Raw genomic sequence first — 72,089 nt, 5'->3', positions numbered from 1 at the left:
AGGAAAGCAGGGCTCCATCACATGTAACGGTGACTTGGGAAGACAAATGCCATCACTCCAAACGTCCTCCTCTTCCTTCTTCTTCCCCCAGGTTTATATGTTGAACATGACATCATAAGGTATGGAACATCCATCCCTTTGGTCAGTTGGGGTCAGCTGTCCCAGCTGTGTCCCCTCCCAACTTCTTGTGCACCCCCAGCCTGCTCGCTGGTGTGAGAAGCAGAAAAGGCCTTGGCTCTGTGTAAGCAATGCTTAGTGGATACTTGCCACCCTTGCTTTAAAGATGACAGAGGGTTATTTCCTTTCCTCATCAACTTAGCCTAAAGGGAAGTACAGCAACTTTAAGATTCTTTTAACAGAGGCAGTGCTGAAGGACTAAAAACAATGAGCCAAACAAAGTGAGGCCAGAGAAGGATGTTGTACTAATTTGAACTATTTCAGTTCATTTCACTGGCATGACAAATTTTTCCATTTCATTGCATCATTTTCCCTCTTTCTGAAAAAAGTTAAACTCCCTGTTGGTAGTTTTTCATGTCATGAATAAATATGTTTATTGCTGTTAGTTAACCATTAATGTTCAAAGCGCACCAGATGATATAAAAAAGTGCAGGCATAATCCTGCTTAAAAGAGCTTAAAGAATTATTTGTACATCTAGGAATGCAGCAGATGCTTCAGTCTAAATAAGGATTTGCCATTGCCAGAAATATAGACTGTTTAAAACCAGTTTAAAATACCATTGGTTTCCTTTTACTGGCAGTTGTGGAAGGTTCACGTTAACCATTTAACTGTTTAACCTACCAGGTCAGCCTGTCCCTTACAAATCACTTGTAACGGGGAGGAACATCAGATTCCGTCAGATTCCATCAGATGATGGAATATTTCATCAGCTGCTTCATAAACCAAAACAAAAATCATCAAAATAAGGAGGAAACATTCAAGTTCAATCTTGGGTGCACTAATGATAAAGGCAAATGGAGAGGGACTGGAATTTATTTAGACTCAATTTATTCTTTATACACATTAACAAAACTGTGCTGTTCCACCCCTTGTTTTCTTTTTGGTTTTTTTTCTTTCTTTTTTTCTTCTCCATTTTCATTTTCCTCATACGCAATTATCTAACATTATGTGTCTCAACCTCATTAAGCTTGGATTTGAGCTGAGTGTCTTGAGAAATACAGCAGCTCAGAATTAATGATGGCATACTGCTTAAAAAAGAAAGCAGACATATTGTTAATGATGACACATTGCTGAAAATGAACAGCAGTTCACAAGACGGATGGAAGCTTGAAATCAATGACAGAGCTTCTATGATTTGAAAGGGGCAAGTTCAGTCCTGCACACGTCCACTCTAAACTGCTCTGTGCAGCTTCTCTTCTGCTATCATCATATTTGATATGCATCATTACTTTTCTGATGCTGCAGTTCAGCATCTAATAGGGCATTGTGATAACCAGCAAGAATTACAAAGAAATATATCTTTCTCCATTTCCTTCCAACAGATGTATAAGAGTTTGGAGGATGGGAAAGAAGGGTAAGGATACCTGTATTTGGTATCTAAGTATTTTTATACTACCCATGGTACTTTAAGGGTACTAAATACTTTGTTAAGACTAAGGAAGGGGAAGGTTAGTGTTAAGTGGGGAGAAATAAAAATTAACAGAAGAGTTAATCTTACTATCTGTAGAGAGGCATGTTTTGTTGTTTAAAGAAATAAAAATAAGTAAAAAAAGAAAGATTATTTTTCAATATATACTCCCTCAGCATAGAAAACATCTTGATACAGGTATCAGTTGTTCTCCCATCCTGGTAAGTGCTAAAGCGAGGTATGTAGTAAAATCCCATATGTCTCTGCAGGATAAATATCCTCAGACCTTCAAAATCCACTTTTTCAATAGCAATCTGTATTATCTAGTGATTTTCTAAGGTGAGTAGGTTGCTTTACTGGATGAGTGGTCATCAGACAGTCTTCTGAGATTTTGCTTCTCTCCATGCTGCAGAAAAATGAAAGGAGTTATGTAAGTTCTTGACGGAGGATGCCTTTCCCTTTCATATAAGAATAGCTGTTGAGATTATTTAATGGAAGTAGTTGAGTTTCCACAACTTTTCTGTCTATTTTCACCCCAAATGGCATCAGCAGAACATTGTATTATATCCTGTGGCTTAATCAAACAGAGTCTCTATTATGCTGAGGAACTCTACACTGCCTTCCATTATATAATATAGCCATGCTCAAAGAAATCTTTAAAAATGTTTAAACACTGTCCAGGTCTGCACAAACCCCTCAATTTTATTTTTGACATAAAGATGTGTTAATCTTAAAAATTTCTCCTTTGAGCATATCCAAAACTGTCTGGACTTGGAAGAACAGAAGAGCTCAGAATCTATCTCATTTCCAGTGCTCAACTGATACAATAAGTCATAAAAGCTAGATTTCTTTCTGAGTCCCTCAGTGGGTTTAACCAGTTAAGATCTCTGATTTAACAACAAAAACTGTCAAATTTGAGGTCTTTACGGATGTACTAGAGCAACAGACTTCTTATTTTGTTTTTCTTATTAAGATGATCCCTAGAGGAAGAGAATGATCAAACAGTGGAGATGACTTCTTTGGAACAGCTTGAAGATGTAATTCAATGACGGCTTTAGCTAAAATATAAAAACTGTCTTCAAAGGAGAAAAAACACAAAGACTGAATTCCCATGATGACTTTCTTAAGCACTAAGGCAGGATGTCATGTTCCTTGCTGCAGTCTGTCTGGTCCACTCAACTGATCATTATAACGTCTTGCTGTAAGAGGGTATATGTGGCAGGTGAGTGGTTGCAGCTTGTTTCCAACTTGCTGGATGAATGTTCTGCAAATTGTAATAAGAAATATGTTTGGTGATTATGAAAGCTTTGACTTACTGCATGTTTGTGTTTTATATTCCTTTTTAGCTCTATCATCAAGGCTAAAGCTCCTCCTCCTTTCTCTTCCCTTCTCCATCACCCTTTTCAGCCCTCCTGAAGGCATTTGGATATCTCTGTCTCCTTGTGCTACCTGTATTTTTCCAGTATATCCTCAGCTCATTCTCAGTACCAACTCAGAACTGTGCTTTCTGGAGTTTGGCTACACATTACATTACAGAATGGTTTGTGTGGGAATAATAATCATCGAGCTGCTAGCCAAGTGGGGAAAAAAACAAAAAAGAATTCAAATGTTTAGTTGAAACTACTTTTAGTTGAAAATCTGATTTTTGCCTGTATGTGGTCTTATTATGGGCTTTCTCAACAATCCAGACACTCCCTGTCATGAAACCTGTAGGAATTCAGGAGCTTGGAGATGTTTGTTCTATTAAAATGAGCTGAAAAGTGTCAATTAATCAAAGACATAAGATCAGACTGACAGACAGAAAATGGCTGGACAGGCAGATGGACAATGCGATTCCATAAAATCTGTTTCCTCAGAAAACCATGATAAGTCATAGCTGTGCCTGGATATTTATTGTCTAAATTTAGGAGCCTTAACAGTCAGCATACTGGTTGTTATGTGACTGGCTTTAGGATGTCTAGCTCTGTAAATGCATTGTAAAGGGAGTCTAGTTCCATGTGAGGCTCCAAGCACCTCAAAGTTGATTACTGTAGCATATTGAATTCTTTGTCTTGTTAAGTAATCTAAAATAGCTCATAATTACTTCATTCAAACTCTTAAAACAAAAGAAATAACTTTGAGACTCTTACCTTATATTTTGACTCCCAAAATTAGAAGTTTAAGGCCCATATCCTTCATTTTTTGGTGTTCTTTGGAAGGTTATCACCTTTAAACCACCCTTGGCCTAAAGAAAATATAAATATTCTGTTAATGGAATGTACAAAACCCTTGAAAACCAAATCAAACTTTTGGGTTTTTTTTATTATTATTATCACTCCAACAACCTAAATGATTTTGAACTGTCTGGTTAACTAAATTTAACAAAAATAAATACCCAGTAATCACTTTGAAAATTTTGATGGTGAAATCAGACTACATCTATGCTAGTAAATTAAACTGGGCAAAGCAATTCAACTAAGCACTGGATCTTGATCACCTATGTAGTTAAATAGCCAGAATATTCTTTGCATGGTTTTGGCCCTTGCCAATTAACAGTCTCCCAAATCCCTTTTTCAAAATGTAGTTAGTGACTTAGCACAGACCAGGGATCTTTTCAGATAGATATTTACAGTGGCCCTACTGTGAGGCTGACTTTAATATTGTGTACTACTAAAATTTAATATTGTGCAGTATTCTATACACAGACTATTCTATTCAAGCTGGCCTAAATGCCAGAGGAGCAGTCTTGTCCATGTTTCATAGAGAATATACACAACATAGAAGAGACAAAGTGGGTGACTGGATTAGTACAGTCAGAAGAGATCACTTAAACCTTAAGCAAAAACAGAATTTGAAGCAGAAAAGGCATCATGAAATATGTAAGGAAAATAAAAAGGAAGCCAGAAAGTCTAAAGAGAGCAGTAAGTGGCAAAAATGAAGTGGCAGGGAATAGGAACACTAGAATTAGCAGCGTAGGACAAAACCACTCAGAGACCTGACAGGGAGCTTGAACTTTATTTGAAAGATTGTATGTACCTTTTGTATCATGGAACATTATTTTTGTTTCACAGCTAGTCTGTTGCTTGACTGACAGAAACATAATTAAATCAAAACAACCAAGGTGGAAAAGAAAGGAACTGAAAACCTGAGATTTTAAAATAACAGATTCCTTTTTCCAAGCCTAATTTTACCATTTATGAACTATTCTTTTCTGCGTTAGTACCCTGTGGTTACATAATGTGTAGTGTTGTCCTGTTCATGAAAATGGTCAGCACCCTCAGCTAAAATCCACCCACTCTGTCAAGTGGACATACCTCAGATTCCTTTTCCCAAGTCCCCATTTGCCTGTTAAAAGGCCATTAGTGCCCAGGGAGAATTGCAGTCTAGCTGACTGTGGAGAATAGATGCAATTATTACAATCACAGACATCTTAGGCTTCAAGATTTTTCATGTGATATCCAACTTTTGTTGAGAAATTAAGGGGAAATTAGGTAAAGGCACGATTTGGCTGAACATCATGGAAAATTAACAAGATTTACCAGTTCACAGAACAGCACCTTTAGGCACATGGAAAGAATCCCACTGTTAGGAATGCCTTAATCTAGAGAAGGACTTTCTTTTCCTGTACATTAAACACTTTCAGAAATATAATAAAAATGTTGTCTTCCTTCTGCTTATCCCTTTACTGTGCATAAGATCTTCCAGATAAAATTTATAAAGCCACTATCTTCTTCAAAGTCCTGCTTCAAAACCTGGCTGCACTGATGACACTGGAACTTTCTCTGGGGCCATTGGTATGCCTTGGACCACCTGTGACAGCTAACAAATTTTAAATCACAAATGTGTATTATCGTATGGGTCACCCTATCTTGTACTCGTACTTGTACTACTATTTGGTGCACTAGGAATAGTGCAAGATGGTATTAGAAATAGCAACGGCTACGAACAGCAGCTTTGTCACTGTTACCTGTTGTGCTCTAAGGGGAATGCTCTGTACTGTGTACCCAAATTATGCTTTTCCACTGCTCATTTCTACATGAAGTTAATACTCTTACCTGTGTCTCTCTATTTCATTCAAGATCTGGAATATAGAAGAGAAAAACAAAGTCTGTGAAAATCTAGATAGACAGGGCAAACTGTGTTTTTTGGAAGAGTCTGGTGATTTCTCCTGGCATTGAAAACAACAGCTATGTTTCCATTGACTTCACTATGGGCACAAATATGCTTCTTTGTGTGATTCTCTGCCTCTTCCCTCCCTTTATTCATATCCATGATCAGTACCTTAAGTCATCCATATTCATAATTTATTGAGTACTTTATATCACAGACAGCACGTCTGCATCTACAATCCTATTGCATCGGTCCTACTGTGAAGACATTTTCTCCCTTTCAAAAATATAATAAAAATCACTGTCAGCTTATGCTCAATCACAAATTGTGCAAGCATGTCATGGTGTGACTGGAAATAATCCTTGTGGATTCACTGAACAAATTGCTGCACTTTTGTATCCTTCAAAGTTCACATCCTCTGAGGCCTCACAGAATTTATTTGCCACATGTACTCTTGCCCTCTACCCAGCTAGACATAGGAAACTAGTGTTTCCTTGCTCCCACCTGTCAGTGTTGCTACTGCATCTATCTACTAACATGAGTGGCATTGCGTTAGTAGGAGCAGCAGCACAGTTGCAATGGCAGGAGCTGTGACAGCAGAACCAGGAAAAACCTGTCTTAAGTATTTGACCCCAACCTGTTCAAAGGAACTCCCAAGGACTTACATTAGGAGCTCAAAATGATCTGTGTTCTGGGTGCGGTAGTTCATTATGAATCCTCAGTAAGTTCATCTTGATAGTCATGAATCATGCTGAACAACCAGAGTCTTCTTCCTCTGGGAGCAGTTCAGTTTTAATCTTAATCTTGGCTTTCCACCTATTCTGTGAACAGCATTCAATAATTTGGGTGGCATTAACTGCCTTGGTGTCAGATGTGTATTAAGAAATAGTGGTTTAACTGAGAAGAAGACTAGTTCTCCTACCTTCAGCTGGTGTTGAGAACTGAAAACTGCCAAAAAAAAATAAGGCTTATAATCAGAAACCATAAAAAGTATTGACCCACAATAGTGATCTCAGATACTAAGCATCAGAGCTGGACAGATCACATATTGCACTGCCATTCCCCTGTGGTCTCTGCAGACATGTCAATGCTTCTATCAAAAGGAACAACTGTTGCTCTTCTGGGCATATCTCACCTATGTATCTTCACTCTTCAGAGTTATTAATGTAGTTACTACTATTTTTATGGTGCCTTTTAAAACCCATATCAAACTTGGAAATGCAGTGTCTGTACAGCTCTCAGTGTCTTAGGTCATTTATAGCAGAGACATCCACAGTTATCTCTCCATTAGTTGTTTTTCTTTCCATCACTGAAACAGCTGAGGACTTCTAAATCAAAAAAGCTCAAGACTGTGGTTTTAGAATAGATTCCAGGGTGGCATATGGGCTTGCACCAGATGTTCCCACCCTTTATTAGATGAGAAGCTGTATTACCAACTTCAGTGGCATCTTTACAGGGCCCCTGGGAGAGGGGGAGCAGTGCTGTACATTTTAGAATATCACTGTTGCTGTTGCGCCCCTGGAGAAGAGCAGAAAGAAAAGGAAAAATGGAAGGAAAGCACTCTGAATAGAAGAGACAAAGTCACTTAAGACCTGTCATAATTAAATATGCTTGCCCATGTTTCTCAGCATGTCCAGGCATATTTTCTAGCCCTTGTAAGCTAGGCTGCCCATATGTTCCCAAACAATCATTTTAAAATACAAGTTTACTTACCAGACAAGGTTCCCCAGTCTCTCTGAGCTCTCTCACTGTTTGCTTCATTTAAAATGACATTTAATTAAATGAACAAGGACACACTTTGTTTCTCCATGGGAGTGGGGGTATATGCAATATCTTGATGCGTGGTTAAAAAGAAAGAAAAAAAGAAACAGGAGGGGTCAGAAGATAATTACTTTTTATGCCTTTTCAGACATGAGTTCCTCTTCCAGACTACAATGTTGAAGTAACATTATTAAAAGACGTTTGTCTTAACCATGACTTAGCTACTAGCATAGAAATTTGCAGAGGCAAAAGAAACTTCCATTTGACCCTTGCCAATTTTGTCTTAACAAAATAGATTTTTTTTTTCAAGATTTTTATCTTGCAAGGCACCACTTGTAGGTCATCCAGTCTAACCCCCAGCTCAAAGCAGGGGCAGCCAAGGCAGGTTGCTCAGGGCCATGTCCAGGTGGGTTTGAATATCTCCAGGGTTGGAGACTCCGCAGCCTCCCTGGACAATCTGTTCCAGTGTTTGACCACATAAGCAGTAAAAAGTTTTTTGTTATGTTCAAACACAATTTCCTGTATGTCATTTTGTGTCCATTGCGTCTTGTCCTCTTACTGGTTGTCACCAAGAAAAGTGTGGCTCCATTCTCTTTACTCCCCCCATTAGGTATTTATACATGTTGAAAAGATCTTCCTGAGTCTTCTCTTCTCCAGCCTCAAAAATCACAGCAAAAATGCTACTTATGGAAAGGAAAATCTATTTAGGGTGGTATAATATATTTTATACTCAGATCTCATAAAAAGCTTAATTAACAGCTAATTATCAATTAACAATCAAAGTCTCTGCATGCTTTTAGCATAGAGCTGAACAGAAACTACTTCACTGGTTTTCAATATATTCAGCAAAGCACAAACCAAATATATTTTAGTCTGTCCCTTATTGCTGGCAAGACATTGGAAAAAAGAAAAATATTTTTATTTCAGTTCATGAAGTTGGAGGTGCCTTTTCATTTACTCTTCACTTGATATTGGTGTTTTTAGTCCAGCAATTACAGAATATTTTAAATACTAACAAGAATAGATTAAGCACTTTTTCGTTGACAACTAGTTCCATACAGTTAAACTGTGTGTAGATAAAATCACAAATCAGTCTAAGATTTAAGAATTTGGTCTCTGAATAGCTGAGAGGAATATTTAGAACTAGTTTTTTTGTTTTGCCTTTAATTTAAATTCCTTAAGAAAAACCTAAGAAAAAGAAGAAACAAGGACCTGCTTTTTGCAATGAAAAACATAGTAGGCACAATCAATTTAAATTAAACTGTATTCCCAGCTATGTCTGTGGAAATCAGACCTTACTGTAAGAACATCAAGGACATGAATATATGTTTGCACCAGTTAAAACAGCAGAGTTTGTCTTCGAAAAATATGGAGGAGCTGCCACCGAGATTGGGGCTAACTACAATATTTGGGTCAGGTCCAGCAGGAGCTATGGTCCTTGCATTGCATTACTTATTTAGGTTACATGTGATATTTCCTTGAATTGTTCCATACAATAGTTTGGCCTTTCTATTGGTCTCCTACAATACCAGCTGAGACAGAGCAACCCATTTCAGAAGCTCTAGATAGGAAGCAGAGGGAAGAACAACAAGGGGAAATTTAAAATTTAAGTCAACCCTAGAAGAATTCCAGCTGCAGTTCAAGACACCTGAGTTATTTTAAATCTGAACACTTAAACCATGAACCTCTTGCTAGAAGCTGTAGTCTATGGCTAGAAACACAGTAGAGTAGGTCCAAAATAACATGTTTTGTTGATCTTATTACACTTAAAAACCTGCACATCCTGCCTGGATGGAGCACACAACTTCAGTTCTGAATTCATACTATTCTGTGCCATAATTTAGAATCAGCTATGCGTATCTGTACTAAAAAACAGGCTAATTACCTGCTTGCAACAATACACCCTCCAGTTATTCTTCAGTGCTTTGTAACAAATAGAGAGATATTCTTTATGTTTACATTTAAGTCTTCATTTTTAAAGAAATGAAGAGTTTGGGAGAGTTAATTCAAAGGGAAAATCCATGCAAGTTAAGCAATAGACCAAAGCATATCACCATAAGCAAACTGTCATTGCATATTTCCTTTTGATTGTGCAGACAGAATGCCATGCTGAGGCTTCATCATTCAACGGTGCAAAAACAGTGAGCAGCAGGCCTGTAGTGTGATGCTGGAGGAGTGCCTTTTTTCTACAAAGAAAAGCTGAAAATAATTCAGTGATGCCCCACAGGCAGTTTAGTTTATTGCTTTAGGGGAGTGTTTCAGCTTGACGCAAATGAAAGTCAGATTTGGTTGATCTGAACTGGTTTTCAAACTTTCTTTTTTTTCTTTTTTTATCTTTTTTCACTTTTCATCATAGAAATGATGAATCCAGTTACTGGATTTTGAAATCTAAAAAAGTTGTCCACTAGAGTCCTTCAGCTAAGGAAACATAAAGGAAGAAATCCATTGATTAATGCTAGATTGGATCTGTACTGCAGACATACAAAAAGCTGCATGTAAACAGTTAAATGGCTTTCCAGAGAATGGGCCTGTTGCATTCCATTCCAATAAATACCAAACTTCTCATGGATTGCAATAGCAAAATGTTCTGTCTCATAATAAGCAACAGAAAGGCCAAGGATGAAATTGTTAGCTTGTCCATTCCATTCCATTTTCTATAACATAACATAACATAACATAACATAACATAACATAACATAACATAACATAACATATTGTATTATTTTCTATAACATAACATAACATAACATAACATAACATAACATAACATAATATAATATAATATAATATAATATAATATAATATAATATATACTATATATGATGTATACTATACACTACATACTGTATACTGTATAATAGTAATATATGTATATATAAAAATTTAAATCTACATGTCTATAAACTTATACACACGACATTTATATGCTTATATACTTATAAATAGACATACACTATTTTTTTCCTTAATAATGTTCATTGTTGTCGTGGTTTAGCCCCAGCCAGCAACTAAGCACCACGCAGCCGCTCGCTCACTCCCCCTACCCCGATGGGATGGGGGAGAGAATCGGAGGAGTAAGAGTGAGAAACACTCCTGGGCTGAGATAAGAACAGTTTAATAATTGAAATAAAGTAAAATAGTAATGCTAATAGTAACAGTATAATAATGATAATAATAATAATGATACACGAAGCAAGTGATGCACAATGCAATTGCTCACCACCCGCTGACCGATACCCAGACAGTTCCCGAGCAGCGATCGCTGCTCCCCGGCCAACCCCCCCCAGTTTATATACTGAGCATGACGTCATATGGTATGGAATAGCCCTTTGGTCAGTTTGGATCAACTATTCTGGCTGTGCCCCCTCCCAGTTTCTTGTGCGCCTGGCAGGGCATGGGAAGCTGAAAAAGTCCTTGACTAGCATAAGCAGTACTCAGCAACAACTAAAAACATCAGCATGTTATCAACATTCTTCTCCTACTAAATCCAAAACACAGCACTATGCCTGCTGCTAGGAAGAAAATTAACTCTATCCCAGCCGAAACCAGGACAATTAAACCAGGACAATTAAAACAATTTTGATGAGAAGGCAGGATGGCTGCTGCTGTGGTGGGCAAGCAATTCCCAGGGAAGATGGTGAACCATATAAGCTCTTGAAATTGAGGAACTGGGACTTTCAGGGTCAGGTGAACTTTACCTGTTGGCTGAGCAACTGGGAGAAAGTGTGATCCCTTTCAGGGGAGACCAAGTACTTACTGCCTGTGTGGCAATGCACAGACAAAGTAAAGAATAGAGAAGATAAGTGGGTCCTGAAGCTGAGTGGAACAATTCTGCAGTGGAGTGTATCAGTCAGCTGTAAACACTGAAATATGCAGGAAAGCAGGTTGAGAGCAGTGATAAATATTGCTAGTGAGGATGTTGAGCTGCACATGTAGCTTGTTTGTGTAAAGACACCAAGGTTCTTAGCTGATACTAACAACTACTAAACACTGATGAAATATATGTCACTGTTCAACAGTCATTACAGATGTATCTCTTCTCTGAGAAGCTACTGACCTAAGATGTGAGCCAACCAGGATCAGTCTATTCCTAACAGCTTCCTTCGAAGTCCAGTGATACTAGTGCCAGTTGACCTAAGCCATTTGTTTGGATGAAGCCTTTGGATGGAAACATCAGAGTTTACTTGTCACATCTAATTTTAATTGTAGTCTTTGCATCATGAATGTCAGAAAAATCCATAAGCTAGAAAAATACATGTTCCTTGGAACTTCAGGAAGATTAGCTCATAGTGTACATAGTGCAAAATGAGTTGCTGTACTATATCTGAAGTGTCCATGTGGGTTCTGCAAGACATGAAATGGGATCCATAGGAGACATATCTCATTCTGGAGCAGTGGTTGTAGGGTAGGTGGACATGTTAGGACAGCTCCAAAGGTACTATATGCCTGTGTTCAGGCAAGTCCACCTTGCCTCTTTTGTAGAGATAGTTACTTTGAACATTTTGATGAAAAACTTTGCTAGAAATACTTTGCATTTTTTGACCAGCTCTAATTATGCCTTTAACAAAATGATTTCTTCAGTACTATTTATCATTTCCCACTGATTAAAGACCTCATACCAAGTCTTAGGAATATTTTTTTTTCTTAGATTCAAGAGTCTGGGACTCAAGTCCTGGTCTGCATCAACCTTTCTTTCATGAATATTTTATTCACCCTCTTTGTTCTACAACTTTCCAGCTACAAAGATGACTATCTTTAATTTACTTTACTTTAATAGGATTAATATACTAAAGACTGAGAGGTCTCCGATACCACAGTAATGATGAGACATGTTCTCACACAAAGTCTATTTTTGTCTCCATTAGAATGAAGGTATGTGTTTTATTCTGGCTGTAAAAAAAAAAAAGTAAAGTTCAAAATTGTCTGCTGTATTGACTGCGTCTGTCTCGGACAGTTGTTACTAGTGTTTTGGTCTCATGAACATTTCCAGGCCTGTTTTGATCAAAATGAGCCTGGTTAGGGAATTAACTCTGCTCAGAACTAGTGGTGCTCTCTGTGGCTACAGTGCATGAGGCAGATTAAAAACCAGGGCAACTACAGAGAGTGGCAACAAGTTGCTGAGGCAAGTTGGAAGTGGTATCTTCTCATTAGGCCAGTGATTGCCATAAAAGGACATACTGGTCTACCCTGAATCTTTCTTCTGTCTGGCAATGATATAATGATTTACATCATTTCCTCTTACTCATGTACAAAATGTTCAGAAACCTGACTCTAAAACCACTTTCTTTTCAATGTTTCAGTTTTTAACTTGTTTCTTTTTCTACTCTTGTTTCCTGTTTAAACCAAGAACACAGAACATTCTATTATTAGAATGTGCTCCATATATATTAAATCCATATATTTACACATAATACTTACTCTTCATTGATTGAAGAATGCCTTAATCCATGACCAAGTTTTTTGACAATTTTTATTAAGGAATCAAATGTATAAATACTGTTTAATTAAATAACTTTGAAGATTGATACAGCTACTAAAGGTATTCTCCCATATACAGTTAAGAAGTGGAAAAAAAAGAAAATTAAAATTCTACCTTTCATAAGAAAAATAAAAGTTAAAAAGTTGTTAATTGTGATCTGAGATAGCACTTGTGCCCAGTGATCATACAGTTAATTCTGTGCAGTTTATGGCAGACTTCAACTCCAAAAAACCCCACTCTCTATTACATTTACATAAATCCAGAGATGAAAAATTGAGTAAAAACCCTGATAAAAGGGGATTTAAAACTTGATTCATAATCTTCTAAAGGACTTTGTGTGCATAAGGCTGGATGCACCTTTGCATTTGTCTGTTGTACAAATCTAGATATACAGACAGGCTTATACTTCGCTTCATTATGAAATGCAACACTTATGAGTATTGTTCGTTGATGATTTCTGATGGATTTAATGAATGGAAATAATTAACCTTCTACTTTTTTCTTCTAGAATCATCTGCTTTCTAAAGACCTAAGACTTTCCCGTTGCTCCCTATTTTCAAGCCCATTTGCATTTCTTGATTCTAAAATTACTTAGACTGGTTAATTATATACAAGATTGTGAAAAAAATCTCCGGCGAGATACAAAAAAAGTAACTGATTGAGTGGCTACAACAGAGGCCAATGAAAATTTCAGCTAATCAGAGAAAGGTAATACATGTAAGAACAACTCTTTAACCCTGAGACGCATTAATTGATTCTCAAAAAAGGAAAATGACTATGTTTTTCTGCTGGAGAAAAGCTAGCACTCCCAGTTGATTAGCTTACAAAAAGCAATCTTTTTTATTGGCAGCTCAGCTCAACTGAGGAAGAAGAAAGTTAAGGTTTTGAAATTATGGACAGAAAATGGTACTAACATGTAATAATCCTATTATCAGAAGCAACCGTATTACAATATGTGTCTGCATGCACACACTTCTAAAGGGAATTATACCACCTGCAAACAGATAGCACTTAACAGCATCAGCTGTAAGACAGGAGGTTCAACACGGGTTTTGTTGTTACATTGAACAAGATCTATCTGCAGCTCTTGGGCTACTTCACCTAATTCTAAACACATGAGACAGCTCAGACAATCTGGGCGGTATGCAAATATGTGGTACTGTTCGAAGTGCCTTGGTATACCTTACCTGACTACCAACCACAAGGTCAGATCCTTCATAGCTTCTGTGTCAAACCAGTTGCATTTCTACAGGTATTTTGGATATCATAGAGTATCTTTGATGGTTTTAGAAGTCCATGTGTGAGCACATGAATCAAACCACCTGGCTCCCTTTATATTCAGTCAAAAGAAACAGATACCTCAGAATGGGAGCTGGGATCTGAATGATGGTCTAGAGGTGCCTGTGCCTCTTCAGTGAATTTTACTTAAAAAATAAAGGTGGAAGATTCCTCTGCCTAAAGATGGGTGTGTACTGTGAAGATCTACAGCTGGGCAGACCACTCTTGGCTTCCTTCATAGTCAGTAGAGAGTTAATTCTTATAGCCATTGGTATTAGAGATATGATTCTTGCTCTAAGGTTTACTTTTGTTTAGATGAATTATATCTAAACTTCAATGACTGTTGACCAGATCTGCACTATCAACAATGGCAGCCTCCATAATTGACTCAAATGAAGACAATCTACATTACAGATGCTTAAGGAGTAATTTAATTTCCTGAATAAAAGTTTCTACTGTTATCTGAGGTGCCCAAAAATAGCTAAAGCATACAGATAGATACAATACAGGACCTATATGCTTCTGGAGCACCAACTGATGGCAAAGTGCTGATGCTTTAGGTGTCTACAGTGACAGTAAATGCATATGTGTGGACAATTTGAGTCCTCCATTAAAGCTAGAGAGATTAATGTTCAGCCTCTGCTCATAACTTCAGCACTTCATTTTAGTAAAGTCAGTTGAATCTAGGATTTAGTGTGGGATCAAGACTAGCAGCCATGACAATGAGGAACACCACAAATTCATTGTTTCATTTCCAGAAATTCTAAGTTCAGGGTTTTATAAAGACGTAAACTTTTGTTCAAGAAAATTTATTATATTGAAAATTAGCTGCATTTCACACACACACAAAAAAGTACCACATTTTAATCTTTATACTGGCAGTTAGACATTTCAGTAATTTTCTTAAAGCTAGGGAAACACTTTCTAGAAGCCTCAGCTGAAGTTGGCCAAAATATCTTACATGACATTTACATCTGTTCAAGCATAAATATCACAGGGACTACATATTACAGCAGTTCATCATTATGGAACCACACTCTAGCACAAGGATGGGAAAGGAGCAGTGCTGCAACCCACTTAAAGTGCAAAGGACATCAGCAGGAATCATCAGAATGGGTTTGGATTAGGATGCAGCAAGCCTACCTCTAATTCGTGTAAAAAACCTGTTGATATTTAATGCTGTTGTATGGTTTTGATTACATCACTAGCAAGTATAACCTAAAAGGAAGCAAAATACTTTTTTGACATCCTGGGAGGTTATTTCCTTAAAATTGAATGATGGAAAAGAATTCTACCATGTGGAATAAAGAAGTCCTGCAATAACAAGATCAAAGAAAGCGCACCCTCCCTGATTAGCAAGACTGGCAAACTGGTAACAACAGACAAGGAGAAGGCTGAGGTACTCAACAACTTCTTTGCCTCAGTCTTCACTGGCAACCTCTCTTCCCACAACTCTTGAATGGATGGGCTGCAAGACGGGGACAGAGGGAGCAAAGTCCCTCCCACTGTAAGAGAAGATCAGGTTCATGACCACCTGAGGAACCTGAACGTACATAAGTCCATGGGACCTGACAGGATGCATTCCAGAGTTCTGAGGGAATTGGCTGATGCAGTTGCTGAGCCACTCTCCATGATATTTGAAAAGTCATGGCAGTCAGGTTAAGTCCCTGGTGACTAGAAAAAGGGGAATGTTGCACCCATTTTTAAAAAGGGAAGAAAGAAGGACCCTGGGAACTATCAACCTGTCAGCCTCACCTCTGTGCCTGGGAAGGTTATGGAACAGATCCTCCTAGAAGCTATGCTCAAGCACATGGAGGACAAGGAGGTGATTCAAGACAGCCAGCACAGCTTCACCAAGGGCAAGTCCTGCCTGATCAACCTAGTGGCCTTCTATGATGGAATGACTACATCAGTGGACAAAGGGAAGAGCTACAGATGTCATCTATCTGGACTTCTGTAAGGCCTTTGACATGGTCCCTCACAACATCCTTGTCTCTAAATTGGAGAGATATGAGTTTGATGGGTGGACTGTTTGGTGGATAAGGAATTGGTTGGATGGTCACATCCAGAGGATAGTGGTCAACAGCTCAATGTCCAGATGGAGACCAGTGACGAGTCGTGTCCCTCAGGAGTCCATATTGCTACCAATACTGTTTAATATCTTCATCAGTGACTTAGCGGGATCAAGTGCACCCTCAACAAGTTTGCAGATGACACCAAGCTTAGTGGTGTGGTTGACATGCCTGAGGGATGGAATGTCATCCAGAGGGACCTGGACAAGCTTCAGAAGTGGGCCCATGTGAACCTCATGAGGTTCAACAAGGCCAAGTACGGGGTCCTGCACCTGGGATGGGGCAACCCCCAATATCAATACAGGCTGGGGGATGAAGGGATTGAGAGCAGCCCGCGAAGAAGGATTCGGGAGTACTGGTGGATGAAAAGCTGGACACGAGCTGACAATGTGTGCTAGCATCCCAGAAAGCCAACTGTACCCTGGGCTGCCATCACAAGAAGTGTGGCCAGCAGGTCAAGGGAGGTGATTCTGCCCCTCTACTCTGCTCTGGTGAGACCCCACCTGGAGTGCTGCATCCAGCTCTGGAGTCCTCAGCACAGGAAAGACATGGACTTGTTGGAGCACATCCAGAGGAGGGCCACAGAAATGATCAGAGGGATGGAACACCTCTCCTGTGAGGACAGGCTGAGAGAGTTGGGGTTGTTCAGCCTGGAGAAGAGAAGGCTCCAGGGAGACCTTATTGCAACCTTCCAGTACTTAAAGGGGACTTATAAGAAAGATAGGGACAGACTTTTTAGCAAGACCTGTTGCAACAGGACAAGGGGTAATGGTTTTAAACTAAAGGAGGGTAGATTTAGACTAGGTATAAGGAAGACATGTTTTACAATGAGAGTGGTGAAACACTGGGAAAGGCTGCTCAGAGAGGTGGTAGGTGCCCCATCCCTGGAAACATTCAAGGTCAAGTTGGATGAGGTTCTGAGCAACCTGATCTAGTGGAAGATGTCCCTGCTCATTGCAGGGGGGTTGCACTAGATGACCTTTAAAGGTCCTTTCCAACCCAAACTATTCTATGATTCTAACAAATGCCAAAGGATTGGCATCATCTTGAACAGAAAGGTGTAGGTTTTGTGCGGTAAAAGTAATTAGGAAAATTTATGAGAAATACCTCTAGAGATGAGGTTGCCTTGACTGGGTTGAATAGAGAAGATGAGGATTAGTAGAATGGTTTAATTCTTGATAGTGACTTCAGTGAACAGAAATCAACATAACAGGGAAGCACATCCACATTTCCATTTGTGATGCCAACAGAGACAATGACATGCTCATATTTTGCATTTCATGTTGTAAATCCAGTTTAGTTTTAACACCTCTATTTCAGTACAAAGAAAGCTGGTAACACACTGGCACTGAATTACTTAACATCTTCCCAGCTGCCAGCTGTCCTGTTAAGGGAGTACTGTGCCTTGCCAGTTGCTGGAAGTGATTGTCATAAATTAATTTTCTCCAGTTTTTCAAATCAGCACATATAGCATTTATGAAGTTACTATGAATGTTTCCTGCTCTAATCTGTCATGCAATAAACAGATTTTCTTCTTTCTGCTACCTATGTAACCTAGTATTAACTTTCTTCATAATGGAACACAAGGGGATGAATATCACTATCATTTGTCTCTTTGAAGACAGAATACTTTTCAGCAATGTTAAAAAATAAGAAAAATATTTTTTTGTTTTGCTGAATCAAGGCAAAGCAGGTGACGGGACATTAGCAGTGCAGTCTCTAATTTCAAATATCTTTTTTGTTCTGTTAGGAAAATGAAATTACTTTTTCAACATCTCCTTCAGGAAAAGTTGCCATCTCAAGACTGTTGTCTCTAAATTCAGATCATAACTACTCCTCCTTTCAATGAAAAAAAGAACAGAAGTCATACTGTGAACTGGTCCCACTACCATTAAAATCAGTGAAACCAGCAATCCTGCACTCAGCCCACTGTTTTGGAGAAATTCTTTAGACAAAGGATTTTTTTTTCATTAAGCATCTGCTGTATTGCAAGTGCATCTGTAGCTATAAATTGCCCACAAAATGGTCCTTTTAGAAATGACCAAGGCATATTTTGGGAAGATTTGTGGCCACAGTTTAAGGGACTTTGAATATTCTTCCCTTAATCTTGATTTTACATTGGTATATGCCAACAGACTTCAGTCTTTATACTCCTGACTTACTTCATATTAAATAAGAAGGGAATCAGTCCTTCATAGCTGAACAGAACAGATGTGTGGTTTTAAATGACTGAAAATCATATTTCTTCACTGTAGATTAAACGTCCTCCTACTGCTTGTTAAATGCACTTGTTCATTTGCTTGATTGACTATAGATTCAAACAGTCATCTATTTTAGAAAGGGATTGAGGTAGCATTCAGTATTATGTTGTTGCCAAGTCTTCTGCAGTACATGCTTTGAAATTTTCATCAACAAAATACTGTGTAGAATTGAACAGAAAAAAAAAAACCCAAACAACCCACCTATGTTGTTTCGCACAGGCAGAAACTAGGTAATATAAACCAAGAAAGCTCTATTGACAAATGAAGCAAATTTACACCCTCCTCCTGATCCTGTATTTCCATCTTGGAGGGGAAAAAAAAAAGGGAAGAAAAAAAGAAGTAGGATTTCTTTGTACATCTCTCTTGTTTTAAAATTCACATTTCACGTAACAGATCACATGAATGCTAGCATCCATTGAGAGAAGCAGGGATATTATCTAAGTCCCATCATATGTCTCCAGGATTCCTGCATCTGAAAATTGACAGGATTATGGCTTTTCTCATAACAACCTTGAATCTCTCAAGTTAAGAAACAGCCAACACATAGTGTCTTGTTCAAAGACTTTTCAGGGTCACTCTATTCAACACAGCAGAAGGTCCAGGTAATGGCGATGTAGCCTCTTCCAAAACTACCATCAGAGTCCACTGGAGAGTCAAGACTTCTCGTAAAGTCTAATAGTATCTTGGCATCTGTTCTAGAGAGCTTCCCTGCCCCCTCCTTCCTTCCTCTTTTCCCCTCCTAGAAGTGCAGCAGCTACATGACAGAAGGCTGGAAATGTAAGCATTAAGCAGCTAACCTGTGGTTCCTTTCACTATTTTTTTTTAAAATCCTTTCTGCTTCTAGGGTTCACATAGCTCTGTCAGAATTTCAGTTTGAATGGAATAAAAGCCAATTCAGTTGATTCCCTGGCGGCTATCTAGAATGTGTTTCCTGTGGAGTTATTCATAGATTAGTTAGTGTCCTTTACAGAACCTCTAAATCCTATATAGGTTGGTGCCACTTATTCCTGGATTAAATCTATGCTTTCCACAGCTAATACTGACACATTTCAATATAGCTCTCATTCATTTAGGGACTTTGGTAACCACTAACGGTATTATCAAGGGGTTAGAAACAAAACAGCTCTCAGAAGAGCTCTGATTCATCCTTCAGAAGCTTGCACAATTCCTCTGCATTTATTTTGACAGAACATAGAGTTCTGACATGCAGCAAAGTTCTGTGGGTATCCTGGATATTTTTGCACTGTATGAAGCAAAGGTAAAGGGACACATAGTCATACATACCAGCTTTGTTTAAAGAGACCTCAACTATTAACTTAAAATGTGACACATGTTCAGCGTCTAATCTTCTGCTCCCCGATGAGAGCATCACCACCAGATACGATAAGGACAAAGAACGGTGTGGGAATTCAAAATGAAAAGATAAAGATAAAAAAAAAATCATAAAAGACAAACTGAGTGCATGAATGGTTCTTCATTGTACTATGTGAACACACAGCTCTACTTGTGAGCTTTCAGAAGAAGAACAGATTTCCTTCCAAAAAAGTTATTGATGCTTTCTGGATTTACGCTTTGACCTGCCCCCCATGTCACTGAGATGTTTATACTGCCAGTTCACAAGGCCAGGTTATGAGGTCTTCACCCATCTTGGTTTAGATTTTCTTAGGAGGAGGCACAATTTCGAGGAACAAATAGAATCTCTACTGCTCTCTGTTCCAGACAATCTTGAGGGTAATTAAAAACTCTATCATCATACGGCAAAATGATTAAAAAGGGACTGAATTAAAACCCCACGAAACCTCTTTTCAAGTGTTTCCCATAGTTTGAGAACTTGACTTTTACACTTTCCTGTTCTTCTACTGCAGAGGTGTAACTAATACAGGAAAACAATAAAAATCTGAGCATCTGTTCTATCCTATGGACTAAATATCCACACTAGAGCAATGCTTTGCTCTTTAGACCAGTAGCATGCCCCTCTATGAGGTGGTGTACCAGGGAAAAACTGCTCAGTTCATGCAATTGAAACAGAATCAGGTTTAAAGAAGTTTTGATTTGTTAATGACATCTAATTATCCCACAAACAGTGAACTAGGCATTAAGGATCAATAACAGCAATATAACAGATGAATCACAATACTAGAAACTTGTAAGATGTTAATAAAACTCTAATTTTCTAAACACCCTTCAATATCTTATTCCAAGAAGATATAATCACACACACAGTTGTGCAAGGACACACACACAGAGCTGTACACACATCTGCTGTCAGGAAGTGAGGGTTACAAGCACACCCCCTCTTCTGGAAGGGCAAGTTTCCCATTTAGACACATCTCTTTTTGGAGATGTGGGAGCTTCTGCTTTATTTGTGCCTGTGCCTTTCCCTACAATCATCTCACACACCAGTGAGAAAGCACGCCCCGTGTTCGTATACATGGCCCTATCAGCCTCCTGGATAGCCTAGGGCTTCTGAAATGGCACCAAGGGCAGCAATCACATAGATTCCTGTAGTGAGAGTCATGGAAAGACTAAGCCACCCGGCCTTCAGTGTGCATGTGTTGGCGTCCACCTGTGAGCAAGGAGGGTGTCATTTATAGCCTTGTGGTGAATATAGCAAATCTGAAGGCAGACACCCAGGAAATCTATTCACTTATTTAAACAGAGGTATCTGATCCCATTTCAATCACATTACAGTACTCCTCCTTACCTTCAGCTACTGCTCCAGAAACATGTGGGTCTCTGATAGGTTGTTCCTCTGTCACATCTGCGAGCCCCATATGGGTATCCCATTTTATGGTCTTGGGTAACCTACGGCATTCAAATGATGCTTTGTGTCTATATTTAGGCAACTAAATCAGAACTCTTTTGCCTAATCAGCTGAGCAGTTCTCAACACTCCAGTGGCTAATAAAGATAGAGCTCTAAAGCATGGTTTAGCTGCTCAAATGAAAAAGTTTTCACCTAGGCCATTTGACATGGTCTAAGATATCCATCAGTGGTGCTCCAAGAGGACATGGATCTACCACAGGTACTGGGTCATGTCTGACAGCCTAATGTGAATGTCTTCAAGCATCACTAATGGCACCAAACTGTGATGTGTGATCAACTGAACTGAGCACTCTGACTGTAGTGGGAGCTTGGAGTTCTAAAGCAGATGCAGATTGCATATGCAGATATGCTGGTTTGGAAGAGAATTCCACTCTTTCAGCAAAATCTAATCTCTGCTCCCAACCTTTCCTATCCTCCCTGACTCCACCCATCTTTGTCATATTGGATGAATATAGTTTCCCTTTTCTCAGCAGCCCTGTAACTCCTTCTAGAGAATGGTAATGATAGCAGATATGGCTTTGCTTACCTCCTGCAGATTAGATCTGCAGCAGCCTCTTAATGCACTGAAACTTTAATGCAGTTAGGTGACAAACATCAAATTTAAACATACGCAAAGAGAGATTTCAGGATAACATGCCCAACTTTATTAACTATTTGCAGGCACGCTAATATTCTTCCACTATCTCTAGAATGCACCCTGTAAAAGGTAAACTACTTCTTTAATAAAGCTGCTGTAAGAGTTTTACTCTGAACAAAATAATGCCTTATTTTCTTCTGCATTTCTTTTGTTCTCAGAAACAGAGGGATCATTTCAGCTGAATCATAAATCTGATTGTGGCTAATGATTAAAGTCAGGGAAGTCTAATGCTTTTGAAAACAGCATCTTATCAGAAAATATCTGTGGGTGTGCCATGTACACGACTCATTAAATTGCATATAAAATTTCATGGTATCTAATATATATAATATGAATATGTATCTTTCAATATGAATGGGGATTAATGTGAAAAACTGGAGCAGAGGCATAGCTGGTTTGAGGTTTTATTATTATTCTTACAGATTTTTTTTGTTACTTTTGTTATATTATTTCAAGAATATTTATTTCTTGAGAATAACATTTCACACTTGTAAATAAGTAGTACATAACCTGGTTGTCATTAATTTTACAATCCAGATCCAGCAGGTCTCTCCAAAGAATGACTAAAAACAACATGTGGGATAGAACGCTGAAAACAACATGGAAGACAGCCTGGTCTTTTTGTTATTTGTAAGCGCCAACATTGTAACAGCTGTAAATTTTGTTTGGGGTTTGGACCAGGTATGCAGAGGGCTGAGATGTTAGAGTTATTTTTTATATCTCCATTGGCTTCAAAGGAAGGAGAAGCTCTGGACTTCAGAAGGTTTTGAGCCTCATCCCTTTAAATGTGGAACAAATTAGTTCCAGACTGGACTTTCTTGATTTCAGTAACATTCATTTCAGCAACATGACTGATTTCACCCACCTTGCAACCATGAACAGTTTTGACCTGATGTGCATAATCTTGTGCTGATTTATGAGAATGGGTTTTCATATAAATTATGCAATTTTGCCTCATGTTTTGAGCACTATGTGGAAATCTAAATGAATTATACATCTGTAGGTTGAGAAGACAGCAATGCCATTTGTACAGTTCTGTCTTCTTCAAACTGGTATTTAAATAGGTTGAAGATATGGTAGCCATGTACTCTGCTGTTTGCCACAGCGTGAGCTGATCATTATGACTGAACCTTTTACCGTAAAATGAAAAATAATTCTTCCTTCTATTTTACAGAAACAGGAATGAGAGAAAATGGAGTTTCTTGCTAGTCTAAGAATGATCTTTCCCAGTGCCTGAAGAGCTCTAAGCCACCTGCACTCCAGTTCTGAATGGAAAGTTGGGCAGTATTTTGAAAAGGTGTTTGACCAAGTAATAAAAGGAAGAGCAAAGTAGTGAGGATAGCTCATAGAAAGGACTTAAAAAGGATCTTAAGGGATTCAGGGAATGTAATAGAAAATAAAAGATAGAAAAACTACCAGCATTCAAGCAAGAAAGTTTAATATGCTGAAGTCGGCAAAACTATTCATTTGAAACTGTCAGAAGAATTCATGCCGTGCAACAAGAAAATATTTCAAGAGGTCAAAGAATAAAATAGAGGCAACAAAAGCATAAAATATCATCTGAGCAACAGAAAATCCCAGGTGACAGCACTCACAGATAAAGATGACAGATATGTCACTGACAGACAGAAATCAAGAAAGAGATGGAAGAATTCAATCAAGGTCTAGTTAACAAGAAAGTACATTTACCACTGAATCTTGATGGTGATGTATAAAACAGGGATAGGGTAGCATCCTTCGAAGGGCTGTAGGAAGCTGTTAAATATACATTTTTGGATGTGGAAATGATGAAAAGTGAATGGGGATAGCACAAGTTTCTAAATAGATAATTTCAAAAGATATAAAGAAGTTATGAATCTTGTGAGAATATTGTACCCCTTGGAAAGATGTTTAATTTATACTTTATGATTTTTTCTTTTTTTTTTTAGAAAACCCCAAAGCAAAACAAAGACAAAGATAGTTCCTCCCAGAGGAATGTGAACACAGCTCCCTTTTCCCCATTTCTCCAAAATTTGAAAGGTTTGCAGTTATTCTGCATTTTTACATTGGTGTCCCCATCCCTCCATGAGAAATTGCAAAGCTGTTTTCCACATTTTGCATTTAACAAACTTGCGAAGGCAGCATCTTGTAAAGTCTATCTAAACACTTGTCCCTAGGAAAAAGACCTCATCATCAGCTGATTTGTCCATTCTAGGAGGATGTGATCCTAGGATCTGGACATGATTAACCTCATTAGGTTTTCAAAAACGAGCATTCAGATCTAAACCCAAACAGTGTGAAGAAAACAGCTTGTTTGAAAACAGCTCTCATTTGAAGGTTTCCATATCTTTGCAGTGCTGGCCGATCTTAATTCAGAAAATATTTCAGGAGCATCTCTCAAATTATGTCCTGTATTTCAAGCCACAGGAGCTGTTCACATTTATTTCAACTGCAGCTCAGTGAAGGGATTGAGATCTTACAGCCCTCCACTTCCTGAGCGTAGGTTAGTGAACACACACAAAGTTAAAAGAGAGCAGGCCAGACCCTGAAATTTTTAATCATATGAAACTCCCACGCCTCAGTGAGAACTTTGCTAAGGTTAGGACTACTAGACTTGGCTCAGCTCCAGCGCTGATCCTGTGAACTTTGCTTAGCTTCAGGCCAATTAGAGTTCAGAGGCACAAAGGTACTGCAGAGACTTCACTACCGATAACCCGAGGCCAGATCTTGAAGGTTTTCCTACTTTCTTTCTCAGCACATATGCAGGCAAACTTCCACCGACACTGGGAGCTGACTGCTGAAGCAACACATCAGGGAGGGACTCAAAAATGTGTTGCACAGCTTGTAGTGGAAGCTTTGCTGGAGGGGATTTTAGCATTTACTTCGGACGTAGCAAAAATCAATCAAAAATGTTAACCTCAAAAACATTAACCCCATGCTAAGTTTTATTATTCAAGTATTAGTAATACTGATTAGAACAACTCTACCCTGTGTCCTATATGGATGTATTACACTCCTTAATTCTAACATTGTAGCTTAAATATAATAGATAAGTGATGTATGGGAAAATGGGAAAATGTTTAAATATCATGCTATATGCAATTAAAGTAATCTTAGTCCTTGTCCCATGACAGAGTTAAAGTGAATGCACTTAGGGTGTATGCAGTACTAATAAAAAAAAGTGATTACATCATATAGCTTATTCAAATATTACCATTATGAGAACAATTATAATGATAAAATTATGTGTACACAGGGAGTCTTGATGATAGCGAAATATTCCCCTAAATGAAATAGAGCCCAGAAGGTTTAAAAATGCTGCTCAGAATTTAAATAAGAATTTATTAAGACAAAAATAGTGACAATTGCAGTCTTTAACTTTCTTTAAATGCTCCAATTTTCAGCTTTGTGTGTGCTATTTAAGAAAGGCTATACTATATTTTGTCATAGAATCATAGAATCATGGAATGCTTTGGGTTGGAAGGGACCTTTAGAGGTCATCTAGCCCAACCCCCCTGCAGTGAGCAGGGACAGCTTTAACCAGATCAGGTTGCTCAGAGCCCCGTCCAACCTGACCTTCAATGTTGCCAGGGATGGGGCCTCTACCACCTCTCTGGGCAACCTGTTCCAGTGCCTCACCACCCTCATTGTAAAACATTTCTTTCTTATGTCTAGTCTAAATCTATTCTATTGTGTTGAATTATATAGTATTAGACCACCTATTCTAGGACACAGTCAAACTTTGTGAGGTTCTTCTGCATTGATGTACATACAGACTTGCCCCAAAGGATGACACAGACATTGGCTCTAAATGACACAAATCCACACAAATGGAACAATAGTTATGCTCCAAAAGCAGTGTCAAGGGCAATGTGACCAGAGTGAGCACTACGTAACATGTTAGAAAAGGAGAACAGGGGCATGTAACTTAAGTATCTCTTCTTAATCTGAAATCAGAGTAGGACTAAGTTCATTTTTGTTGTTCAAGCCTATAAATCCAAGGTTTGGTTTTTGAACACCAAACTGTCTCATGGTATCATGGACCTCTGTTTTTGCTCTTCAGGAATACTGTCCACATGACTTCTAGTGGTCTCTCCTTCAGGGAAGTAACTACTCAGGTAACTTTAGTGCCATGTAAGGCTCCTAGGGTAACCAGTCCAGCATACACCTCATCTACCAGAAAGGTGAGGGCCTCTTGTAAACCCTGTGTAATATTTTCCAGCTTCCTGCAGATATTCTAGATGATTGGGGGTATCTAAACTGGAACTACACATTTGTGCTTTGTCATCTGATTGTCTCTCCTAACAGTTCCTACCTCTGAAGTGGGATTCAATGCTATTCAGCTGGTGGAGAGCAGCTAAGAACCCTTGTTTATTAACATACGAAACTGCACGTGTAGTTTGCTTGTATTTTGAGAATGAAGTCAGACTGAATGTAATTTTGTGAATTTATGTTTAAATAAAAGTTCACAGTTCCTTTCTTTAATGCCCACCTAACTTATAATTCCTATTAAAACGTCTCTTACCAGATGGAACAATAATTTGTTTCTCAGCAGATTTTACTATGGATTTTCTTCTCTCCTTGTGAAAACATCCTTATGACCTGAGACATCCAACAAAAAGGGAAGAATTGATTAAAAGTCCAAATAAAAAAACCAAACAAGTAAACAAAAAAGTGTGTTATGTATGATATCACAGGCTACAGCTACATTATGAAATTAAACAGTCCTGGTGAATGCACCTAAAGCACTGGAAGTCAGCCATCAATATTGTGTAACTGATTTTGCATGAACCCCATACAGCTCTTCCAAGCAATTCCATACAAATCAATGTACCGCATGAACCATTCCCAGCAGGCAGTTTTGATATCACCACTCTTTTTTTAAGGTTAAGAAAATTTAAGAATATGGGCACAAATTCTTCCATGCTCATTGGCCTTAGGTGCCTGAGAAAAGTTCCAAACATGTTTACTAAGAGCACAAAATTACTTTTACACATGAGTATGCCTCAGATCTCTGATTACTCTCATTTTTTGAGTCCGAGATAGAAAAGTGTACATGTCCCTCCATTGCAAACAAAAGAATACCTAGAGACATACAGATGCAGATACTCAGATGTGTTTCGATGTCTCAGTTCATGAGTGGGCAGGCACCCAAATGCCTCAGGGAAACTCCGCTTGATCGAGTTCCTTATAATTCTGCAGGATGTCTTTGAGAGAGCAGAGCCTGGTCTCCCCCTGCACCCCCATGCCTTGATCCTGTGCCAGGATCAGGTTCTGCCTTGCTGTGTGACAAACAAAAGGGTAGACAAAAAAACGGGTAGAGGTGGCACTTTGGGACATGGTTTAGTCTAGTCTACCCTTAATTGGTTTAGTGTGGACTTGGTAATGTTAGGTTAATGGTTGGACTGGATGATCTTAAAGGTCTTTTCCAACCTAAACGATTCTATGATTCTATGAAACTGCATGCGAACAGTGTTGTGCAACACACCTTCTGGCTGATAAGTATCGCTGTGGCACTGAGGTCATGGCTGTGTAGGGCAGGGGGCTCAGCCACTGAGTTCTTAAAACAGTGGTGAAGAAGCTAGCTCTGCCATCAGAAGCTGTGTGGCCAGAGCTGTGTCAAGGCTGATTAGGTCCACAGAGAGGCAGGGTTCATTAGGTGCCAGGAAGTCCTCGTTGACACACCTCCACTGCTTTTGGGATCCCAGCATCCTTTCATAATTCTAGACTGAACTGTCTAAACAGTTTTCTCGGAGTTAACTCAAGGTCTCTAGTTCTGCACTGTCTCTGTAAACCTGCCTTGAATCCTTATTAGCTCAGCTCTTTTTTTGTTAATCCTCTTCTGGACTTCCATTGTTTAAAGGACTAAAACCTGGAATTTGTTAATCATTAGATTTTTTTTTTAATATATTTTCCAGCTAATGAGACAAGGTCCCTGGGTATAAGTATGTGGATGCATTGAAATTTATGCTCCTTCCTTAAGAAACAGTTAATCATTTTTCTTTTGACATTAAATCTATTATTCATGTCAATATGACATGGATGTAGAACTGTCATTACAAGATCATTACAAGGAATTTCTTTATCTGAGACTATGCTAGGAGGGATGATAATTGTTATTGCTAATAAAAGTAACTGCTATTACTTGGATTTTAAAATATAATTACATGGCAGGAATACTTTGATGCCATTTACTTACACAACCCATATAATAACCATATAACTAAATTAGAAATGGATGAGGTGGATAGAGGAGATTAAATCCAAATTTACCCTTTTGTCATGGTTTAACCCCAACCGGCAACTAAGCATCACACACCCACTCACTCACTCCCCCCCAGTGGGATGGAGGAGAGAATCGGAAGACTAAAATTGAGACAACTCCCGGGTTGAGATAAAGACAGTTTAATAAGTAAAACAAAAGCTGTGCACACAAGCAAAGCAAAATAAGGAATTAATTCAATATTTCCCATCGGCAGGCAGGTGTTCAGCCATCTCCAGGAAAGCAGGGCTCCATCACACCTAACGGTGACTTGGGAAGACAAATGCCATGTCTCCGAATGCCCCCCCTTCCTTCTTCTTCCCCCAGGTTTATACGCTGAGCATGACGTCATATGGTGTGGAATATCCCTTTGGTCAGTTGGGGTCAGCTGTCCCGGCTGTGTCCCCTCCCAACTCCTTGTGCACCCCCAGCCTGCTCGCTGGTGGGGTGGGGTGAGAAGCAGAAAAGTCCTTGACTCTGTGTAAGCACTGCTCAGCAATAACAAAAATATCCCTGTGTTATCAACACTGTTTTCAGCACAAATCCAGAACATAGCCCCATGCAAGCTGCTCTGAAGAAAATTAACTCTATCCCAGCCAAAACCAGAACACCTTTCTGATGGTATGCAGAAAGTTCTCACAGGATGACTGAATGAAAAGCACAGAGTTAGCGGGGAGACATTTCTTTAAGCCTCACGTTAGACACAGATGATCAGAGATGAAGAGTGCAGTTGCTCAGACTGGGCTGGCTAATGCTGCCGGCACTAAAGCTGAAGGCTCCTCTGTCTACTGCCAGGTTTATGCTACTGACCCCTGCAGAGACCCCCTCTGTACCTGTGTATCCATATGGCTGTTCATACATACATGCACCTTGCCTCCATAATGCCTCCTCTGGTGCCAACTGCTCCATGATGTTAGGATGCTATGAGGGTCACTTGTATTGATAGAGCTCAGCAAAATAACAGATACATTTCTCCCACTCAAATAAATGATTAAGAGGGTGCCTGATTTATCTGTACCATAGAAAGTTTATCTGAGGAATGTGGTAAGTAATACTGTGATTTGTTACTTGACTAAAGCTGAATATAAAGTATATAAATACCAGACACAGAAAGAACATTCTCTACCTGTGGTAGTTAGGATGTAATAAACATTTTATTTTCCATGAATTATTGTGAGTGATGATGGAACTGAAATACAAAGTGAGGACCAGATTCAATCAAAAATATGTCAGGCTTCTGTAACATGCCAGTGCTATTAAATGTATTTTTATATGTGTATAAAAATTAATTTTATGTAGCTCTGCCATACACCATTTCTTTACCTTTTCTCATTCTGTTTCTCCACTCTGGAAGATTATACGCTATGTCTGTCTATATGTGTGTCCGTGTGTATGTGTGTGTTAGATCGTTCCATTGAGAGAGATAAAAAGGTAATTGAATGAGCTTGATGAGCTTTCCTTGATGAGCTAAGAGTGAGGGATTTTGAGAACCTGTATAATCCTGTAGGGAACAGGGGAATACATCTCATTCCTTACAGTGTGGCTGTGGTGTATCACAGAGAGTTTCCACCTGGGATTACACTTAGTGCCTTTGTTAATGATCTGGAAGATGGAGCACATTAATTCACCTTGCAGATGACACTGTGGTGGGAAGTGTTGCAAAATACAATGTAAGGAGAGAGAAACAACAGAAGGGGCCTAAAAAGGAGATTAGAAGGAGAGGCAGGAAATGAGATTCAAGCAGGGAAAAGGCATTTGTGGGAAAGAAAGAACTCAGAACTCAGTTGAAGCTGGGGAGTAATTTAAAGTCTGATTAAAAGCCTCTTGACATTAGTGGAAAAGATGCACACTGATTTTAATGGGCCTTGAAACTGATGTCTTTTAAAGCACTTTGAGTTCCTTGAATGAAGGGGGCCACATACAGCAGGTCTTATCCTGTGGGGGAGAATTTGCAGTCTATGTCGGTAGCAGGAAGAGCCAGGGAAGCATTTACAGAGTTATTTGGGACTATGAAAGTAATAACAGCATTTTCACTCTCTCTTCTCTCTCTTCTAACCTATTCCCAATGTTCCTTGCAGCTATAGAGGTGAATAGGGCATAGGGGGTCTAGTTTATGAGCACAAGATACTTCAGTTATGTACGTGGAATCCCCATAGTTCCATTTGTCACTCTGCTCATGTTTGAAAACTGTGCCCTTCCACCCAAAAAATGCTCTTTAATGGGGTTGGAATGCTGCAATAAAGAACAGCATTTCAGTGGTGTGTAGTATGGGTTATATATAATAACCCCTTGGAGCATGTCTTGCAACAAACTTTTTAGATGTACTTAATAGTTTGTGCTATGCATGAAATATTAAAAGAGTCTTTTTTCTTCACAAAATCTTAATACAAAGGATTCCCCCACAAGCAAATGGACGTGTGTCGTGGTTTAGCCCCAGCCAGCAACTAAGCACCACGCAGCTGCTCACTCACTCCCCCTACCCCGATGGGATGGGGGAGAGAATTGGAGGAGTAAGAGTGAGAAACACTCCTGGGTTGAGATAAGAACAGTTTAATAATTGAAATTTAATTTAAAGTAAAATAATAATAATAACAATATTATAATAATAGTAATAATAATATACAAAGCAAGTGATGCACAATGCAATTGCTCACCACCCGACGACCGATACCCAGACAGTTCCCGAGCAGTGATCGCTGCTCCCCGGCCAACCCCCCCCCCAGTTTCTATACTGAGCATGACGTCAGACGGTATGGAATAACCCTTTGGTCAGTTTGGATCAACTGTTCTGGCTGTGCCCCCTCCCAGCTTCTTGTGCGCCTGGCAGAGCATGGGAAGCTGAAAAGTCCTTGACTAGCATAAGCAGTACTCAGCAACAACTAAAAACATCAGCGTGTTATCAACATTCTTCTCCTACTAAATCCAAAACACAGCACTGTGCCTGCTACTAGGAAGAAAATTAACTCTATCCCAGCCGAAACCAGGACAACGTGATAGGGTGTAGACGAAGTCATGCATCTGAAGTAGCAACTATTCATGCATGCCTTGAACACTTGATCCTTTTCTTTAAATCAAGCATATACACAAAGCAGGAAAATCATCTTCAATATTAACATAACCACTAGCTCACCTGGTTGCCTATGAACACTAATTAAAGCTCATTTATTAATTTTAATTGTGCTACATGCTGAGACATTAATGAAGCAATCCAGAAATGCTCTTTTAGAAGCTAACATGACCCCTGTAACTATGTATACTCACATCAGTGTTAGGTGTGTTTAGCATCTCTGTACAGAATTTTTTTGTACACTTAGTGCAAAGAACCCAGTTTTTAAATATGTATATTATCATATTTCTAAAAAATGTATTTTATCTGTACTATTTTGAATGTTTTTATTTATTTCTGTGTTAGCGTCTCACTTCTCCTATATTCACCTTTTTCTGCCATTTTCACTTTTCCTCCTGTATTTTTCTTTTCCTTTGTGGTCCCTAAAATAAAGAAATAAAAAAGACTAATTAAAAAAAAATGGATGAAAAAGAAAGTGAAATATCAAGTCTCCTTGAAAAATGAGCATTACAAAACTCAGTGCAAAACAAACGAAGGAAAAAATATATGTTCCCTTTTTGCCATTTTTGCTAAAAAATGTGGGAAGAAGGGAGCAAAAACAACTTTCATTTTCAAGTTTTAATTAACAAGAAATATCTTATACACGCTTATGTAAGTTTTTAAACTTTGTGAATTGGAAAAGTAGGGATGTACACCATTGTTGCACCTCACTGAATCCACACAATTATAAAAGGCAGTGAAAGTATAAGTGATAATGAGAAGCTCTACTATTTGCAACTGAAATGTCTGTCTAGATCCTCTCTGAGGCATTCACACACAAGTTGCTACTGAATTGGTCACAGAATTTTCTTCAAAATCTACATCCCCCCAATATTAAAGGCTTGACTTTGGTTTGTACTTAGCATCATACTACAAATTCAAAAAGTCCCTTATTTTTGTCTTGCATCAAGGCCTTTTCCCATTTCAAGAAGCAGAGGTAGGAAGCTCAGGCTTTCCTGATGAGTCCCTTCACCCAGCAGGAACCTGGATGGGTGGTGACTGCGATGGGAACCTCTCACCATCACCAGCATGACAGGCAAGCAGTTGCAAGGGTTAAATTCTCATGTTTGTCATATTTTCTAATTCAACCATATTCTTTGTTGTCTTCTAGCAGAGGGTATGTTCCTGCTGACAATCTTGTTGGCGGCCTCAGTTGGAGTCAGCTGCCTCAGAGGAACATCTGAAGACAGCAGTGTTTTGGAAGACAATTAATACGTCTTGCTGAGGCAGGGCCACGCGAGTGGCAGCCCTGCACCACCACGAGCCAAATAACCACGCACCGCAGGCCTGCTAGGCAGAATCACCACCGCTCCTGCTCTGCCCTGCGTGCCAGCCGGCGGGAGAGCGTCGGACGCTTGCACGGCCGCACAGAACTTCTGCTTCCAAGCAGAGCCTGCACGAGTGTAACCTCGGCTGAAGTCCACAGGAGAACGTCCTGCAAGAGCGGGCGACTGCCTTGTGCTTGGAGGGCTGCTTGTCCGGCCGGAGTGGCAGTGGCAGCTTCACGTGAAGCCACCTGGAAAAGATCTGAAGCAGACAAAGGAGTCCCTTAGCACAACACAGGAACACAAGGGTGGTATGTATGCGAGACAAATGCTGTGACGTTCAAAACGCCGTCAGCTCCATGACGGAAAAGTATGTTTTACAACAGTTGTATATGCACTGTTGTAACTGAATCAATCCTAAGCACCTCTCAAGTACAGGCAGTGAAGCAGCAGTTTTTCCAGACATACCTTTATTTGTCGTATGACTTGGCATGTGTCATAAACAGACCGGTTTTTTTGACCCGTATGGGAATTTTCTTAAAGGGCATCTTCCTTTAAGAAGAATGAGCAATACGACTGAAAGTAATTGTGGTGCAAGGGAACAGAACACAGCCTGTTCCTTCAGAGCAACACAAAGGATTTGGGAAATAAAGGGAGTATCTCCAGTGATACAACTGAGCACAAAACCATACCTTTAGTAAAAAGAAATAAATACATCTATATAGACTGTGAAAAATCCTTAGCTGAGATACATCAGGATCTCTCCATTGACTTACACTTAAAATATTAATTGTATCAGGTGCCCCTGCCCCGGGGCTGGCGGCGGGGCTGGGGGCGGCCCCTGTGAGGGGAGGCCGGGGCTGCCCCGGGCCGGACACAGCCGGTCCCAGCTGGTCATAGAATCATAGAATCATAGAATCGTTTAGGTTGGAAAAGACCTTTAAGATTATCCAGTCCAACCATTAACCTACACTACCAAGTCCACACTAAATCATTTAAGGGTAGACTAGACTAAACCATGTCCCCAAGTGCCACATCTACACATTTTTTGAACACTTCCAGGGATGGTGACTCCACCACCTCTCTGGGCAGCCTGTTCCAGTGCTTGACCACCCTTTCTGTAAAGAAATTTTTCCTAATTTTCAACCTAAACCTCCCCTGGTGCAGCTTGAGCCCATTTCCTCTCGTCCTATCGCTAACTACTTGGGAGAAGAGACCAACACCCACCTCACTACAACCTCCTTTCAGGTAGTTGTAGAGAGCGATAAGGTCTCCCCTCAGCCTCCTCTTCTCCAGGCTAAACAACCCCAGTTCCCTCAGCCGCTCCTCACAAGGCCTGTGCTCCAGACCCTTCACCAGCCTTGTTGCCCTTCTCTGGACACGCTCCAGCACCTCAATGTCTTTCTTGTAGTGAGGGGCCCAAAACTGGACACAGTATTCCAGGTGCGGCCTCACCAGCGCCGAGTACAGGGGGACAATCACCTCCCTGCTCCTGCTGGCCACACTATTCCTGACACAAGCCAGGATGCTGTTGGCCAAGCTGGGGGCGCCGGCAGCGGGGAAAAGAGGTTTCCGAAAGGGCCCGAGGCGGCCCAGGCAGAGGAGGAGGAAGCCAAGGAGGGAGCAGCAGCAGAGGCAGCCCGAGGCCGCAGGAGGAGGAGGGCAGGAGGTGCTGCAGGCCCGGAGCAGGGATCCCCTGCAGCCCTGGAGAGACCCCGCTGGAGCAGAGAGCCAGCCTGCAGCCCGGGGAGGGCCCCAGGCCGCAGCAGGGGGATATTTCCTGCAGGAGCTGCGGCCCTGGAGAGCCCAGGCGGGAGCAGGTTGTCCCTGCAGGACTGCAGCCCGGGGAAGGGCCCGCGCTGGAGCAGGGAGCCGTGGCAGGAGGGAGGAGCGGCCCAGAGGGGCTGCCAGGGGCTGGCCCCAGCCCCCATGGCCGTCCCTGCGCCGGGGGGAGAGGGGCCGGGGGTGAGGGGGGAAGGGGGGAATGGGCAAAGGTATAGGGGGACAATATTGTTTTAATGGTTGTCTCTGTTTCTCGCTATCCAACTCTAGCAGCAGTGCCAGTTCTAATGGACGAGTGTCCTGTTTAATGGCAGTAAAGTGTCATCACCTGAACACTTGTATTCACCTTTCTTTTCATACAACTTTGTTTTTTCTGACAACATTCTACCCTCATTGCCAAACCCTTCTGGATTAAGGTATGGAATAACTCTTAGAATCATAGAATCATTTATGTTGGAAAGGACCTTTCAGATCATTGAGTCTAACCATAAATCTTCTTTCAAAATGTCTTAACTTTACATTTCATTGTTAATTCTTTTTTTTAAGTGTATGGGGTGTCTGTACCGAAACGTTGGCAGCAGGGGCTGCAGGGGTGGCTCAGTGGAAGGAGGCCAAGGGCTGCCCTGTGCCCCATAGAAATTGTAGTGTAATATAAACTGGTATGATACTGGCAAGGAAAGGTGCTCTGAGACCAAGGAATGTATATTCTCAGCTTTATCAAATGTTTATTAGAAAATGTAATCCTAGTATTCATGTTGTTAAAATATACTCTTGCCTTGGAAAAAATGTAAATAGCAGCATGAGGTGAGAATAAATATATACATGAAAGTTCAAAATAGGAGAAAAACAGTGTTGTAATGTGGGTTTTTTAGACAAACTCTCTGTGGTATTTTCCACCTGGGGATTTGAAAGTCCTTTATCAAATGTTAATGAAATAGAGCTAAGTCATCATCAGTCATGATTTGTTATTTGTAAGAAATTAATTATTTCAGGTTAAAATCACATTGCGATTAAGCTGCTGAAATAGTTAGAAACATCTACTAAATACCATATCAATCTTTACACAAATATTTGCATATTTTTATTTAAACTGAGAGCTAGCAGTAGAGAAAATTAATCCAGAGGACTTATGTTTGCCAAGTGTGCTTCTTTAACACTGTTTATGGAATATTATGAGTAAAAAAACACAGAAAGTGTTTTTTTGCTTGTCTTTCCCAGGCTATTTTTTATACTCCTTTGAGTCCTCTTCTGATGCAATTTGGAAACTGTTTTTTTATACTATATTGTTTCCTGCTTCCCTATCTCACTTTTCCCATCCTCCCCCTTCCAAGCCCCACTTTGAACGTGGGCTGAATTTAATTTCCTGTACCTTTAACCATCTAAAATACAGAAATCTGGAGTATGGATCCTCAGTGTGTTGTGCAGAATCAACTAACCCTCTTTGCATCCCACCATGGAGATTTAAGAGGGTCATGATACCGGGTTATGTGATAAAAGCTCATCTGCCCACCCGCAAAGGAACACAGAGAGACAACAGCAGGAGGGAGACCTCCAATAATACCCTGTCCTGACTGCTCCCAGGCCCATCCCAGGAACCGCAGCCCATCAAAGCCTGTCTGCGCAAATCCAGAGGAGCTCATAGGCACAAAGGCAGGTGGGAACACAAATTAAGGACTGAGAAATCTAGGATCTAGGTAGGGATCTAGGAATCTAGGGATCTAGGTAGTTTGAGGAGGAACAACTGTGTGAAAACAGGGGGATAAAGGGGATAAAAAGGTTTGGTTATGTGTAAATAGCCGCTTCTCAGTATACTTATTAAATTCCTTTCTAAACCAGGACAACACCACATATACACACATATATATGTACACACATGTACCATGGTGTGTTCTGTGTACCTGTGCCTACTGGGTATGCATTTTCAGCATCACTACCAGCTGGACCCGGGGGGCATGGAGCTGCAGCAGCTTCCCTTTTTTCAGGCTGCCAGATCTGCCCCTATTCCCCTAACACATGTGATGTCCTAAAAACTAATGAACTCTGTTTCAGAGCTGAGACTCCCAGCTTTAGGCCTTCCTCCCAGCCACTTATGGGCTGTTGCTATTCTCTGTCTTAATCATGCATGTCAGGATGCAGTGAATCTGGAAGTACCTAACCCTCCTTCACCCTTTTCAGGAGCCTATGATGACTGCTTTAGACTGGATAGTTAGAGTCTGATGGGGAGTATCTTATCCGTGTTCTACTGCTTTTACCAAGCCTTGGGGTGTTGGAGGGATTGCTTGCCCGAGTAGGAGACTAAAATTCAACAATTCCAATGTGTTTCAGCTCAAATTTTAGTGCAGACAAGGAGCTGAAAAAGGTCTGACCTTAAAGGTTCCAATAAAGTGTAGGGAGAACAAATCTTGTTTATTTTTTGTCATACCTTGGAATCTTCTTCTTACTAATAAATGATCAATATAATATATAAGCAATGTGTGACCATTGACTCATCTGACCTGACCTTTCTCCAGCCTTTCTAAATTTTGCTACTTAACTGAACCCTTTTAAGGACAGGTGTGGTTTTGTTGTTCTTCCTCTTCTCTCCGCCCCCCCCCCCCCCCTTGTTTTTTTCCCCCCTCACTGGCATGCCAGGCATGCCAGGTTTACTTATTTGATTGTGATGTGGTTACTAAGGGAATGACAGTTGCTACAGTACCAATATTACAGTTTTGAAAGACTTGTTCATTACTTACAGTTGGTTCAATTTCTATCTTAAGAAACTTCTTATGAGTACATTTAATAGTCAGACTTTCGATTTTCTTTTTTTTCAGTTCATTAAGTTGGACAGTTATTTCATCCATTTCAACCCTGAACTGCAATCATACACTGTCTGGGTAAAATACTCTACTGATAAATCCAATAAAGTAATTTTCCTTAGACTAGCTATTGCACTTACATTATACACATTACCATAACGTAAGATGCACCTGCTGAGCTAGAAGCAAGGACAAGGCTTTTGTGTTTGTTTCTTAATATTGCCATTGTTTGGAAAATACAAGATAATCATAATCACTAACTATCAAATAATCCTGGGTGTTTGTGGAGACCCTTTCATGTCAGAAACCCCAGGTTTTCAGAGCCTCCTTGTGAAAGCAAAGTGTAAGAACTGCACCTTAGAGGAGCTATTTGAACTTCACAGGGCTTGGTTCATAGGGTTTGAAAGAAGTTTGGTTTGTAGGGATTGGAATTGAATCTGCTTATAGAATCAGAGCAGAGGGAATGAATCTTCAGAGGATTTCCTTACATCAAGGCTCTCCTTATCTCCATAGTCAGGAGGCTTTATCTGTGCCCAGCAAAACACTGAAACCCAAGAAGCCAAGAAGTTCAAGCTGCCTGCCACACAGAAATCGCTTCTCTCTTTATCTGTCATTCAAGCATAGACATCATCTGGTCTGTGCTAGCTTTGAAAGAGCCATCATTATTTCTCCAGGTCACTGAGCTGTTGCAGCTTTGGGATGGTCTGGAGACTGATCAGCAATTTTTTCTGAGTCATTCCAACCTCTTTAGAGATAGCCTTAGAGATTAGAGTTGTTATCTAAAGCAAGGAAGTGAACAGCAGATTTCTCATCATAAAATGAAAAAGTGGGAAGGCCCCTTCTCCTGGCTGGAAACAGAAGCTTCTTATTTTGAGAGAGAAAGGGGTTTGATGGGAAAAAAATGATTCAGCAGAAATGCTTTGGTTTAAGACACTGTCCTGTAGAGAGGACATTTTTTTCAGTATGTTTGCTTGTAATGCTTGGAGCAGCCCCAGGGAGCAACAGGATCTCTGTTAGCGTCTGGTTATTGTCAGAGCTGTTATTTGTGCGGTTGTTATTTACTACTGTTTGCTTTAACTTTCTCACACCTTCCTACATCCCTTATGAATAAGGACACCTACTCTTCTTGCAATCCCTAAATTTCAGGTTTTTCACTAAAGTGAGAATTTTGAGTTGCCAACAGGTTATTGAGGGGTAAAAACTGCATCAAGATAGGATTAGAGCAGATGGGGTAAGCATAGCGAAGAGTTTGAAATAATTGAAAACAAGAATGAGCTTGTTTTTCCTCCCCATCCTGCTTCTTCCATCCCTTCTCCCCACCTTATGCTCTCTCATGCTGGCTCTGGTGCCTGTCTGGCTCCCTGAACAAGAGACAGGATAAACCACTAAATTAGCCGAAAAAGGGAATGGTATTTCTGTAGGTTATCAAACTGTATTGGCTGCCTAAGGGATCCATCTCTCAATCTCTGCATCCGCTCCTGGAAGAGTGGCATTATGTGTTCAAAATGGGGGTAGGTGTTTCCACTGGCTATGGTGAATAAATGGATGGGACATTCCTGAATCTAGTTACCAAGGTAAAGGCTAATTATGTTTTCTTCACCTGAATTGGTGGTCTCATCTTTTGTCAAAGATCAAATCATAGAGAAATGGACAATCTCAGCTGATGAGTTGGCAACTCTACTTCAGCTCAGTCTTACATATTTATGTCTGAGGACACTTATTAAAGAAATATTTATTAATGCATGTTATACGAATTAAAGACAGAAACTTCCTTTCTGGGGAAAAAGAAAAATGTTTAAGTATTATTATGTGAAGCAAAGTATGTTTAAAGAGAAAACAAAGCTCTGAAAATTTCTAAGTGCCTGTCACTGCATCCTGCAAGGCAAAAATACAGGTAGAGGTCACTGTCAAGATAGGAATGTCTTCTGCCATTTTACATGTGCCAGGGGTATCTGAAACTCCAGCATGGGGCTGGCAGACTTAGCAGGACCTGCGGAGGTGTATGCTCCCTGGATTGGCAAATGGAGGCTAGGAAGAGCACCTTATCACACCAAAATGGTGCTACATGTCTGTGCTTAGGCATCTGGATCCCTAAGTTTATGAAGTGTACATATGCTCTGTTTTAGTAGCTATCATTCCTCAGATAGGAAATACTGACAGGAAGATTGCAGGTATTAACAAATAGCAAACATTAAAACAAGTACAAATATTTAGTAATTTATTTTTCTGATGCATTTAAGTCTACTGAGGGAGATGCTAAATCTTTTTTTTTTTAGATTGCAACCTATTAGTACCGCACAACTCTTCCCACATTGTTGTTGCTATTCTTACTACGTTACACATTTTTAATTTCTGCATCTCACAAAATTTTCCAGATGTCTTATACAGATCATTCCCACTATAAAGTCCCAGTGCACTAGAATAGTTGTGATATGTTGTCCCTTTCCATGACATTCTGAGGAGTGGGCTTCATATTTTGCAAGGCACTTTACTTCATACAAAATGCAAGCAAAACTGTGATTTCTGTTAGTCTTTATAACATGACAAATATCTCTAGGGTGAGTTAGCTGTTACACATAAACACACTGAAAGAATCAAAAGTGGTTTGAAAACTTCACAGAAAACTTTTAGGATGGATAGATAGATGGATAAATAAATAGATTATAGAAATGATTGTGCCATAAGCCATAGGTATCTTTTCCATTCATATCTATTAGAGATAATAATTCAGGAAGTTCAGCAAAGATTTTACAGTCCTCTTGGATGTGTAGTAGCGTTTAGCTAATTGCAGTGTAAACTGCTAGAGCTAGGTGAATTTTGGTATCAAAGGTGCATTTTTGCTTTTTTTAAGAAACACTTTCTATAAGCAGTATCTTTTTATTCTTTCCTCCCTCCATTGGAAACCTGGAAAACAGAAATCTAGTCCAGAAAATTGATTGTTTTCTTAAAAAAAAAAAAAAATTTGAACATTTCTTTTGGTTGGTTGAACACAATGATAATGCTCTAATTTGACTATTTGGCTTGCCTTTCTTTAAAAAAGAAAAAAACAAACAAACAAACCCAAACAAACAGAAATGCAAAACCAAGCAAACAACCCAAACCAAACCAAAACCAAAACACCTTACTTTTTAGACAGTTCTAGTTCCCCAAGTGAAGCCAAGTCACGTGCCCGACTTCCTTATCATTATGCTCTCAAGGTTGTAAGCAGCTGTTCTCTGTCTCAGATACTTGGTCTTAACAATGCTCCCCAGCATCCGTATTGCATACTTGTGCAGAGTGGAGAAGGAGAGCTGCTGAATAATTGCCAGCATACAACAACTGTCTTAATAGACTCTCTGTTTTGTCTTTGGAAGGAAACTTGGCATAGGCTGCAGGTTTTTAGGCTACATATTTCTCAATTCAGAGTATCGTTTAATGACTCTAAAAGACAATCTTCTTGCTATACTAGAAGAAAAAGAAACTGTAGAAAGTTAAATACAAAATACATTTTAAAAGCTCAGAAGGACAATTATAAACCCAGCCAAAACTGTAGCTTATCTAATTGAAGTATCTTTTATTGAACTGCGTGACTGGTTCCTATGAATGGTGAAATACTGTGTAGCATTTTATTTCTCTTGCAAAAAATTGATTAAATGGACTCAGTAAATTTTTTTATTTGGATGGGTTTGATTTCATCATCTCAAAACGTATATTATTCTTCAATGAATTATAAGAAAGGAGAGGAAACAGAGGGGTAAGTTGCCTGTAGAAATCATATTTGCAGTTACTCAGGATAGTTTTTCTTAAAGAATCGATCAAACCAAAATGAGACAGTACTGAGCAGACATTTCAGGGGCAGTTTATTACGAAAAAGGGGAGAATTAAAGGAGGTAAGGGATCTTTTATTGTGGCCTTGACTTATCATGTATTCAAAGGTCAGCTGAAAGTTGCAAAGAAAATCAATTTGTCACATGCTGCTCTGCATGAGAGTTTTCGCTGTCAATGACCTGGAGTGAAAATGCTCCACAGGCAGTGCCTGACATCCTCACAGTAATAAACACACACCGTCGGCTTTTCTACCCCGCTGTAATGCCTTTCTCCCCTCCCAGCCTCCTCATGTCTGTCTCACTCCAGCAGGCCCTCTTACTCGGGTATCTTGCGGCAATGAAAAACAAAATCTGCCTTATGGGGCTGAAAGAAAAGGAGAAAGTGGATGATAAAACCTAATCCATACTGCCTACATCTTCAGACAAAGTTGGTGATGTGAATCCAGATTACTGTTCACCTTTCGCTAAAATAGCTTTTGCAGGTGAGAGGTTACAGGCCAAAGATGGGTGAATATCAGAGAAGGTTATGAAGCACAGCTTTATTGAGGAGATAATGCTTGGGGTGGCTAATGAAGCTTTAACACTGCCGTTAACAAGTCTCCTACGGTCCTCCTTGGGATTCCTGAACCCCCGTGATGCTTATTTGGCTTTTTAGTCCCTCCGTACCTCCCCAGCTGTGATGTACAAACCTCAAACACAGCAGCAGAGCAGCTCGGCCACAAGCACCATCAGGGAGCTGAAGCTGTGTACCATAAACCCAACAAAGGCCTGAGAGCGGGGGCGCGGGGCAGGCAGTGCCCCAGCTCACGGACTGATGGAAGAAACAGCACGGCGTTCACTGTCCGGGATGCAGCAGCACGTCGAGCTGCAGGTTCCCATTCTGTTGACATCAGGGCTGTGTCTGTGCAAAAGGTTTTTCGCACGCCTCCATTTGAGTTTAAGAATGAAGTTTTTAACTGACATGGAGTCGCTGGTTTTGTATTCTTTTTTTCACATCACTCAATAAAGTGTTTAATGAAAAAAGATTTTTAAAAGTGACCACTGTGTCACAATACGCCTGCTAGTGTGAGTATCCCCACCTGTACCAGATGAATACAGAACACTTGAAAGTGCCTTAGAAAGTTTCTCCTTCTATAAATAGAAAGAAATATATCTTTTTGCAATAGTAAAAATCCAAGTCCTATTTAACCTAAGAAACTGTGATTTCTGAAGAAGAGGAGTCATGCTGAGACCGTAAGAACTGAGCAGGAAAAAACCAAGGTAACAAACTGATCGTTCAGTCAGGAGTGGAATTAATGAAGCTTGATTACTGATGTGCCCACCCCTGCCCCCAGCTGGTGTGGATTCTCTGATGTCTAGTAATGATGTTCTTAGCCTTTTCATCAGTGGGAAATTTTTTCTCTCCTCAGTCACCTGCTTTCATGGAAATTACAGGAGTGCAGTACAGCTTGATCCACGAGTCCGTAAACTTTCACTGAAGATGGATAACAGATTCAAAAGTTACTTGGGGAATGAAGGAAGGAGTGGAAATTTCACATCATCACTGACGGATATGAACACACACAAATACTTATACACCCTTCATGATCATCCAGGAGTTGTTTCCATAGGGAACTGATTACAAAGGAAGATATTTTTATAAGACTTCTTAATATATATATTTTTAACAACAATTATTTCCATTAAATTTTAACATCTTGCATAAAGGAGGTCTAGGATGACTCTGATATAGTCTGCTGCAGAAGTAGATGGGAATTTTAGTTCGATTGCATTGACATCAAATGCAAGATCAAAGGCCATGCTTGATTTTAGAGCACTTCTGAATTACTTCAGTGAGGTCAGTTCTACAAATAGATAACTAAATTATCTTCTAATCAATCACGCTTGTTTCCCAGTTCTGCATTCAGATGTTTTGGAGAAAAGCAGAGTTTTACTAATAACCTCACCAACATCCAGCCCCCATAAGCAACAGAGATATCGGGTATGAGAGATATGAAACATTCTGGGAGCAATCACTTATTTATTATCACTAGGGATTGATTTGAATTACAAGAAAGTGTTATCTAGATTAACCTACATATCTCACATCTGCTTGCATCTAGGAAATCATTGTGATTTACCCATATCAAATTTCAACAGGTAAAGCTGTGTCTTCCCTAAGAGAAAGATGTGAGTTTGTTCTCATCAAGATTACAGTCTGTAAATAAATGACATGTGCAGACAATACAATGAAAATTTTACCTTTGTTTTGGTGGTTGAAGTAAGTTTGGGAGAAGGAAGAAAGGGAGTGTGATGGTCTGTCTTGTGGATTGTGGTTTCCAGGAGCAAGTGTATGTGAAGAAATATTTAAATTTTGGTTTTGAAGATCAATGTGGATTAGATGTTTAATCTCTCTGCTTACTTTTCATTCACTATTGTTTTCTGCCTGCAGTTCTGACAATGTGTGACAATTCAGTTTTTAGCTTACAATACCCAAAGTTAGGATTTGGATAGCTACATGAAAATTGTAAGGAATACTGTAGCTTTCAGATGATATTTCTATTTCAAGAAAAAATCTTATTGGGCTGAAGTTTATAAAAACTTGGGAGCTCTTTAAACTTTTTTTGATGGTTGATTTCTTTTGAAAAGACAGGCCAAACTGAAATTGACAGTGCCCCTTAATATAGAATATTAATTATACATGTACCTAGAGTATATTGTTAGTCAAAGTGGCTAAATAAATAACACAGGAAACATTAATAAATAATAGCATGATTAAAAATCTCTCTTAAACTCTCCAATGCCACAGAGAACTTGAATAAGGAGATAAATATTGAATTTTAAACCCATAATTAAGTTTAGTACATTCTGCTTTCCTGTTTTACATGACAGATTTCCTTTGATACTTGGGAGGGTTTAATTTTTTTTTTTTTTTTTTAGTTTATTATATATTTTTCTATCTTAAACCTTTAATTTGACAGAGAATGAAATAGGAAGAAGAAATTTTCAGGAAAATTCCAGTCATGAAATAAATGTAGGGAATTATTAATTGGAAACTGATTATCAAACTGAAACCTGAACTTTGTAAGGAGATGTCATGCAGGCAGTAGCTAAAAGAACAGAGGTGTGATAATAAGAGGAAATTGCCCTCAGGTACAGTAAATGTGCAAAATGAGAGAGAAGCTTATTATACTCACTGTGTTTTCTCTAGACTGAAGGCTTTCTCAACTGCATCAAGGTAGTGTAGATGGATCCCATTAATAACTGAAAAAAATGTATTTTTTTTCATGGCAATTTACAGTCTTCTTTGGACACTCTCTCCTGACAGCCCTTGACTTTACGGGTAGCCTTGCTTATTGGCTGTAGGAATGGCCAGAAGTCTAGCACAGGAATAATCCAGGAGATTTTTCCAAGAGTGACCTTCAGCAGCAGCAGTGCCTACAACAATCCTTCCCACCTTTCCTCACCTGCCATCTTTATTTACCATGCAAAAAAACTGCAAATATCAAGCTGTCCTATCTCTCCTTACAGAGAAAGAACCAAGCAGAAAATCTGCCTGCAGCAGGGTTCTCACAGAAAAACTGACACAGCCTTACCCCCAAACCAGGTGGGATTTTTCCATCATTTTGTACTGTGACTCAATGCAGTCTTTGTGTATTGATTATAAGGACACAAGGCACAACACCTAATTTCAGAGCACTTCTGGGACTGCTCCTCCAGAGAGTTACAGCTGCCCAGGATTTTATTTTATTTTATTTTAATTTAATTTAATTTCATTTTATTTTATTTTATTTATAAGCTTTTTAAGTTGAAGATTTTGATCCTTTGCATGGACATGTTTCTTAGGGTGCCACATTGACTGCCAGTCCATCGGTGAAATCACATTTTTTCTGTCTGTGTGCTGCCTTGTGGTGAGATCAGGGTTAATCCACAGTCCACATAATCTGTAGGATCCTTCTTGGTCTCCAAGCGCCCAGCTGAGTTTGCATGTATTTGTCCAAATATTGATCTTCTCCCTCTCCTGTACATTGCGTGGAGGGGAAAGAGTATGTGATTTGTTGTTCCTTGTAATTAAACAGTGATTAATTTTGTAATTAAAATGTTCTCTATGAACATTATTAATAAAATACCTAAAAATAAAGTCTTCTTAAAAATATGTTTGTTTCCACAATTTGGCAAATCCATTTTTTCACTGAAAATCTCTTGCCTCTGATATTGTGTGTCTCTGACTGCATGTCAAAGACAAGGCTACACATTTTTAGAGAGCGGGGTATCAGTAATCAAGACCTGTCATACAGATCTGCTGGGAAAATTTTGCCTTTATTGTCTTTTCTTTAACAAGCTGGTACCTAGTTCATGTCAGTGGGACTCATTTGATGTGCTATAATGAGAGATGCATTTGTGCCACTCCTGTGTGAAGTAAAAAACAGGTCAGAAAAGTTTACCAGGGATCATGCTAATGAGTTCAGAGCCCAAGATGTATGGAAAAAAAGTCTCTTCTCACATGTTGCTGTTAGACAAGCAGTTTTACTTTTCTGCCAGTTTTACAGCCTCCTACTCAGCATCCACTTAATTTTAAAAAGAGGGATACCTAGTTTAGTACAGTCTCCTGTGAATTCCCATGGATTAGATGGAAGAACAATGCTTTTTACCTACAGCAAAAGAAAGTGAAGGTTAGTTCTGAATAAGGACTACAACTCTACGTAGGTTTTTTTTGTTGTTTTGTTTTGTTTTAAAATTTGTGATCATGTAAGAGACTGGTAGTTCACCGTATTCTACAGCTCTCTGACTGAGCATACAGCAGTTCTTGTTTACACTTTGGTGACATCCTAAGATTTCATGTGTAGTATCTCTAAAACCATGTATCCAAAGAAAACTGAGAAAATCCCCTAAACCTCATTCTATTTTATTATGTCTCAGGGCTTTGCGGGGTGTGTGTGTGGGGGGTGTGTGCTGTTCAACTTTGAAAATTTTGAGCATTTAACTGACACTTAAGTCAAAGTCTCTATTTCTACTTCTCTTTCACGGGGAAAAGATGATGGTTACAGGCATATCTTTCTTTAAAATCAAAGTAAAAATTATCAGGTGTTATAACTAAAAGACTTGGTGTAAAATTACGAAGATGAGTGGCAAGGCCCTCAGGATAGAAACGCCACTGTGCTGTGTGCAGAGCAAATCTGTGCTGCCGTCCTCACCAAGCAGGTCTGATTGCTTAAAAAACTCAGACTTGATGTGAAAGCAGTCATTTAGACTCTGACCTCAGACACTGTAGCAAAGTCACTTTTATTATGCGCTTTACCTTGATCTTGTGTCATTAACTGATTGGCAGCCAGTTCATTCCACCTTTTTCTCCCTTTCTTGCACATACAGGTTGCACTTACCTATATTAGTAATATTCAAGTGTTACAAAAAAAGATTATTATATAGCTATCTAGTCAGTATCTGCCAAGAAAATGTTATGCCTATTTTGCAGATAGGAAAAGAACTCACTAACTGTGGGATTTATCTCATCTAATTTAGACCCCTGTAATGAATGTCTCTCCGAGCTGGTCAAGAGAACTCTCTGTATAGCAAATGGAGAGAAATGGGTACAATTCATCTTCCCTATTCTGTATGTCCTGTAAGATGAAAGGACTCCTACACTAGAAATGCTTATTTATTTCCATTGACATCAAAGAGAGCTCAGATACAGATGTCTGCACAGTGAAGGTGTGAGGTACCCTATCCTAACAGAGTGAGCAATCTTCCAAAAAAACCATTTGTATTCTATGGATATTTCTACACACAGCATTCAAATACCAAGGTAACTTCACACTAGTTCTCACTGTAGGCTAATGTACTTTGCTCAGAACTGCTATAATAAACTACTGCTCATTTCTGAAAAAATGAGCTGAGATCTATAGCCAAACTGCCAGTGCCTTAACAGCAGTGTATTTATGCTTTCAGCACCAGCAAGGAACTAAACCCTGGTGTTCAAGTCTAAAGTCTTGACCACTGCCCTGTTTTTCTTTGTGAATTAAGACCACAAGGGAACTAGTGGTAGAGGGAAATTCTTGGAGCAGTTCACCCAAGAGACAGAACTGCATCTATGAGACACTACATGTTCTTCTGCAGATCCCTTGCCAATCCACAAGGTTATGGAGTAAGTTTCAGATTTCACCCTACAGTGAGAAGATGCTGGAATACCAGTGTCTACATTTGTGCAGATCAGTATGGGAAATCCTCTTGTATGAGATGTTCTTCTGAGGTGGTCTTGAGGAAACTAATCTTCAGTAGAAGGTTAACATGTTAGCATGGAGTGCTGGAAATAAATTTCTCACACCTAATGCTTACACAGAGCATTTTCCAGGCACAGCAAAATACCCATGTCCTTAGGGAAAAGTTTCCAAGCAGCGTCTTTTTAATCACAATGTCAAAAAGTAATCAATTTATAATTCCAGCATTTCCCTTATTGCTAATAGCAACCTGCCCACACTGGACAGGCTAAAGCAATAAAAGAGATTAAAAAAATATATTTTAAGGTTGCTTATTTCTTGCCTTATAGCACTGGTAATGTAATTTATTCTTTGTTTTACTTGTGTTTACTGTAAAGAAGAATACCCAGACTGAAGTTCCTTCAGGAGTATTGGGGGGAAAAACCTGTAATAGTATCCTCAAATCACGCAGAATCTCAATGTTCATTAGAAGCAACTTGATTATTCTAGTTACATTACAGAAATCTGAGTCGTTATTTAGGAAAAAAAACATTCATTACCTTCTACATGAATAATTTGCCCTCTCCTGCAACCCATCCCTCTGGGGGACCCTTGCTTTAGATGACCTAATTCTGTCAATATAAAGGCATTGGTGCCTCTGTGGAAACTGTATGCCTTTATAAATCACTGTATTAGAGAATACATGCAGTATGCTCTGCAACTGTGTGGAACTGAGAGAGGGCTGCACTATGACAAGCTAGATATTGAGACCTTGAGCATGTGTTGTACTCTGAAATAAACTTTTTACCCATTACTGAATTCAAGGGCAAGTGGCATACACTCAATTAGAGGAAAGGTTTGCATATTATCAGCAAAAAATAGAAAAGCAGCCAGCATAGTGTGGTTGCCATCTGTGGTGGGTTGACCCTGGCTGGACACCAATTGTGCACCAAAGCCACTCTATCGCTCCCCTCCTCAGCTGGACAGAGGAGAGAAAATGTAATGAAAGGCTCGTGGGTTGAGATAAGGACAGGGAGAGATCATTCAGCAATTACTGTCATGGGCAAAACAGACTCGACATGGGGAAATTAGTTTAATTTATTACCAATCAAATAAGACTAAGGTAATAAAAAAATAAAACCTAAATCTTAAAACTCCTTCCCCCCACCAATCCCTTCGTCCCAAGCTCAACTTTACTCCTGATTTCTCTGCCTCCTCCTCCCCAGTGGCGCAGGGGGACAGGGAATGGGGGTTGGGGTCAGTTCATCACACATTGTCTCTGCCGCTCCGTCCTCCTCAGGGGAGGACTCCTCACACTCTTCCCCTGCTCCAGCGTGGGTCCCTCCCACAGGACACAGCCCTCCACAGACCTCTCCAATGTGGATCCTTCCCACAGGCTACAGTTCCTCATGAACTGCTCCAGCGTGGGTCCCTCTCTCCATGGGTCCACAGGTCCTGCCAAGGGGTCACAGCCTCCTTGGGGCACATCCCCCTGCTCCGGCGTGGGCTCCTCCCCGGGCTGCAGTGGATCTCTGCTCCCCCGGGGGCCTCCATGGGTGCAGGGGCACAGCTGCCTCCCCATGGGCTGCACCAGGGCTGCAGGGGAATCTCTGCTCCGGTGCCTGGAGCACCTCCTGCCCTCCTTCTGCACTGACCTGGGGGGCTGCAGAGTCCTTCCTCTCACATATTCTCACTCCTCTGTCTTCAGCTGCAGTTGTGCAGGTTTGGTCCCCCCCCACACCCCCTTCTTAAATATGTTATCCCAGAGGTGCTACCACCATCGCTGATGGGCTTGGCCTTGGCCAGCAGCGGGTCCATCTTGGAGCCGGCTGGCATTGGCTCTGTCGAACATAGGGGAAGCTTCTGGCAGCTTCTCACAGAACCCTGTAGCCCCCAGCTATCAAAACCTTGCCATGCAAACCCAATACACCATCCTATCAGATCTCATAAAACACAGACGATGGGGTCAATGCAGCACCCAGGGAGAACAGCCTTGAAGGAGAAGCACTGGAGGATGCTGTGCATGTGGTTAACTCTCTCTCTGTTACTCTTCTTTCAGTCCCTAAAGAAGTAAAGTTTCTTATTGGTCTTGCTGCTAAAAGGGGTTACCTTTTTCCCTTCCCTTCCCTTCCCTTCCCTTCCCTTCCCTTCCCTTCCCTTCCCTTCCCTTCCCTTCCCTTCCCTTCCCTTCCCTTCCCTTCCCTTCCCTTCCCTTCCCTTCCCTTCCCTTCCCTTCCCTTCCCTTCCCTTCCCTTCCCTTCCCTCATATAAAATCAGTGTTCTTATATCTTAAGCCATTGTTAGTTCTGTTACTGTACCTTGGTTTGAAGCTGGATTAAGCAAATGCTCTCACCTAATGATCCAATAGGTTTGGATTTTCAGTATTTCTTTGTTCTAATACATTCCTTAGAATTTATTTAAAAGTTCATCTGCTATAAAGACAGGTTTGTTTCCACTTTTCACTGTGAAAAATTGTTGCATCAGTATCTATTTACCCATGAAACATAATCTGAATAAAAATGACATACATTTAAAGTTGAATGATCCTTCTGTATTAGCATATCAATATATATTCTTATTCAGAAGGAAGAGGATTTCTTACTAGTCTGGTTAAATCTATTTTGGAATAATAAAATTATTTCAGAACAACAGCATCCATATATGATATTGTCTAGAATGTTTAGTCCCAACTGACTATGGGTATAGAAAAACCCTAGCTGCTGGCAAGCCAGAACTTCACCAGCTGAGGAGAAAGAAATTATTGAGGCTGAATCAAGTTGCACCAGGTATATCAACTACTGAAAGTTCTGTGGTTTTGTGTAGCCTTTTGCCTTCTACAGATCAGCTGGTCATAAGATTAAGTAAGTTCTTGACTTTGTCTCAAAGCAGGATGAATTCAAAGCCATTGTGTAAATTATAGTTGTTGCAATAACTAGAGTCTTCAGACCAAGAACAGGGGAGTTATTTTCAGTCCTAGTTTATGGGAAAGAGAGTATCTGTGTTTGGATAGTCTATGTACACACATGCATGATTGTGTCAGAAAGCCTGGGCCTGAAAAGTATTTCCTTCACTGACCAAGTTCAAACCAAATTATGGTAAGATATTTGTTTGTCCTAAATTATGCTGCTAAGGTATAGACGTATTGAGTTAACACTCTTGAAGTAGCACAGAAATTTGGTCCATTGATAACGATTCTTGTCTACTACAGAATAGTGTTGTTTCATGTCTAACAAACACTTGAAAACATGAAAATATTTGACAGGAGGTTGAGGGAAGTGATCCTTCCCCTCTGCTCAGCACTGGTGAGGCCACACCTGGAGTGCTGTGTCCAGTGCTGAGCTCCCCAGTACAAGAGATCCATGGACATACAGGAGTGAGTGCAGTGAAGGACCACAAAGGTGATCAAGGGTCTGGAGCACCTGAGGTATAAGGAAAGGCTGAGAGAGCTGGGACTGTGCAGTCTGGAGAAGAGGAGGCTCCGGGGGGACCTTATGAATGTATATAAATACCTGAAGAGTGGGTGCAAAGCGGGCAGAGACAGGCTCTTTCCAGTGGTACCCTGTGACAGGACCAGAGGCAACAGGTGCAAACTGAAACACAGGAGGTTTCTTCTGAATATCAGGAAAACTTTTTTACTGTGAGGGTGATCGAGCAGTGGCATAGGTTGCTCAGAGAGGTTTTGGAGTCTCCCTCCTTAGAGATATTCAGAAGTTGTCTGGACACGGTCCTGGGCAATTGCATATAAGTGGCCCTGCTTGAGCAGGGGGGTCAGACAAGCTGAGCTCTAGGGTCCCTTCCAACCTCAATCATTCTGTGATTATGTGATTCTGTACTATGCTGGGCTTCCCAAGATCCCAGAAGCAATTAAGCTGCAGGATCTCCTTCTCCACCACCAGCAATGATTTGCATTTCTAAAGATTCTTACAGAGTGAAGTCCATGTGATCCCTGTAGCACAATACCTCTTATCTTGGTTGAAAGGTGTGTAAAGGAAAAGAAAGATTCCTGCATACAAAAATGTCACATATATGCATCTATGCAAAGGCCAGGATGGATCTTGTTTATCCTACATTCTCAGACAGAATATTTCAGGCTCTTTTCTGCTGTCCTGTTCTAGCCATATTATGCCATTCATAGAGATTGCCATTCACATCATCCCTGCTCCTCTCAGAAAGGTTACCAGCCCTTCTGACCGTCTGGGTGAGCCGTTCCTTGATCCTGATTTAATCCAGTTCAGTAAAAATGGGACAGGTGAGTTTAAAAATAGCATGTCTTTGTTAACTTGGCTCATGGAGACTGATGTAATTTTGGTAGCTACATTTCAAGAACATGAAACAAAGATCAAAGGGACATGTTGGCAGGGAGGCAGTGATAAAGAAGCTATAGTAGGCTGTGGTGAAAGGCTCTTCACTGGCACAGCTGCACCTGCAAAAATAAGTCTCTCAATAGTTAGAATAGCAGGTCAGTAGTTAACACCTACAGTGTTCTCACCTCTGTTAGCAAAATGTAAAGAAATGAGAGGGAACAATAAGATTTACTTGGTTTTCCTCAAAGTAGTAGTCAAATTCCACACAATTTTTAATGAAACTCTTTACTCGCACATGGAAAAACGCTACATATGTGGAGACAAGGGTCCTTAATTTATCATATCTAGCCTTGGGCACTGCGCTGAAGCACTAACACTGGGAAAGCTTTCCTAGGCTCTCTGTAGTGAGCCAGTGAGTTCAGGCCACCAAAGATCTCTTTGCCTCAGAAGGTGTCTCTTCCATGGTTTTTGAGGGACCCTAGAGCAATTACACTCTTACATTTAGGAAGCATTTCTTTACCGAGAGGGTGGTCAAACACTGGAACAGGCTTCCTAGAGAGGTGGTTGATGCCCCAAGCCTGTTGGTGTTTAAGAGGCATTTGGACAATACCCTTAACAACATGCTTTAACTTTTGGTCAGCCCTGAATTGGTCAGGCAGTTGGACTAAATGATCATTTTAGGTCCCTTCCAACTGAAATAGTCTATTCTATTCTATTCTATTCTATTCTATTCTATTCTATTCTATTCTATTCTATTCTATTCTATTCTATTCTATTCCATTCATTTATCTGAGTGGAAGTCAGACTGGAGTGGCTAACACAAGTCACACAAAGAATATACAGCAGTGAAATAAAGGAGATTTGTGCTGGGAAGAAGATGTTCTTTCCCTCTAGGTACTCCCTTCTCAGTGACAGGGAAAGTACCCAGCTTCCCCTGACATTAGGAGTAAGGCAGACACAGGCATGGTTGGAGCAGTGACAGGGTTATTGCCCTGCTCCTAGCTGTTTTGATCACTTGCTTTGACAGATACTCCCAAACAGCCCTGTTCACGTGACTTGCCTGACCTTGCGTTTTGGATTTCTTTTCCCTCTTTTTTTCCCCTCCAGAGCTCTTCCCCCTTATCATCTCCATCCCGTCAAAATAAACAGTCCACCCACATTTGTCAGTTTACCCCAGTTTTGTACTCCTAGGTCATCAGTATGGTAAAGCTAGTACCTCTATTTTTTAAACTACAGTCCAGACAGATTTGCTGTCTAGTAACACTGGGGATCAAGGTGGAACAGCTGCATAATCATTACTAGCGGCTTTGTTGTTTGTAAAATCCTTCAATTCCTAATGTTGTTGTTGTTGTCTTTTTAGACATACCACAAGTCATGGTGGAGTACCTGGGTGCACAAGAGCCTTTTGCTACTCTCTGTTCCTTTCTCCCCGTTAACACTGACAAATCTAGTCAGAACTTTCACCCTTTCTGGATCACAGCAATATTTTTCATTGCATCTATGTTGCATTGCCATTACAATACATATCAAGGGAGTTTGAGTCAGGCTGAAATTTTCACCATTTATGTCTATATTAGTAAACAGAAAAGGACTTTGTATCTTGAACTGTTATGAAAATTGGGAAAATACGGATTATGAGCATACAGCTAACTGCCTTACTGAAACAGAGTGACTGCATCCACACTGCCTACTGGGAACTTTCCCTGGCCCATGGTGTCCTCCAAATTATGGATGGGTATTGTCTGGGAGAGTGCCTGGTGGCATGGGCCAAAATCATGCCAAGGAAGTTCTGAGTATTAAAGGGTGTGGATGATGTGTCAGTGCTTGAGTCAATTACCTGGTCTTGCTTAATTTTCTAGTATAGGTGCAGTCATTAGGAGACATGATAAACACAGATAATTTGATCCCTAGTTTCTCTTTTGAGTCATAACAGCAGTATGCTACAATCCTATTGCAAAGAAGGTGAAGACATCATTAGCACAGCTGCTAAGGACAGATCATCTAGAAATACATCCTGAAACATGGGGAGTGATTCTGTACTGACTTCTTCAGATTTTAATCCAGGCCACATTCACATTATTTCTGCTGCCTACATGGAACTTTTCCAGAACCGGACCTGTGCAAGGGCTGATGAAGGCCATGGAGAAAATAAATGCACAAAATTTCATTTTTCATTCAAATTATTATTCATGTGTGCCAATATCTAGACTTCCAAATGCAGCAGTTCTTAAGTTTACATCCTGCAGATCACACAATAGCATAAATAGAATTAATTTATGTATATTTTTGTAAATATAATTATCAGCAAGTGAGGCAAAAGAGGATAAAAGAGAATGGGAACAAGAGAAGAGCATTGGCTTCCCTTTCAAATCCTGCATACAATCTGCTCTATCCATATTCCATTCCAGCACAGGACAACATGCCACCTGCATATGGTATGACACCATACTGCCATATCTCCATTTGACTTATGTCTTTCAAAACCTGGAATAAAGACAACAAGGTTTTAATCTTTCATTTTCCAGCAGGATAAGAGATAGGACAAGTAATGTAGACATTAATCAAGACTGCGATATAAAAGAGGAAATATTAAAAAAACTCCTGAAAAAGGCTCCCTTACACACACATTCCCCAAAGATCTGGTTAAAAAAAAAAAAGAAGAAAGAAAGAAAGAAAAAAACCACCTCACTCAGCTTTCTGATAAGACAGGCTTTCAGTTGTAATGATAATAGCAGCTTTGAAGGATTGCAGAGGAGTTGCTTCAGAGTCAGGGTCTCCTGACCACTCCAGCTCAGGCTTGGACACTAAGTTATATTTTCTGCTATCTATTTAGGGTTTTTTCCTTTTGTTTTGGGTTTCAGATCTTGAAGAATCAGACCAGAATTTTCTGGAATTGCTTCACATTGTCACATATTCAGACAGAATATAATGCAATTAACTATGAGTAAATTCACTGGAAAATGAAATATGGTATTACGTGGAATATGAAATATTGCATTAGTGAAATCACAAAACTATTTGGCTGCTTCAAAGAAAAAGTTGCTCTTGTTCCAAGCAAGAAAGCAGAGTTATGCTTTTATCACCTAGGTACCCTGAAGGCACTGGCATGGATATAAAGAAATAAAATATATATTAAAGGAAGTTGGATTTTGAAATAACTAAAAAAAACCTCAACAAAACAAAAAAACCACAAACCCAAACAAAAAATAAGCAAGATTCTGGCCTCAAAACTAATGTGTTAGAACAGAGTGCAGATTACTAGAAAGAAAGAACCATGTAGGTGATAGATCAATTATTTGCTGTACATAAAACTTTCAAGATCATCTTTAATGCTAAATAAAAGTTTATTTTATAGTATACTTTAAGTTATAATGAATGGAAATAATGTATTCAAAATATCTTTTAAAATTTAAAATAACTAATAAATAATGTTTAAAATATATTTAATAATCTTCCAAACAATATTTTTAATAAAGGCTTATTTTTAATGAAGGCTTATTTATTAGGATTACATACAAAATTACTTGAAAAATTTAAACTAAGAGAAAACATACTGCAGGCTCAAATGAGATTCTTCTTTTAAAAGAATTGGCATTTTCAAACTATTTCCAGCATTGTCTTTGAAGCATTTGATTTTGCTTTGCCTTTTCTGCCAGGCTATTGCTAGCAACTACCTGACTGCAGTTGCAAACAGTATCCCTCTAAACTCCCCTTCTTCCTCCTCTTTCCCATTGATATATTAAATAAACTGAGGGCTAGCTCCCAATAAATACATAGATTGATTTAGGGAGCCTGAGTCAGAGATGGCAATCTGCAGCACTCTTTTGGAATGTGAGAAAGCTGGGTTTGAGCCCATGCCATCCTTGAGGGTGGAATTTAGCCAACACCACTGTTTTCTTGGTGAATACACCAATCTCTACGCTACTACATGTGCACACTCAGAGGTGCAAAGGGAAATTTTGCAAAGCACATACCTGTGAACTTCAGTTTGTTTCCCGAGTGTGTTTGAGAGAGGCACAATTCAAACATACCCCTTCTGACAGGCACAGACTGGCTCAGCATGCTGCCTTTTGCCACTCCTGTGTGAAACACCTACTCATGTTCATTTCCAGCACAGTGAACCTGTTCAACTGGGGACTGTGAAATTGTCTCCTAGAGGAAAACATGCCATTGTTAAGCGTTGAAATGCTCGGTGTGGCAACATCTAAATTCTCTGTGAATCTGGGACAAAACCAGGCAACCTGAATCAAAGCATTACCTAAATCATTAATTCGCTTTCTCCAGGCTTTGTGAGTGTGCAAAATATGTAGGTACATTGTGCTCAGTTTCCTTGGGGAGAAAAAAAAAAGAAATAGAAAATGTTTATTTGTTCCCTATTTACCTAAAATGGGAGGAGGGTCCCACTAGTAACAGCACTTTGTTAGTGACTTTTGTTTTCAAGCCAGCTGCGGCAAATGATACAGTAGAATATGTCAGCATGCTTTATCACCACCATAACCGAATGACACAAAAACAAAAAAGAAAGAAGTAGTGAGATTGGATAACTAGCACAGGAGAAAGTTCTAACTGCTAATATAATCTTAAAGCTCAGCAAAAAATAATGGGAAAAGCCTGGGAAAGCAGTCTCATTTTGACAGCTTGGTTTCATGGTAATTACAGTAATAATAAAACTAATTACATCACATAGCACCTCTGTGAGGCAGGTGAGAAATGCTGGCAGGGAGGTAATGTCAAGATAGCAGCTGAACGTGCATAATAGAGAAGCCAGATGAATCTCTTCTCCAAACAGCTCCCATCTAACCAAGTACAGAGCCCCATCTAATGAAGTACAGAGCCCCAAAAAGGGGGAGTTAAGTGACTAGAAAAATTACTTTTCTAGAAAAGCAATCATAAGATGCTTGAAGTGATTATTTTTTGTTTGATAAAGGCTTATAACTACAAAAAGAGGCAAAGAGAACTCTTGAACATCTGCAGTAACCAGTTAAAGTGATTGTGCTAACAGCTTTGATTATCAGACAGTCAAGGTTAGGTGATGTGGTTAGGAAAGACATGAGATGATACAAGTGGTTGCTGATGCTCAGAGGAGAAGTCTCATACCACTTTGTCCTCTTGCCTTCCTTGCCATGTACTCCACTTATACTTTCAGGTGACTTGAGCATCCATCTGGCTTCTCTGCTTCTGACAAAAAAGGTGACAGAACATTATTCTAGTTTTGGTGGGTTATTTTCCTGCCTGTTTAATGATTTAAAACAAATCACAGTAGGCACAGACAACAAACAGCTGGTGTTAACAGGGAGGTATGAATGTGCACCTGGGAGCAGCAGTAGCAGGAGTGGAATTGGGGGCAGGAGACATGTAGGAACTGCACATTTTCTGCATCAGGTAATGATTAGACAGGATCGCCTAACAGAGCCTGTCTCTGTGCAGTACTGGTACAAAGAAGAGAACATATCTGGGATCCCTTCCACAGCTGACAAAGTTAGATGTTGTGATTATGTTTCTCCAATGAAAGTACTGAGGTGCAAGATCTGACTGAATCATTGTGTGGTGTCTTGGATGTTGCCACCACATAACATGTAGATGCCAAAGGCCATGTGAATGCAGCCAGTTGTTCATCACAACATTGTCTAGTACAGCCCAGTGTAGTCATCTACGCTAAATCAGTCATCCAAGTTCCTTCTGCAACCAGCGACAAACCCCTCTGTAAGACAATTGAGTCCTCTAATTTCAGATATTGCAGACTTCTGATGGGAAAAAAATCCTATCCATTAAAGTTAGGTCAGATTACTTTTGTATGTGATATATTAGTTTCTCACCTCTGAAGCATGCATAGTAGTACTTCCATGCACCAAGGCAATAAAAGCATGTTAGTAAAAGATGGTGGAAGATCAGACAGCACTCCAAGGCAACTTGTTAGCTGGTGAACTGAGCAGAGCTCAGGAGCAATTCAAAACACTGGAATTCAATTGTCCATGTTGTTAAATTGATGGAACAGTCCATGGCATGATTTTGGCAGGACTCCCAGACAATTCCTGGCATAATTTAGATGTTAGCACTCCCAATAACGAACATGGGTAAGGCCACCTTGTCTGGAGAGTTAGACTACTAGTATGGATGCAAGCCTCTTTGTGCTGCTGCTAGGTTCTGTGTCAGGGATCATGGCAAAGAGTGCTTTGCAGTTTTAGACATGCTGTGCAAATGTATAAGACAAATATATCGTTGATCCCCAGCTGTATTTAATAGCAGTGATTGGAGGTGTCTGGCATAAGGCACACTTTCTTCACAGTGTGCAGTTAAAAGCATAGCTCTTACTCAGACTTCTTCATTTATGGATCTCAAAGCAACTGTATTGGGTTTACACAGAAAGATTTTTGTAGCGGAGGAGCTGCAGGGGTGGCTTCTGTCAGAAGACATCGAAAGCTGCCCCAGTGTCCGACAGAGCCAATGCCAGCTGACTCCAAGACGGACTCACTGCTGGCCAAACTTGAGCCAATCAGTGAAGCAATGTCTCTGTGACAACATATTTAAGAAAGGGAAAAAAATGCTGCACAACAGCAACTGAGAGAGAGGAGTGAGAAAACGTGAGAGAAACAGCCCTATGAGACAGAGACACCAAGGTCAGCGCAGAAGGAGGGGCAGGAGGTGCTGCAGGCACTGGAGCAGAGATTCCCCTGCAGCCCGTGGTGAGGACCACAGTGACGCAGGCTGTCCCCCCGCAGCCCAAGAAGGACCACAGAGAGATATCCACACTGCAGCCCATGGAGGACCCCACGCCGGAGCAGGTGGATGTACCCTGAAGGAAGCTGCAGCCCATGGAGAGCCCACACAGGAGCAGCCCATGGAGAGTCCATGCAGGAGCAGCCCATGGAGAGTCCACGCAGGAGCAGCCCATGGAGAGCCCATGCAGGAGCAGCCCATGGAGAGTCCACGCAGGAGCAGCCCATGGAGAGTCCACGCAGGAGCAGCCCATGGAGAGCCCATGCAGGAGCAGCCCATGGGGAGTCCACGCAGGAGCAGCCCATGGACAGTCCACGCAGGAGCAGCCCATGGAGAGTCCACGCAGGAGCAGCCCATGGAGAGTCCACGCAGGAGCAGGCTCCTGGCAGGAACTGTGGAACGCAGAGAGGAGCCCACACTGGAGCAGTCCATTCCTGAAGGACTGTACCCCATGGAAAAGACCCACACTGGAGCAGTTCTTGAAGAATTGCAGCTCATGGGAAGGACCCACATTAGAGCACTTCATGAAGGACTGCATTCTGTGGGAGGGACCCCACATTAGAGCAGGGGAACAATGTGAGGAGGAAGGAGCAGCAAAGACAAAGGATTAGGAGCTGACTGTAACCCCCATTCTCCATCCCCCTGCACTGCATGGGGGGAGACGGTAAAAGAGCTGGCAGTGAAGAAGGAAGGAGATGCCTGGGAAGAAGGGAGGGGTGGAGGACAGTGGTTTTAGTTTATTTTTTATTTCTCTCTATCCTGCTCTGTTTAATTATCAATAAATTAAATTAATTTCCCAAGTCAAGTCTGTTTTGCCCATGATGGTAATTGGTAAGTGATCTCCCTGTCCTTATCTTGAGCCATCATATTTTTCCCCCTGTCCCGTTGATGGAGGAGGAGTCATAGAGCAGCTTGGTGGGCACCTGGTGCCAGCCAATGTCAACTCACCACAGCAGCTTTAAAGACAAGGTAACTGTTGGAAATGCATTTTTGAAAAGAAGTTTTCTTAGCACATTAAAACTTTGGGAAATAAGAAGTGCAACGATCTTTTAGGCATGATTTGACAAAAAAAGTCAAAATGTTCAGTATATACAAAATGTTAAAAAATTGAAACCCTGGGAAGGAAGAAATATGGATGGGTAAGTCAAAACATTTCAGTTTGAAAATTTTAAAAGATTTGCTATCAATCTGGTATGCGTGGCAATATAAATTCATCAGAAATTAAAAATAAAAAGTTCCTATATATTGGGGGAAAAAAGTCCCTAGAAAAGTATTGTAGTATCCAGAACTTCATTTTTCAAAATTTGACTGAAGATATCAGTCAAAGCATGTTTTTGCCTTCAGAAGTGTAGGTTCTGATAAATCAGTACTCTCTATTGGAGAAAAAATTATATTAAAAATTAATTACTAACCAACTGTGGTAAATATCAGCCTTTCATTGTACATCCTGGGAACTGAAGCATGGAACAAGAAATAATTGCAAAGGCTGATTAACAGAATTAAATCTTTACTATGAGATGCTATTATTTTGAAACACTTATCCAGAGCCAAATGAAGGGAACAGGAAAAATTCAGTTATTTTCTGCTGGTTCTGAAATCAAGCCTTTAATTCAACACCTCATGGGTTCAAATTTGTTGGTTAGGACTTGTGAGAGGAAGGCAGTTACACTGTCCAACAGAGGACAAGTTTCATCAGGTGGATATGGGGAAGAGCCTCTTACTGTATCTGACTACCATCAGTAAAGAAGAAATATTCATAGGAAGCTAATTTCATTGCTGCAATCTGTGCAATGTGATTGTACAGAGTTTATTCTAAGCTGGTTCAACCTGATTAGCAACTTTGTGTGATTACCCACTACTTGCTATTTTCTATTGTGTTTTCTCAGTGCACTGTTGATAGCTTTTCGAAACACTTCCTTTGTACTTCAGTAATATCAAAACATCAGAGAATACAATGAGAAGTAGAAAGGGATAAGTACCACATTTGTGCTTTCTCCTTCTAGCTCTCAGTATGACATTGGGCTGCTTACCAATGTCATCAGTCTCGGTACTGGATACCTTAACTGCCCACAAAACTTTTGTCATTCTCTCCTTTCTTGTCCATGACTGAACATGCAAAGAAAAGAAACAAGGCTTCAGTATTGAACAATTGAGAAACAGATGTTTTGAGTATTGGTACTATCATCCTGAAGCAAATAATTCTGTGCTTGATCAGTCTCAGCAACGTCTACTTCAAACATATCATTTAACATGACATGAGGTTTTCTGCTCCAGGATGATTTTCCTCCTGAAAATCACCAGGTGATTTGACAAACAAGCAACCTAAAATTAAACAAATTCCCTTTTTGTCTTTGTGAGAAAGAATTATAGGGAGATCACTATGCACACAAGTCCCAGTCAGGAGTTGCCTTTGCAAGAGGAAGGTCAAGCTTGTACTGTCGCAGAGGAGAGCTGTCCTGGCCAACTCCATGTGTGGCTTTGTCTTCATGGTGACATGAGCTCAGGTCCCGTACTTCCCCTGTGGTCCAGCAGTGAAGATCTGGGGTTTCACTCAGGTGACCCAGACCGGACAAGTGGTGTGGGTGACCCTGGAGGAAAAGCAGAAGGCAGACTGCTTTCAGGAGCATCCTCACTCCCCAAGGCCACGCGCACAGATGTAGGCTGCTACGAAGCGGGCAGCCTTCTCGCTACTTTCTTTATCAGTCAATTGCAAAATGTCCCGGGGACATGGATGTTACTTGCCAAGAAAAATGTAAATACAGTCTTTAAAAGAACCAGGTTGGGTATTCCAGGTTCAGATTATTAAGAAGATTGCAGAAAACGTCAGGAAGAGCCCAGAGGAATCATCTCTACTGTTCTGGTCAGCTGCATTCAAGAGTGATACATTCTGACAGGAACAAGTTCAGAGAAAGGCTACCAGGGAGACCCAAAGAATACAAAAAGCTGTTACAGAAAGGGAGCCTTAGAAAAGTATCTTTTATCTTAGCTAAATGAAGATTAGGTGGGGATTGGATCATACTCAAGAGGGCTAAACATTAAGGAGGAAAAAGAACTACTTAAGTTAACTGTCAATGTTGACATGAGAAGAAATGGTGTGTATTTAAGCTAGAAAATAGAAGAAGGATTCTAGTAATCTAAGTGATATCTTAAATAGCTTTCCACAAGGTGTATTAGGGACCACAAGCCAATCTAGTTTTAAAATGGAATTTGTGAGATTATGAAAAAAAACTTTGTGAGGTGGTTAACTTACTTTAGGGTTACTTACTTTAGGAAGCTGCAAGATATGGCAACTTCAAAAGTCACATAGATTTCTACCTACCAAGTGAAAAAGGGAATGACTATGCTTTCCTTCACAAACTTCATGAATTTCCAGGATTTCCTCTGGCATTTGTGGTGGTACATGCTGGATTTTTGTCCTAAAGCTGATAGCACAAATGTAAATATATTGCAGTTTTCACAGGGAACAGTAAAGCTGGTATTAATGCCTCAAGCAAATTTTAACATATGTACATTATGGTATTGTATGTCTGAATCCTACAGTCTAATGGACTTGATGGACTAAAATTATAGAGAAAATATTTATCACAGAATCGCAGAATCAAAAATGGTTGCGGATTGAAGGGATCCTGGAGGTCATCTTTTGTCCGACCTCCCTGCTCAACCAGGGCCACCTACAGCCAGTTACCCACGACTGTGTCTGGATGGCTTTTGAATGTCTGCAACAAGGAAGATGCTACAACTGTGCTGAGCAACCTGTGCCACTACTCGATCACCCTCACAGAAAAAGTGTTTCCTGACGTTCAAGGGAATGTTCTGTTTCAGTTTGTGCCCATTGCCTCTGGTCCTGTCACAGGGCACCGCTGAAAAAAGCCTGTCTCTGCCCTGCTTGCACCCTCTTTTCAGGTGTTTATAAACATTAGTAAGATCCCCCTGAGCCTTCTCTTCTCCAGACTGAACAGTCCCAGCTCTCTCAGCCTTTCCGTGTGAGGTGCTCCAGAACCTTCATTGTCTTCATGGTCCTTTGCTGGACTCTCTCCACTACGCCCATGGATCTCTTGTACTGAGGAGCCCAGAACTGGACACAGCACTCCAGGTGTGGCCTCGCCAAGCGCTGAATAAAGGGGAAGGATCACCTCCCTCAACCTGCTGGCCACACTCCTCCTAATGCAGCTCTAGATACTATTCACCATATTTGCAGCAAGGGCGCATTGCTGGCTCATGTTCAACCTGGTGTCCGCCAGGACCCCCAAGTCCTTTCCTGCCAAGCTGCTTTCCAGCTGGGTGTATCCCAGCATATATTGGTGCATAAGGTTGTTCCTCCCCAGGTGCTGGACTTTGGACTTCTCCTTGTTGAATCTCATGAGGTTCCTGTCGGATCATTTCTCCAGCCTGTTGAGGTCCCTCTGGATGGTCACACATACTTCGGGCTTATCAGCAACTCCTGCCAGTTTGGTGTCGTGAAAACTTGCTGAGGGTACACTCTGACCCATAATCCAGACCAGTAATGAATATGTTGACCAGGACTGGACCCCTGGGGTCCAGTATTGATCCCTGGGATACACCGCTAGTCACTGGCCTCCAACTAGACTTTGCACCACTGATCACCACCCTCTGGGCCCAGCCATTCAGCCAGTTTTCAATCAACCTCCCTGTCTGCTCATCCAGCCCATACATCAAGAGCTTCTCTAAGGGGGTCTTGTGGGAGAAAGTGTCAAAGGCATTCCTGAAGTCCAGGTAGACAATACCCACTGGTCTCCCCTCATCTACCAGGCCAGTCACTTCATTGTAGAAGTTCATCAGTTGGTCAAGCATGACTTTCCCTTGGTGAAGCCATGCTGATGACTCCTCATTATTTTCGTGTCCTTAATGTGACTGAAAATGGTTTCCAGGATTAGTTGCTCCATCAAAGCAGCTCTTTCCTTGTTTTAGAGTGTCTAACCAATTTTATTCCGATTACTGTGTCAGGTACTAAAACCATATCTCTCATGAGTTCCATTTCACTTTTAAACAGTTGAATTTTCGGTACTGAAAATTTGGGAAGTGCTATATTCCAGCAGAATTTTAGTAAGACCACACCAGGTTTTGCTGAAGAGAAGCCTGGGTAAAGAGGCCAGTTTTAAGCCTTTCAAGAGTTCTTAGAGCTTCATTAAAACAACTATAGTGGAAATACTCAAACAAATTTGTGGCATTCACTATGGTTAAAATAGTTACAGGTCATATATGCTATACATTTATTTAGAAAGATGAAGAAAGAATTGCTCAATTCCTTGCTAGCTTTCTTTGCATTTTCAGACAATTCAAAAGTCTGAAACTGAGAGCATAAAAAACCAGTCACCTTGAATCATAGATTGGAGCCTGACTCATAACCCACTGAGGCCAACATGAGATCTAATGAATTCTGCTACCAAGTCTTCTCTGCCTTTCTAAAAGAAATGATAAAATAAGGGTCCCATTTTTTCTTCATACTGAATAATGGCTACCTCTATGATTTTATTACATTTCTATGTATATACACTGAAGTTATATATATACACATCTATACTGTATTCTGCCAATTAAAATGAACTTCCACTTCATACTTATCATATCTTTTTACATGACTTTATTGACTATGATGATAATCTTGTGAATCAGACAAGACTAGCTCTTTCAAGTTGATTCTGTTGCAGATAACCAGGAAATAGGTATCTACCATCACTTGGTTAAGACTGACTCTTCTTTGACTGTCACTAAGGGATGTACAAATACCGTATGATGCCAGTTATTACTGAGGGTTGTTTAGAGGTAATGATCTACAGCTGCATTTGCTATAAGGAAAAAAACTTGCATGTGAAGAACAGGTACTTTGTGGTACTGTCAATATGGTATTTTGCTGTTTCCTCATTTGTCTTCAGGTCTACAATCAGGTAATTTTTACAGACGAAACGTATTTATGTCCAGCGAGGTGAAGAGTTAAAAGATTATGTGTGGAATAAAGCTGATATGTTGGATACATTATATAACAAATAACTTCATCTGAGCAAATGGAATCCACAATTTTTTCCTATGGCTTGGCAATGATGATAACAATCTTTATTTTATATGATGCTGCACTGGTAGCTATGATAATAGTAATGTTGTCTGCCATGTTCAAAACTGGTATTGTAATCTGCACCTGGAGTTTACGAACTGCTGTACCTTATAGCATTTGCAAAGAATACAATTGGGAAAGAAGCTGATTTTATTTCTACCATAAATATAAGAACAACCTTCATAAATTGAAAGAATTACACTGCATTGTAAATTAGACTGTTCTAATGGATTCTAGCATCGTAGTGAAACAGTAACCAGTGTGATTAAGTTTTGCTACTTGGAAGATGATAATTTTTAATTTTACCAAAATATCAATTTATTTTTCATAATCAGTCATCTACATTTCTCACATCTGATGGAATAATCAGAATTTATTCACTAGAATTTCTTACTGGTGCGTTGACATAAGCTTGGGCTAAGGAAAATAAGTAAGACCACAGCACAGTACATGAAGAATGAAACTATGGAAAATGAACCAAAAAATTTTGGATCAAAAGCCAGATTATCTTAACTTTGTATTAACTTTGACAGAAGTTAGACTGGGATCCTACATACTACTAAACTGCAGACATCATGGCCAGTGCTCTCCTCTGTAAACTGTAACTCTGTGAAGTCCTACCTGAAATAAAGCAAACTACTTCTAAAATGCTTTCTTTTCTGCAGTATTAAGAGAAAAATCTTTTCGTTCCTCCTACCCCTGGAAAAGAGAGAAGGGAGAATGTGGTGCCCCGGACTGCACGGAGCAACGCACTGCACTGATAAACACAAAACACACGCATCCAAGCATGGATTGGAGAGCCCTGCACTGGAGTTAAAATAGATTTTATAACTATCTTTCTCCATACCCATCATTTACTCTATTTGGGTGCCCGTGCCCCGGGGCTGGCGGCGGGGCTGGGGGCCCCTGTGAGGGGAGGCCGGGGCTGCCCCGGGCCGGACACAGCCGGTCCCAGCCGGTCCCAGCCGGCTCCAGCGGCCCCAGCGCAGGACACAGCTGAGCCCCTCAGCCAAGCTGGGGGCGCCGGCAGCGGGGAAAAGAGGTTTCCGAAAGGGCCCGAGGCGGCCCAGGCAGAGGAGGAGGAAGCCAAGGAGGGAGCAGCAGCAGAGGCAGCCCGAGGCCGCAGGAGGAGGAGGGCAGGAGGTGCTGCAGGCCCGGAGCAGGGATCCCCTGCAGCCCTGGAGAGACCCCGCTGGAGCAGAGAGCCAGCCTGCAGCCCGGGGAGGGCCCCAGGCCGCAGCAGGGGGATATTTCCTGCAGGAGCTGCGGCCCTGGAGAGCCCAGGCGGGAGCAGGTTGTCCCTGCAGGACTGCAGCCCGGGGAAGGGCCCGCGCTGGAGCAGGGAGCCGTGGCAGGAGGGAGGAGCGGCCCAGAGGGGCTGCCAGGGGCTGGCCCCAGCCCCCATGGCCGCCCTGCCCCGGGGGAGAGGGGCCGGGGGTGAGGGGGGACGGGGGGAACGGGGAAAGATATGGAGGGAAGGTGTTGTTTTCATGATTTGGTTTTTCACCATCCAACTCTATCTTAATTGGCAGAATATTATATTAATTTTCCCCAATTAGGGTCTAATTTGCCTGTGATAGTAATTGGTAAGTGATCTTCCTGCCTTTTTCTCAGCCCATGAGCTTTTCCATCTTATTTTCTCCACCTGCCCTTTTGAGGAAGGAGAATGAGTGGGCATCTGAGTTCAGCATGTAATGTTAGTTTTAGATTGAAATAACAATAAACTAGCCAAAGGAAAAAAAAAATTGAAAAAAAAAATGGCTGTAATTTGTATGTCTGTTTATTTGACTTTGAAACTGTTGAATTTCCCAGGGAACAATCTGAGAGTCTAGTCAAGAAAAGGAGCGTTAATTGCTTTGAAGCACGTGGTGTGTGCTTTGTTTGTAACTGTTCCCAGCAAATTTGGAATGTATTTTATACATTATGTCATACCAAGGAGCCTATCCAGTATATTTCACCTTCCAGATCAACAGACAATGAAAAGTCAAAGAGGAGAATTCTGGGTAGAGGACTAAGTTGCTGACAAAGGGCAAAGTTTAAATAAAACATGTTCAGTGGAGTTGAATCAATACTTTATTTGTTAAGGAGAGGTAAAAGTACAAAAAAGCTTGTACAACTAGGCATAAAAAAGTGAGAAATCAATTCTAGTTAATTCAAAATGCTTGAAGAGTCACCTATGCCATTATGTATGAATAATTCAGGAACAGAAATTTATTGCAGACACATATTGTTTGGTTTGGATTTAGTTTTGCCCCTCGTTTGACCTGAATCTTGTAAAGAATGATATTCAACTAATTGAAATAACATTTTGCAAGTAAGACAATACCTTAGGGATATTTCAAGACTAATCCTGAAATAAAGTTTGAAAGATGAAATGTCTGATAAAGTTTATATAAATAATGTTATTTTGCAGTGTGTTAAATGTTGTGCATGAGGGTCTTCCCATGCAAGTTGTGTTTACCTGTTGAAAACAGATCAGATTTCTTTCCCTCTTTCTCAATCCCTCTTTGTTTCTCCCTATAGCTCACTCGCTTGCTCTTTCTCTGCACAAGTGTTGATCATGTTTGGAAATATTTATTTCCCTCCATCTTTTATTCACAAGAGGATTTTTTGCAAGACATTATTGAGACATAATTGAAATAAACCACAACGATACAAGATGCTTTCAGATGGAATCAACATGAACATTCTACTTATGTCATGAGATACTGCACAAATATCTGAAACCGTAAAAGACATAGGTTGACTATGCATGTGTTGCAGTGACAACCTGTTCTGCAGTCGCTGCAATGAGCTCTCAAAAAACAAGCAATGTGGAATCCAAATATATTTTATTACTGGCTTTTATCTGTATTATACTAGCATCTATTTGTTAATCTCAAAATTTTAAAAGCAAAACAGCAACCTCAGTGACAACAAGGTGTCATCACTGGTTGAGAGTTACATTCAAGTGCAGTGTCAGTTCTGGGCTTAGAAACCAGCCAAAGGAAATAATTTTGCAGCTTGCTCACTAAACTAAATAGCTGCCCTCAAACAGGAAATTAAAATCATTCACACACAGCAGGACTCTATTCATTAAATAGAAGATGTGCAATGTATTGAATTTATTCAGATACGGATTTTCAAGAAATGCCTCCTGTAACTTACATAAAACTTAGTGCCATCCAACATCAGTGTCTTCATTGACAGCAGCCAGCTTTAGATACAGCCTGTGGCTAAGGTGTAAGAAATCCATATGCTTAATTTGAGATGCGTCTTCCCAATAGCCTAATCCCTGACACAGTCACATCCTTGGTGTGCATAACACTCCCTGGTACCTCTCTGGTGGGTCTGAATATTCCATGTATGTCTTCACTCACACACATACATTCAGAAACACTCAACTTTAGCACTAAGTGTTGCAATTCAGACTCAAGCAGAGGAACCCACACCAGGATGTCAGCTCTGATTAGATATTGGTAGAAATGAGCTAAGTAAAACAATGGGCAGAGGGGGTGGCAGTACTTACCCTCTGCAGACTAGACTTCTGGCTACAGCACACGCACAGAGCCTGACCTTGCTCTGCTTAGGGACTTCATCCCACATCTCCAGAGAGCGCTCTGATCGTAAATGTTGTAAATGTGAAGTTCATATAGTGGAACAAGGGAAAGTAAGAGGTACAAGATTTAATTTATCTTGACAGGTGGATTCTTCTTTCAGTCAAGAATATGAAATAATCTGAACGAAGTTTCCAAGCAAAAGTAAACTTACTTCAGGAGCCTACAGCTCACTGATACTTGCACATGAACCTAATAATGGTGAGGGTTTTGGGGGGTTGTTTTTGTTTCTAATATAAAATGCATAAACAGCATAAATGCCTTGAGTTCAAACTCCCCCATATTAAAGATGGGTGAAAAACAAAGTTTTCCTTTCTGGGACCTGTGCCCTAGGCATTGGGCTATTGTGAAGACATTTCTTCACAAATCCTTCAGTTTAACATGCTCAGCTTCCATAAATCTCTTTTGTGAGGTCTTACCTTTGTTAATATGCTTAGAATACAGATTACATGTCTCTGAAGATGCAAGAGCAGATTAACTACTTCTACTTATAATCTGGTAATCACAATTTCCTCAAAGTACGTCTCTTCTGAAGACCTAGGATGTCCTTAGTAGTGGAAGAACTTTCAGGTGGAGCAGGCAGGGATCTAATAGCCATAGCTATAGCAGCAATATGAGATAATGGTCCATTTTCTAATCCTGAGGCCAAGCAGTATGGTATGGTTTGTGTCAGTCCAGCTAAAATCTCTTAGCTCACAAAAGAGGGAAGTAGCCTCTGACCAGCCTTTTGAAAATGACCTTTCATCTGTGCTAACTTCTGCATGAGTCCAACAGGACCACACCACACTAATACCATGCCAGAAACCAGCCTAACAATTTCATAGTGTCGGCAATCATGCCAAGTCTGTCCTCTGGCACCACACGTTTTATTAATGTAAACATGGCCATTGAGTTTTAGACATCTGCTCCATGCTGAAGAACAGGAAGCTTGGATCACCCTGTGCTCCACTGTACCCACGGTCTGAGTAGAGTGAAGGCACCATTGATATGTCTCATGGGCATTTTTTTGTTTGTGGAAAATACAGCACAGAGCAGTCGCTAAAACTACCCCACAATTTCAAGGTGTTAGCCCTAGGCAAGGCAACTCAGGCTCTTCACACTGTTTACCAAAGCTGCCTTATTTTCTTGCAGGCAATTGCATCAAACAGGGCCCTGCTGTACTTAGCTGCCAGTGGTGCTGCCTTGTTATTTACTGGTGTTCTGTGAACAACCCCTTGCTTAGGATTTTGATTTATGAGAAGCTCAGAGCAGGGACCATCTTTATGTTCTCAGCTTTTTGAGGGCCTAGCACAGAAAGTCCATGTGTGGGACTTCCAGGTGCCACACCAATGCTCTTATGTAGATGCACTCTTATTACTAAGAACTACGCAGAACAATGTTCTTGTCCAATTGTATCTAGCTCCAACAATTTCAACACCATCACAGAAGCATGATTTCTACCCCAAAAGTAAATACTTACCTGCACTTTTGTAACAGCTTCACTGAAAATTGTATCCAAGCTAGCAACTTTAAACTTTGCTCAGTGAGGACGTTAAGAGCTCTGCTTGTCTAAGAAAAGAATAAGAACAAAATCAAGATTTGAGAAAAACATTTTATCCCTCATCATTATTATGCTACACAGGACTCCAGCAAACCAGAACCAGAGTTTTCACATAAACTTTGCAGTTATAATGGCAGGCAGCAAAGTTCAAAATTGACATAGTAGGGAAAATCAAAGTCACTGGGAAAAAAAAAAAAAACACCAAAATACCTTCAGTGAGCACAAGCTAAGTAGCTTGTGAATAAAATTATAATTATACCAAACATTTTTTATTGAGGCATACATCATTATCCTCTGGGTAAATTATCCAGTGATTCATAGTCTAAAGAAATTTGCGTGAAACAATTCTTGAAAAGCATTGTCTTGCTTTTATATTCTGTGGGAAACCCTGTATACAAGAAACAACTCTTCTGAGGACACACAGGCAATTCATATCTAATTTTGTTAACAGAAGTAAAATACAGAGCAACAATCTCACTGGAGACTCCATGAGCTCTGCTAACGCCTGATGCCATTCATCCAAGTCATTAAAGTAATTTTAATCTGGCTGGAGCAGGCAGTGTAACAACATGCAGTAATCGAGAAAGAAGAACCAGTTTTACCGTAAACTGGTCAGCATTTCTTCATTACATTAGTTGTCTCAGCATAACAATTTTCCAATTTACTCCATGTACACAGTAATTTTTTTCCAATGAATTTTAGGGACACACTCTGTGTGAGAATAAAAGCCGTCTTTGTTTTTACCACTTTAATGCTGTCATTAGGGAAACAAAACCTGTATAGGATAGACTGCTGCAGATTGTAGTGCTTCTTGAGAACTGCTGAAAGCATATTTACTTAACTGGCACTGTTCTTGAATCATCTCTACAATATTCAGGGTATTTTTAAGTGCAAACATGAAATTTCTTTTTTACCAAAATTATTTGGTATTGTTAAATTTTGCCTCTACAAAAACAGTGGGTTTGAAACTACGGACGTTTGCTTACAAAGGGACAAGATTTCTTGGGGAGAAAAAGTGTTCAGATAAAGCATGTTGATTCAAGCAAGGTTTTGGCACATAACGGAACTAGCTAATTTACAGATATATCTGCTCTACACATTAAAATGAATAGAGAGAGAGAAATCAATGGAGAAATAGAGGACATTCCAGAGGTCATTTAGATTTTAGGTGGGCAGCATCAATCTCTTTTTCTATAGAGTATAGAGGAAGCTTAACATGACTATATTCCTATCTTACACATTTCAGTCAGGCGCTCAAAGTCCAATGAGAAGATGTGGGAATAGCCTCTACTGAAGTAAAAGGGAAAGCTCCTGCAGACTTCAGCAACAGTCATGGGCAGACCTTAGATCAAACCTCCTGCCTGAGCAGAACCAGGTGGCAACATTTACTTTCTCATTGCTCCAGGGAGAAGACCATGTTGACTGTGTTCAAGGAGACATGCTTATGCAGAGCTTTTGATAAGCAAATGAAGTATTTAGCTACTTCTTTTTTTTCAGTGTTTTTTTGTTCGTTATCCCCTCCATGATTCAGTGATGTACATGTAATGTGCAGGCTTATTGGAGCAATCGCATACACTGTGAATACTCAAGCCTTCTCTGTGTTCTTGCCTGGGACATTTGGACTTTCATAATTTTCTTATGGACATCCTGCTCAGCAGCTCTTGTGCTTTATGCTTCATGTCCTTTAGAACTGTGTCCTGGTTTCAGCTGGTTAGTGCTGTGTTTTGGACTTAGGATGAGAATAATGCTGATAACACACTGATGTTTCAATTGTTGCTAAGTACTGCTTATGCTGGTCAAGCACTTCTCAGCTTCCCATGCTCTGCCAGGTACACAAGAAACTGGGAGGGGGCACAGCCAAGGTAGTCGATCCAAACTGACCAAAGGGCTATTCCATACCTTATGACATCATGCTCAGTATAGAAACTGGGGGGGGGTTGGCCAGGGGGCAGCGATCGCTGCTCGGGGACTGGCTGGGCGTCGATGGGTGGGTGGTAAGCGGTTGCATCACTTGTTTTTTTGTGGTTTTTGTTCCTCTTCTTGTTGTTTTCCTTTTCACCATTTTTAAAAATTAATATTACTATTTTATTTTAATTATTAAACTGTTCTTATCTCAGCCCACAAGTTTTCTTACTTTTGTCCTTCCAATTCTCTCCCCATCCCACCAGGGAAGGGAGGGTGAGCGAGTGGCTGCATGGTGCTTAGTTGCCAGCTGGGGTTAAACCATGACAAACCGGTTCTTCCTTTTGTTTTTGTTTTTTCCCCCTCCCTGGAAATATCAAAATTATTGGGAATTTCATATTCAACCCCTTTTGACCAGCATATACCTTTTTCCATTTCAGAGATGGCACATTCATCTATAATGCAGTCAAATTAATACAAATGTTAATAAAAGTAAAACTCAGGTCAGGTTTGAAATCCAATAATAGCAATGAACAGTACTTTATTGGCTCAGTAACACAGGTAACCCTGGGAAATTAGAGATATTATCTTACTCACCAGAGAACCCTGTTATTTGATACAATAAAGTGTATATATTATGTATTCATTGTTAGCCAAATAAAAATAAATGCAGGGATAAAAAATATAAATTAGAAGATGACTACACCTGCTCTCTCTTCTGGTCAGAAAATTCTCTGTAGAGATGATACTTATGGCTCTACTGTTATGAAGATAGTTTCTCACCAACCTGATAAGCTGCTGTCA

This window comes from Pelecanus crispus, chromosome 2, assembly GCF_030463565.1.
Source record: "Pelecanus crispus isolate bPelCri1 chromosome 2, bPelCri1.pri, whole genome shotgun sequence".
In the NCBI taxonomy this organism is placed as follows: Eukaryota; Metazoa; Chordata; class Aves; order Pelecaniformes; family Pelecanidae; genus Pelecanus; species Pelecanus crispus.
Note: the sequence above shows the minus strand (reverse complement) of the source record.